Source organism: Columba livia, chromosome Z (assembly GCF_036013475.1).
Source record: "Columba livia isolate bColLiv1 breed racing homer chromosome Z, bColLiv1.pat.W.v2, whole genome shotgun sequence".
Lineage (NCBI taxonomy): Eukaryota > Metazoa > Chordata > Aves > Columbiformes > Columbidae > Columba > Columba livia.
In genome coordinates this window covers 17547916-17608863 of record NC_088642.1, presented here as the reverse complement: position 1 = coordinate 17608863, position 60948 = coordinate 17547916, and the positions used below count along the sequence as shown (strand labels likewise).

General features: G+C 42.0%; 1 long non-coding RNA gene across 3 annotated transcripts; it reads left to right on the top strand.

Moving 5' to 3' along the window:
• Window positions 1-3275: 3275 nt before the first annotated feature.
• On the top strand, window positions 3276-29658 carry LOC135577449 (uncharacterized). 3 transcript variants are annotated; one of them, XR_010469246.1, is made up of 4 exons: window positions 3276-3533; window positions 4293-4381; window positions 19376-19499; window positions 23178-29658. It is a non-coding gene; the product is annotated as an uncharacterized LOC135577449 (long non-coding RNA). The 3 variants fall into 3 exon arrangements; XR_010469248.1 differs by lacking the exon at window positions 23178-29658 and adding an exon at window positions 20862-21116; XR_010469247.1 differs by lacking the exon at window positions 23178-29658 and adding an exon at window positions 20772-21116.
• Window positions 29659-60948: the final 31290 nt, after the last annotated feature.

Here is a 60948-nt window from a genome sequence, read left to right as displayed (position 1 = left end):
CACATGTAATTAAATGATGTTGATGTTTCAAAATGTCTTGATCTTCGTTACCAATAACAGTGTTACTAAAACTGAAATCTTGTCATGATATGTCCACTTCCCCTTCTAATCTTGACAGGCACAGATGGGCAAGGACATGTCCACAGTTCTCCAGTGGAGAAAATGTCTCTTATCTGTCTGGGCCACATGGGCTTCCAATGGGGTGCGGCCAGAGGCTGGACCCAAGTTGTCTTCCCTTAGCACAAGTCCCTTGGCTGTGTGTGCTCTCTCCTGGCCAGCTGTGTGTGACAGAATCTCTCTTTTGGTATCACATACAAAAGAGTGCATTCTCTATTAAGATGGTTCAAGAAAATGCCTTTTACTGGTGAATATCGTTGACTGTGGCTGTTAAATGAACGGGTTCCCCCCCTCCCTTATTTTCAGAACGTCTATAGCGATGTAAATGCACACACTCTCTCAGCATGTCCATGCTGCAGACACTGTGACTACAATACCTGCAGGCACACCTGGACATTTCTTAGCTGAATACAACCAATAACGTGGACTCAGTTCTGCAGACAAGCTGACTAATTTGGAATGTATTCAGCTTCTCAGCCAGGTTGTGCCAATTAATAGTCCTAATTTGAAAATGCCACACTCCAGCCATTTTTTAAAGTAATCTGTTCCTTGAAAATGGTACAAAATCGGTGAAAAGTGTCCTGAGAAGCCTGAGAAATCCATGTCGATGCCTTGTTAAAGTAACCGTGCTATATGAGTTAAATAGACTGCTGCAGTTTTCCAGAAAATGTGGTCTGCAGCTTGGAAAATGAGTCTACCACAGCTCCGTCACTGCATCCCACACTTGTTATACCTATCTGAGATCTCCAGATCAGATTTGGTGGCTTAGTCTCCAGGCCAGAAAACAAAGACTGTGGTCTTTTTGATTGCCCTCAAATCTTATTATTCTAGCCACTGACAGGGCAAACAGCTGAAGCGGGCGGAAGCTGCTCCCACACACACACCAGGGTGGTTTTCTGTGGCAATGGGGCTGCAAGGGAAGGTGGTGGCTAGCTTATGTCCTGGTATGAAATCAGCGTGCACCTGAGGAACAGGTCTGATCTCAGAAACTCCAAGAAGGTGCTCCCATATCTGGTAACACGTGTGTAGGCCTTGACTGGTGCATGTCCATGCCCTGTGTCTTCTTTGAGCTGTCGTCTTCAAAGCTTTTTAGCTCATAAAAAGCATCATCACAAGTTAGGCAGCTGGTTTCTTCTGACTTCTTTTTTTTTTTTTTTTTTTTTTGTGTCAGCTCTACTCTGTACAGTCTTAAAGCTGAAATAGCCGACTGTAAGCTCCCCATGAGAAAAATAATGTGTATCCGTGGGTATCAGTCTCTTTACACTTTCACCTCTGCACCTTTTGAAGCAAATCTAGCTCTGAAGCTTTGAGAACTGACTCCTGCAGAGATATAGGGAGCATAAGACCTGGAAAAAAGCTTTTCTTCCAATATTTTCCTGACCTACCCATTTTCAGTGGATCGGTTTCCTGGGAGATCTCTTTGAATGCCAGGGGAAGGCTCAAGGCGGAGATATATGACAAGATTGTTAATGACTAGCTTTTCTATTCACATAGCCTTCTAAAACCTTGGATTTACTTAACTATTGCATTTTGCTGTGCAGATCATAAAGGGAAAAATTTTCCAGCCCAGCATCTTTGTCAATTTAAAGTTGCTGATGTATTTGTTAGTGCTGATGCATTTGGTAATCCAAGGCTATGTTCCTATGTACAGATAAATGGCCCACTCAGCATCCCTTCTTAGAAATCAATCTAGTCACGGACCTTGAGAGAGACTAGGAATATAACGCTCATCATGCACATACTAGAGTTGATCCAGAATACTTCTGCAAGGACAATTCTCACTGAAAAAAAACTTCTATTGTTTGACATGAAATCTTCACAAGGGTTGTGGATTCAGAAGAACTTTTTCAATGTTCAAAATTAAAAACAGGACTCCATTTTCCATCTAAGATAGCCCATTAACCAACACTGACCATGCTGGTAGTCACTTAGTAGATGTGGGATCTAGGTGAGTCTCTGGTAAGCAGTGGCTGAAGTTGGAGATAATGCATCTAGGGTGAATGCTTTTGCCACCAGACTAAAGAGTTAGCTTCAATCCACTGGTGGTTTCAGTCCATATAAATAAAAATAGTATCTGGGATAAAGAAAACCTGTCACAGTGCTGAGTCATTATGGCACTCACCACAGCCAAGGGAAGACCGAATTCACATCCCTGCTTCAATAGTTCCTACATGTGTACAAGATGAAGCCTCCAGCTTCTTGTAAACTCTGAGACGTAACTGTACAGCTATAAAGATGGTGGTGTCTTTCTCTAAGCAGTTTGATCTCTTGGCTTTTTACTGAATATTACAGCTCAAGAAGTGACATCTAGACCAGAACTGCTTTTAGATCAACACATTTCAAGGCCTAATTGGTCTGTGATGTGAGTCTGGCATTGCATTCTAAAGGATAAAAGTCTGGGAGGTTTTTCCACCATGAGAAACGATTTCATGCAATTGCAGAAATCACAAACCTTCTGCTTTTAACATATAGAACTTAGAAACAGAACAGGAAACCAAACCCAGCCAGATCTGAGTGTGACGCAGGAACAAAACTGGACTGGTGGTTTCATAACTGTACTTTATCCACCCAGAAATCAAAGGTATTTTAGATCCTCAGTTTTGGTTTCTCTCATTTTTACTGAAAAGCTCAATACTGCCTGGTCTTTTGGATCAGAAACATGGACATTTGAACACAGCAGTTATAAAAAGGCCAGTGAACGTGTTAGAAGCTTTTATGGCTCTAAAAACATACCACAGGGTAACTAACTGTTAACTGATTGGAAGTTCCAAGTGAGAAAAGACCCTTGTGTCTTCATTTCAACCCCTTCTCTCCGGACTACTCCAATCCCAGAACAAATTTCTGTTAACTAGAAATGGACAAATATACATGACAGCGCTGTGTGTGCCAAAAGCCTCTGTAGGTTCATTGACTCCATGTAATCCCAGCACAAGAATCTCCCCAGAATTACCTTCATTCCCTATAGATAGATTTGGCTGCCATTCCGGTTACTATTTTTACTGTTAAGTTAAAATCAGTAGCCCTGCCTACTCGCTAAGCCAAAATATTTTAAAATAGTTTCTGCTTTCCTTAGCAACATTTTAAGACGTGACTGTCCAGAAATCACTGGTCATGCCTCCTGGCCTGTAAGACATGCATAGTCTGGCAAAAGAGACTTTCTCCTCCCATTTGCGTGGAGCAGTATCGAAGTGCAAATGTCCTGAGTGGATGATAGAATTACACCCAAGGTATTCATTAAAGAAGGTTCTGTAGAAGAAGAGTCACATTAAAACTTCGCTCAAATAATCCCTGGAGGGGATTACTGGAGGAACACCTGCTCAAATGCTGTTCAACCAGCAAAATGGTGATCATGTCCACTAGACAATTAATTTGACAACTTTTTCAATAATTTATCTAGTGCGGGTGGTACTTCATCGGTAAGTGACAAAGTGTAAATTGTCAGTCTCATTTAATGTTGCTGCCACAAGCTCCCGTGGAGTGCTTTTGTATTAGCATCAGAGAAACCTATTCCCCTTGTGTGCCTGACTGCATGGACCTGGTGTACCTGAACAATACTTGCAATGGAAAACAGTATTTGTATTTCCCAGTTAGAGAGCTTGAATATTCTTACAGGTGCCTGCATTTCTTGAGTTCTTTTTCTGTTGAATCTAAACTACAAACTTTGTTTAAATGTTGTTCCCACAGAAGGAATGTAGTTTTTAAATGTTCCTCTGCATGTTCAGATTCCTGTCTAAGGAAGAAGCTTTGGGTAGGAAGAGAGGGCAAATTGGCTGTCTGATCAGATGCTTGGCTCACCTGGTCATCAGCTGTGACTTTCAGGACGCGACAAACAGTTGATATGAGGGCAAATTCACAGTGACTGGTGAAAAGGTGCTCTTGTGGTGGTCGCCTGGACCAGAAAGATTCAACCTTTTCTGTCTTTGTTTCGCTGTGCAGATAGCAGGGTGTGGGGCAGAGGGGCGGGCGGGGGCGAGGAGGAAGTGTTTTTTTCGTTAGTGGTAAGGGCAAAGGGAGGTGTACATTTCCTTTTCTAAAAGTGCAACGTACAAAGTGTCTCAGGGGTGTTTGTGTGTGTAGACAGGCATGTGGGACAAGTCAGTAAGTAATTGTCACTGGTGCAGCACCAGATAAGCACAATCAGTCACAAATCCCATACCTACCTTTTTTTTTCTCAGCTTGGCAGTGGAAAATCACACCTCAGCCTATTGCCTCATCAAACCTGAATCTGTGAGAAAGCCCTTATACAGTACCCAACCCAAAAAAGGTCAGTTCATAAATTGGTAAGCAACTCAGCTGTTTCAAAGATAGTAGAAATCTTAGGCTGCATATGGTTGTGGTTTCCTTCATCTGAAAAAGCAGATAAAAAAACTAGCAAAAGTACCAGGTAGGACAAAAAAGGTTGTTGAAAGTGTGGAGAAGTTTCACTGAGAGAAGACATAGCTAAGGTAGGGTGCCTTCTTTTGGAAAAGAGGCTGGTGAGGAGGTGTGATAGCTACAACCACTTCTGAAAGAGAGAAGATTTAGTTACTGCTCCTCAGAACATAAGGTCCAAGGGCTTCAGACGAACTTAACAGGTAGCTGATTTAAAACAAATTAATACAAATAATACATATGTGAACTGTCAAATTGTTTTGCTTGGAAAACTGTGAATGATGAACAGGGATTAGACAAATTCATGGCAGTCAAATCCATCAGGACTACTACACAAAAAAAGGCTGCCAAAACTGCCAGGCAGTAAAACCCTTACACTGCAGGTAGAAATGAAGCAATGATAAACCAAGGAAGCTACTACATGGAGGCTAATCAAGTACCTGGAAAAAAATTATTGAGGTAATTCAGACCTGGATTCCAAACTTATTAAGTATTTGGTGGTCAGGCTCATTGTAACTTCAGCTGCAATGTTCAGCTCCACATAGTTATTTAAACTTCTACCTTCGAAAAGGTGGGCTGTTGTTGTGTGTTGCCTTTTTTCTCTAGAATTTTCATTCAAACTTGTGTCTCATTAATGTAACTTTTTTTAAAGTCTCCAGGAGCTCATGACTGATCTATTAAATGTTCTGGAAAAATCTGTCAGAATTCCATGTCCACAAGAGGATGTGGGACTCACTTTCACACTCTCTGCTGTGCAGTATCATAGCTTCATGTACTAATATTACACCAAGTATTCGGCAACATAAACAAATAAGGGGATATTCTTACTGCATTCTTATGACCATTTGCTTCAAATGTAAATGCAAGCTTAATTTCTAGTATTTCCCAGCTTTTGCAGAGGCATTCTAAGGGGCTCAGTTTTAAACAAGATTGAACATGTTCACAGCTGAAATCTAAATGGGTTCTGCATCCCTGTTGAAATGTTCTACTTCAATGTTTGATCCTTAATGCAATCTACACTCTGCCCACAGCAAATGTTCCTCCCAGCTGCTGTTCTTCCCATTAACAGAAATGGGAAGAAGAATTAAGGTACTGCTCTAGCCAAACATGTTGAATCCAAGAGTTCTGTAGCTGCCATCCAATATGCAGTGGCCTGTAATAGACTGGGTAATTGCCTGCCCATATATTCAGAGCTCAGATTGCATGAAAGTAACATTTACTTTGTTAGAAACATTTTCTTGATCATTTAGTTCTTCTAATTTCCAGTTATTCAAATAGGGCTTCCTCCTCTTTTCGTTCTGGAAAACTTTCCCCAAAAATATAAGAAGTTCAGATTTTTTTTTCATTATTACTCAGTGTTTAGCCATAAGGGGAAGTTTCGTCATGGAGGGGAAGGAGAGCAAACAAAAGCCCTAGGATCAGGCCAGATTCAGCCCATTCACCTCTCTATTATGTCAGTCTGGTGAATTTCTAAATTTGAATTCCCTCCTGCTATTTGTCTATTTTGTCATACTCCGTTACTTGAACAAGTACTAGTAAAATTGAATGTCCTTCTATTTCCAAACACTGCAAATACGAAAAATAAACACCAAAAAAATCTCTCACAGATGAAGACAGTGATAAATAATTCTTACTCCTAGCTTTTTAGATAGAGAGTCATACTTGTACCAAACTATATAAATCTGAATAATTTTCGAGGCAAGCATCCCAATGCATCCTATTCAGTGGTACATGAAGAAACACGTGGAATTCATTCCAGTCACTACATGAAGCTCTGTCATGGGAGAGACTATATAACATTGTTCTGATAAACTGAGTAAAACTGGAGAACCAAAGAATAGGACAGGCTGATGATTCTCATCAGCTTGCCTCCTCAATCTAGATGGCTCTGGGGAGAAGTGGCTACAATTCACCTAAAATACCTGTGTACTGAAAATGTATTAATCCCTCCCTGGGAGTATGGGTGGATTCTTGTCTCCTCAGATTATTTTTCCTTTTGTTTTGTGTTTTATTGCAGCCATCTGACTACTACACTGACTAATACAGTGTATTAGGCAAGCAGACATTCATTTGAGTGTGTACTAAATTACCCAGTACAAGCTTGTCATTACAATTCATCACATTTCATCTTTTTCTGTTTCAGCAAAGCCTTATCTCTCAGCTTTCTGCCACAATCTTCTTTGAGGTGGGAAAGAAAGTCGTGAGAGAACACTCAATCCATGCAAAATTAAAAGTGAAAAATTAGACACACACATATACACACACACACACAAAATAAAAACCTCTGAAAGGTAACAGAAGCAATTTCCACAGGCTCTCTAATCTCCAAGCATCAACTGGTGTCTGGGAGAAATAAACAAGGACACTGCACTTCTGGAAGAGTCTTGTGGTACTATAACCACTCAGTAAGTTCAGCAAACCAGTATCCCTACCAGACTACATCAATACCAGTCTCTTTTGTGGGTGTTATTCTTCTCTATAGAAATAATTAATCATTCACAGGCCCAGAGCAAGCACAGGCAATCAGAACGGGTAAGATGGCCCAGTGGCTGTATCTCCCACAGGGGGATGTAGAACAAGGTTCAAAATCCTACTCCAGCATCCATTTAATTATTTATATACCCTAATAGACACTATTCATCTACTTTAATAGCACCAACAAGAGATCTCACTTGAAAAAGTCTTCTTCCAAAACCTATTAGCATCATGGTGAGAGTGTTCCACTATATACTGGAAAATAAATGCTTTTTTTATTCCTAAACTGTCTCAGAGACAGAAGCTCATTAGCAATTAGCCATTTTTGTGAGCAGAAGACTGGTCTCCCTTCCTCTTGGGTTTTCTCCCACCAACCAACCATAATTTTATTTCTATTTCGTTTACTTTCACGAAAGAAGGAAGCTGTTGCCTGCCACTGATATGGCAAAAAACGTGCGTCCCAGCTGGTGGGTTGCCTTGGCTCAGTTGATACCTTCTCAGTGATTTGTGGAGTACAGAAGGAAGCCAAGGACTATTGTAATTGGACTGTGAGGTCACCTGCAGCAGGCTCTGCGTGTGGAGCTGCTCAGCAGTCTGGCATCACCGTGTCTTGCCTACATCCACACGAAACAACCCCAAGAGGAAACATTCAAGACTTTAGAAGTTCAGGGTCAGGGTGGAGATACCAAGAGCTCAGGCCCCAGAACCGAGCTTGTGAAGGAGACTTTGTTACAAATCAGCTTAACTTGAGAAACAATTTTCTGACGATTACTGAGAGAACAGCTAACAGCAGAATAATTTGATTAGAGGCATGGAATTAGATGAAGGAGTGGCTTAAAATAAACTGCTTAGGTATTTTAAAGCTATGAGTAATAGGAAAGACTGGGAGAGTGCTCTGGATATTTTTTTGTTTGGATTTTCAAAGAAAGCATTCAAGAAGATTTTCCAATGATGGAGGCTGCGTGGAGGAGGAAGTCATGAGAGCACAAGTTTTTGGAGACGGTCAGAGGTAACAGACCCCAAAGAGCTGGTGGAGAAGAGTCTGTCTCATGGGAGACGGTGCTTGGTGGGGCATGGTTTAGGAACTGCCCTACAGACATGGGATGTGATTCCAGTGTGGAATAATATTTTTCTTAGTTTTAATGATGTTTTATGGTTGCTCTTTGCCTCAAGCAGAAATGAAACAACAACACCAGCAAACATTATCATCTGTCAGAAGACTTTGGGAGGCAGAAAATTGGTATCATGCTGTATGCTTGGGAAGGGCTTGCAGCAGTAACAAAACACTGGTTCACCTGTGAATTTAGACACCCTGAGTCTGAATTGATAGGGATCCACAATACCCTCATCTCTTTCTTGAACTGAATCTAAGTGCTTGGAAAAGCTGAGGCTTGGTTCTCATTCTGACTTTGAAATCAGAAGCCAGGAAGCAAACCCTTGTATGAATTCACTCACATCAAGCTGCCACGTGCATTAGGAACAATGGGCAAATGTATTTCCTGTACAAACTTACTCAAGTAAACCAGAACTATTACGATGATTTAGCTTGACTATTCAATAGGCTAAGTCTCATTCACCCCAAGTCAGGGACACAGAAAAGATGTCTTTGATCATGTGTCTTTGATCCTTCTTTACAAGCTGAAAAGGTGTGGCTAAGTTATCTTAAGGTGATTGAAAAGCTCAATGCAGTACATAGCTGTAATCTGCAAAAATGTTACTGTCTCTCTAATATCCAGTAGCTTTTGCATGGGCTTTCATTTCAGTACTATGAACGCCACTGGAAACCTGCAAGAAAAGTTAGATAGTGACGCTATCTGCGTCTGTCTGCACACAATCTGTGGTGGATGTGCCTCTTTGGAGTCCAATTATACGGTTTCCTTTATATTATATTAATTATGTTTATGTTCTATTAATTATTTTTATATTATGTTAACCATAAAGCAAAGTTTGAAAGTGTAGTACTCTATGCATTGTAGCCTAGACTGTACCCCAGCCCAAATATCAGCAGCTGACAAGTTTTTGAGCATAGTAGTCTGCAGCCTAACATAATTTTTGAGCTGCATCAGTTGCATTGCTTGAGCTAACAGGAGTGAAAAATGACGCTTTTTAGCCTACTGAAACATGATCTCTGAAGCAGGAACAGAGTTCAGAATAAAAGGATAGCCTTATCCTGAGGATTGCTTTTTCTGCCCAGCAAAATGATCAGGCACAATCCTGAATGGCTGTGAATGTTGTCATAGCTGTGGTATAGATGTGGTGCAGAATCTGCTTGCTCTTTGCTCTCCCCAGTGGGGTTTCTAGTCCCAAACTCAACCATACCCTTACACAGCCAGTGAAGCACAACACGCTTTATAGTGCTACAGTGCAGGGAAGCAAGGAAAGCTGCTGATTTATAGCTGACATGCACAGGACTGCCACGGATGAATAGGACTTCAATTAGGCACCCCTTGTCCAGCCAAGTCCACCTCTCTGTTACACAAAGCCGAACTGCTGCACTATCCCAAGACTGCATCTGAGCCTGTCTGGGCTGATGCTGATTGGTGATTACAGACCATTCAACCTCTGTCCACCAGCAGATATGCACTTTCCTGACTGTACTGTTCTGGGACATGATTTGCAATGAGCCTATTGGCTCAGCCCTCACAGGAGGAGGTGCTGAGCACCTACTGATCCTCTGACTTCTTGGGATTCAAAAATATTCATCACCACTGGGAATTACGCAACATTTGGCAAGCCCTAAAACAGGAAACACTAAATCAGATATATTTCTCTGTTATGTCTCTGCTAATAGCTGTGCATAATGTCAGGCCAAGCACAGGTTTGGTGTACAATTAACGACTCAAAACCACAGCTAGTTTTTAGAAACCCTTCACTGTAGAGCTGTCAGCTCTCTGCTCCCTCGATGGACTCAGAATTCATAATCAACAATAAAGACAGTGCTTCCAGTTCACAAGTTATCTCAAAGATTAAAAAACTTCACATTTCAGATTCTGTGACTAAGAAATTTTATTAGACACTTCAGAGCTGTATCTTCTAGAGGTTGCTTTCCACTTTGTCTAGAACAATGTGGGTAAGAACAGGCATGATGAAAGTTGCTTCTCTATTATGGCCAATCTATTCTGTAGGCCTCATTCGGCCTTGTGTATATGATCCTCATCACACTACCAGGTCTAAATGCTTAAAATGTTTTCTGACTCTGGACCACTTCTCTAGAACTGTGCAGACAACTCTGTTTTGTATTCTCTGCTTTCTCTTCTTCCATTCAGTCTCTGCCTCAACCCCATGAGAAGGAGAGCACGTCTACACAGAAATTAAAGACTGAGAAATACTTTTAACAAATTTAAATTATTTATTTAGTTATGGAGAAAAGCCCTGTAATCCTGCTGTTCATTACTGCACTTAATTTCCACTGCCCCTTGATCTATGGAGCAGCAGACAACAGACAGAGTGCCTAATCTCCTGAAAATCCAGGGATAACCAACACTTCCTCATGGACAGTTTGGAGATTGTTAAATGCCCATCTCAGACATTCAGCAGAACAAGAATTAAAACAATAAGCCTTCCCTCAATTTTTAGCTTCAGAAATAGCCTCATAAGCCACAGGCAGTAAGCATTAGGTCTTTCAGTTATCTTCCCAATAAAGCAAACAGTGTAAGTACGGCTCCTTCCCAAGTCACCAGCCTGCCTTCACCTACTGCTTTATTACTTTGGTCCTCATCCACTGAGGAAGCACTCAGAACTGAATATTGATTGATATTGGGAGAATCAGCTCACTGACAAAGAAATTCAGATTTTCAGATTAGGAGCAGAAAAGCCTCCACAAGTTTTGAAGAATTTTTCTATGTACATTTTTGTACGATTATGCTTACCTTTTCACCTACTTTCCAATGTTTCCCTTCAACACACCATACCAGTTTGTGGGTTGGATTGCTTTATCTTGAAGCTGTAGCAGATCTGAAAGGCCTAGTGCCTGTACTTGATGTTACTGAGGAGCTCCTTAACCCTCACTAGACACACAGCTGTGGTGTGCACTTGGAGAGAAGGAATGACTAATGGAATAGCTTCTCAGTAGTGCTGGGACCAACAGAAATGGGACCCCAGAGCAGATTGGACCACCAGAACAATTTTGAATCTTCTGAGTGTGGAACTTGGAGATTAGGAAACTGAAATCTGCTAAGATTAAACTAATCCAAACGCAGGTCACGTTTGATTTATTCAGCTAGACATACATACTTTTAAGCCAGGTTTCTCTCTACTAATCAGGCTTCATTAATCTCCAGGAAGGTCAGACTATTGTGAGCTTTTCACTGATTTCTTTTTGATGGTATAAATCCAAGAGAATGTAGAACAGGACAAAATACATTCAACAATTAAGGTTCAGCTCTTAGAGACGTTTTATGCAAATCGATAACCAAGTGCAATGAATTCTTTGTTGAATACATGTAAGTATTTGTAAAAATCAGATGCAGATTTGTAACCTTATGATCTAATTTGTGTACTGTACTGTATGCACTGTCACTGATACAACAAACCTCCTTTAGGTACTTTCACCAGAGTGCAACACAAGAGAATATGGGTTACTCCTTAAAAGAACCAAGAGAAACTTAGAAATCTCTGTGATAAAGTTAGTTGCTGGAAGGACTGTCTATGCCATGTAACATACTGTGCATGCAGGTTATCCTGCTGTGCTGTGCTGACATCAATGCCTCAGTTTGCAGTTTAGGTTAAAGATGAGAGTCTACAGATCAAAATCCTCACGTTTCCAGAACCAGACAGTCAGAACTGGAAGGTCAAAAGTTAAGCAAAAGGCTAAATGTTAATAAACACAGGGAGTCCACACACACCAGACAACCTCGTTCTGAAATACTCTCTTCCTGTTTAGATTGCATAGAAATATAACTCTGTGCAAATTAGCACTTCTCTCAGATAAGATAACACTCCTTTGAGAGCAAGGATACTATGTCAAGAGTTTGCTGTTCAGAGTCCCAATGTTCTTCCTAAGAGCTTCCAGAGATTTAAATCTTTCCAAACCTGTTCGTAGAATATAGGTATTTCATTAACCTTTGCTTGTTCTGCTGGAGATAAATTGCAACTCAGAAAGCTCCTCAGTTGAGGATTGGGTCATTATCTGGCCCATCCTGAGCTCTGCTACTGCCCAGGTTCATGGGTTTCATCATTGTGTGACCTGCTATGGCTCATTCCCACACCATAACACCACTTTACACTGGTGTCACCACTGTTTGCTAGAGCTGTAGAGCAGAGCCTGAAGCAATTCCAGGCAGCCTGGTAGATGTGACACACAGAGGTGCAAAAAAGGAAGAACCCAGAGAAATCTGAACTTGTCCTACCTACCAAGTGCGTAGCAGCCAGGAGATGAAGCCAAGATGAGCCCCAAAATCATGACACTGGGGAATTTCATGAGCCTCAACAATTATATGGTTCCTTCTTATGTGCTTTTCCTCTTCTGCCAAGTGCTTTGTTCAGTGCATTTGGGAAACTTTCCTCAGAAATAATCTAATAAAAACTTCATTCCTTGTTCTTCTCTTCCATTAGAGTGGTAGTCATCCAACTCCAAATTTTGGCCTTGGGGCATTTTTAGCCCCCACCCTCAGTCTTTAACTGCAATTCCTGTGGCAAAGTTTCAGATGCAGAATGGGCTACATTATTCAATTGATGGGCTTTGTCACTCATTTTCCCAAACAGCTTTTACAGTAACTGGTTTTACTTGCATAGTAAAAGGTAAAATAAAAGGTTGCATTTATAGCTCATTGCATCACCAACCACAGCAGCAGGCCCCATTAACAGCCACCTAGCTCAGGGAGAACTGCAGTACCAAATGCAAATCAGTTAAATGAGGACTGGCATCTAATGGTAGATAAAATTATTTGACATTGTCGAGGTCACAATTGCCTGTCTGTTTTTGAAAGATACTGCTATCAATTAAAAAGACGTAGAAGGTCAAGTGTAACATTTTAGGAAATACAAGGTTAAGGGAAGAACAAGAGGAGGTGATTTAGCTGCATGTTCCCTAGCTTATGACTTTCATAGATTATTCTTCCATTAACTCACAGAACAGATGAGAAAGAACAATACCTGTTTGTTTTCCCCTTACACCTGTCTCTCTCTACTGCATAGACTCCACAGGCTATAATACAGCTTCAAGTAAAGGAACTTGGCATGCTTCTGGTGGGACCAGGATTTTATAGACCTCTGTGGTGATGGGAGCAAAGTTTAGAGATTTCTCACTGGGAATGAGTCAGCTGTGGAAATCTTTTTCCCTAGACTCCTGAAGCTTGGTTTGAACCATTATCAGACAACAATGCCAATGTCATATTTCAAGTGCAGAACAACAGCTAACCTCCTATCAGGGAAATATAGCAGCTGCAAAAACAGAAAACCACCAAGTGAGACTAGAGTGCTTCTCACAAATAGGGAACCAGAAAATTATTCTCTTTTGTATTCCTCTTCTCAGTGTGAAATGGGAGGCTGAAAACCTGTCTGTAGATATATTTCCTTTGAATTAGATCAAAATTTAAGCTGCTTTACAGTGAGTATCACACAATATGCTTTCTGAGACAAGTCTTTGTCCGTATACTTTTCTTTTTTAGGTATGAAGATTCAAAATCATTCATGCAGTATATATTTAGTCTGCTTTGGGGGAAAAAACAGGACATGAGCAACAGAACAGTAGCTGTACCTGTGGATAATTTAGGCCCCTGGAAAAGAAAAAAAAAGAAAAAAAATGTTGTTCCCTTTTCAGACAGGCTTTGTGATGGGAACTGTCTGATTAGCTGATTTACATTCCTATCTGTAGCAACATGACTTAAACATTTTTCCTCTTATTTTGAGTTTGCTGGTATGTTTTATAGCTGTCTGGATCTCTGCTTAGATACTAATTGTTGAAGATGGGGACTGCTGAACTGCCTCAGCACTGTCCATTAGGTTTGGCTGCTGGGGGATCGGCTACCTTCTAGCAAATCTCTGGGGCCAGACCTAGTCTTCGGCGGCATCTTGAATTCATTCGCACTATGATGGAGCTCTGATCTTTTTAACAGGATGGCTGTTCCCAGGACAATGCTGATCACAGAGCCTGTGCTGATGTGTTCGAGACGTGTTGTGTGTGCTCAGCTCAGTGGGAACAAGCTGTCAGGGCACATTAGGCAGGATAATCAGCAGGACATAGTATGGATACTTTCAAGAGACACTACCCCAAAGCACATGGCCCTTATGTTTCTCCAGCTTACTTCAACCCAACCAGCTAAGCAAAAAAATTTAAAAATCACATGCAAATGCAATTAAAACAGGCAAAAGAAAACTCATTTCAAAAGTTCACACACAAACCAGAAACTAAACATAGTTTTTCACAAAAAGGAAAAGGTATCTGAGCTCTGCAGTATTTCACTATTACCATCGATTTTACCTGATCGGCTTTCAGGTACTCTGTTAATGGATGGCTACCTAGAATCCCAAGACAAAGAGTTGTAGATGTATCTCTCAGTGAAGGAATTGTTTTTTCCTGAACTCTTGCATTATTTATCCACATCACAAAACTCTGGAGTGTGAAAATACCAAACCTATAAATATCTGTAGTCTAATAAAGTGGGCACAGCTTCTCTTAGGAACACTTCCTTGAACTAGAATTGTTTCAACGCAAAGTGCACTGAGGACTTGTGATGGCACCTCTTCCCTTTTCCTTCAAAAAAGACCCGGAGACTCCTTTATGTAACAAATACTTCCATTTCACTCTAGTAAAGCAATCTGCTATGTATTGGCTTCTATTTTTCTATTACAATAACCAAAACAGCTGCATGAGGCAAAAGAAGGAATTGTTCTGGCTTTGTCTTTTTCAAAACAGATACAAAAAAAATCACTACAAAAATCATCCCTCAACGACTGATAAAAATAGAACCGCAATTTATGCTCCCAAACACTACCTTTATCTTAAGGCTCTTAAGGAGCATTTTCAGTAATAATGGCTGATTTAGATGGATTCCCAGGGTGCTGGATCATTGCCGATGACATTAATGGTTTAAGGCTCCCTGAATTTTGATTGATTGCTGTAATCTGCAGAAACTATTTCAGGACATAGATTTATTATTATTAAGGCTATAAAATGGTGTCAGGGTCAAAGCAAGCTGATGATTTGTGTTGTGATGCAAACATTACACAGGAGAATATGAAATCTTTTAATAAATGCGAAATTCAGGAGAGAACTGTGTTTCAGCTCCTTTGAAGAATCTGTGGGCAACCAATACAGATTACAGCAGCAGGGAGGGCATATTTAGGCTAAGGTTGTGATGCAAAAAATAACCTTCAACAACACACTGAGGCCATTGAGTGTTATTCCACTCAGTGACTGAGACCCTTCAAGGTATTTTACTAAGTTAAACCATGCCTACCTCCCCTTTCCCATTCTCTATCAATATAATCTGATCTGATACCATTGATTTCATCGAACATTTTGGACCTAAATTCATCTAATAGCACTCAGAATTTAAAAAAAAAATTAAAAAATTTTTTAAAAATGGTTAATTTTCCCCCATAGAAAATGAATCTGGAGACCAATGGGGTTTTTCCTAACCTCATGTGTGCTCTCAATCAGAATCATAGAATACTTTGGCTGGAATCAGAGCAGCTGTTTTCTTGTACAAAGGAGAAACAGGAAAGTAGCAAAGTAATTCACAGCATTGCATGGAAGCGATGCAAAAATATAATTTTTTTCTTTTTCCCTTGTAACAATACAGCCAAAAAGAATGGGAGAAAGGCATATGCTCAAAAATGAAGTGTCACATGGATGTTTTGCCTTAGCCCAGCCTGCATGCTGATGGGTTAATGGGTTATTTATACAAGTGAACAGCTTCAGGCAAAGGTTTCTTTTCTGCAGTTGAGAGGACATCTACTGAAGAATGACGAGATGCACAAAATCTGATAATTCATTTATTTTGTTGGCTCTGATCAATTGATGACTTGGATAAGAGACTACCAGTAAACTTCAAAAACCATGTTGATTATTTCAGACTGGCACAGTTTAACTTCCTTGTGACCTACTACCTCTCAAACTATTGCAATCTTGTTTTAACTTGTTATGTTATTATTGCACAGTCCAACATGATCAACAAGATGCAAAACCAGAAGGAAAAAGCCATCTTGGTCCCTATAAGCTTTCAAAAACTATTTAAAAGTAGAAAGAAATAAAGAAAAATTGCACAGGAAAAATAAGTAAAGTTCTTGGGCTTTCCAGTAGCTATGCTGTTCCACAGTAGATTGTAGTCTTATGTAAATATTTGTAACTGCTTTGTTTTATGTCGTTAGGCAGTGTTCACTGGAGCTGAGACAGGCTAGTGGAGGAGTAGGAGAGCAGAGAAGCAGGCAGGGCAAGGAGCAAACAGCTGCTACAACGGGATATAAGTGTGACCAAAAGCCAGTGTCTGTACAGCATGTAAGCAGACTCTTAGAAAGTACTGCCAGCATACAAGGTTTAGTAAACGGTCATGTTAGGAGACTGCAAAGGCTTCTCCTGTTCCTGGAAATTTGGCTGCTGAGCAAGAAACCCTGTGAGATTAAACTGTGTTTGATAATGGAGGTCACAGAAGTGGAACAGAGAGAGGAAAGGAGGGGAACTCATGTCTGGGTGGGACTTACAGGAACCTTTTGCACTAGTTCCCTCAGTTCAGATGTCACAAGAACTGGGAGCCTGTCAAAAATGGCCATAAGTACTCTCAACCCCTGATGACCCCAAAAACGTTATACAAAAGCAATGGATTTGGAGAAAGAATACGGTTTGATGAATAGGTAAACTTTCAAGAGGCTATTTGTAATCATAAAATTCTTCTGAGCAAAATGTTTTCCAGCCATCTTGGTTAATATAATAGCTCTTGTATCATCTGTAAGAGTCTGTTTTAAGGGTATCTTTCATGCCCTGAAAGCACTCAAAATTAGCTGCTCCACCTAAAGACAATGAAAACTTTATTTGGGCCAAACCCTACATACATGGTGCTAAATCCCTTCAATGTTCTGTAATATCACTGGAGTCAGTCTGGAGTGCCTGGCAGGATAAAGCTCAGCAGTACCTGAAGTTGACAACCAGTTAGTGTGTGGGAGCTCAGTCCTGCATCTTTGGCCACATCTGGGAGTCCTGCCCATAAAATCTTCTACAGAGTGGAGAACTAACACCACTGGAACTCCCTTTAGTGAGAATGTTTCCCAGAAAATGCTGTCATCCCTATAACCACTGCTAAAAATACTTGGACAGGATTTGCTAGCAGTCTGGGTTGGAGAGCTAAGGGAACAGCTTTAATGCCTTTGGAGAAGCTTCCTCTGTGACAAGCAACGTGTTCCCATTCTTCAGAACAAGCAAGCTTCATACCCCATGTAGATGATAATGCCAAATCATTCTGTTACTGCAGTTAATGAGAGGGAATAAACACTGCATCAAAACTGAACAGTGGATCATGTAAGTAGTTGGTGTTTTTGCCCTTTTCTCACTTTCTTCATGGTTTCCAAATCTCTCTTGATGTCTCCCAGTGTGTCCAAGCTCTGTAGTACTCTTTGGTGTACTTTTGGGGCAATGGAAGGAAAGGACCAGGGCCCTTTGTGCATAGTGGCTGAAGGACCACTGAGGAGTTTTTCATTTAAAGCTGTGTCCTTTGTCAGCCAGTCTTCGCACACCTGGCCTTTTATAAGTTGTTTTCAACAGGAAAAAGGAAAGCGGCAGAAAAGGGGAGGCAAGCCTGAAAGACACAGAAAATAATCCAGTGAAATTGGAGTGTAAAAAGATAAACCAATTGATAAAACAGTTTTTCTGTGAAGGCATTTGAAAACAATTATTTCTGCTTATTCAAGTGGTAAAGTGTGAGGAGTAGAAATATTACCAAGTGCTAAGCTTGAATTTTGGACTGTTTTTCTAAGGCAACAAAGACTATGTTATTGATCTGCTGTCTCTCCAGTATATTTTGAATAGATTGGTTGGTTTCCACCACATTTAAGAAGGGCAGAGAGATAGACTTAGCTGATTTTGTGTCGTGTTTTTTTCAGGAGAGACCCTTGTTATACTGAGAGTGATATTCACTCTTTCTTTAAACCATAAAAAATACATATGGATGTACGTGTGTGTGATTTTCTAGTTAAGTATGTGTAGAGTTATATATAAAAATTGTATAACTTTAAACTAGCTATGCAAATGTAACCTACATTTATAATTACAAGTACATAACTCTACAGCTACATATAAATAAATATATACATGTGCTCGGGTTTTTTGTATAAACTCAAAGATTAGCCTGGTATATGTTCTGACCTGATAAATGTTAAAACATTTCCAAAGGTTCCGGGTAGCTGCAGGACTGGCTTGAAGTTCCTAGAAGCTTGGTTATTCCTTTTCTCTGTTCTCGGATGCTATGCTGAAGCAATACAGACCATACTGGTGTTTTTCACTCACTGTCTTCCTTTTTAACATGTTATGGGGCCATGATAATTTCTGCATCTGAACAAGCAAAACTTTGGCTGGTTAAATCCCCCCACTTTACTATTCATTGACCCCTCTGCATTACAGCTAGAAGAAGGGATCTGCTTATGGCTGCAGATGAACTTGGTAGCAGAGCATTGAACAGACGCCAGACCTTTTGAGTCACAACCCAACTAAATAGCTATTTTGGCAATTTAGCTCAATGCAAAAGCTATTCAGCATTGCTGATAAGATTCCTGAAGAATGTTTGGAAGTAAAAGGTAATATTTGAAAAACTGAAGTGCATTTCCAAGGTTACATTCTCAACCTCACAGGCAGGAAAGACGAAGCAAGAAGGTTGTGGCTATAGGTTTGAGAATCAGTGCTTAGGTTTGAGAATCCTCTAAGAAAGGAACTTGTCCTTAGCTCCCAAAACCATGCATATGGCGTGAATGCAGGGTGACCTGGTGGGCCAAGAGCAGACTCCCTCTGAGGCACAGGACCCACTGTAAGACACCGCTTGCCTGAAGGACTGTCTCCGAGCTGTGCACAGCAAAGAAGCTCACATTACCCTAAAATGTCAAGCAGTTACTGATCTGAAGGTAAGCATCGCGTCTGTGCATTAAGTAAGACCAAGGTGGAAGCGAAGTCCTAAAGGTGGACATCAGCTTTCCTCCCTGCGTTTTCTGGAACCCTGCATCTTTCTCCTACGGCAGCTGAGGGACAAGTGACCCGCAAAGAACCGCTGGTCTGTAAAACAAAGATTTAACAGGAAGCTGGGCATAGAATAAGGAGAGGAGAGGAGAGGATAGGAAGCAAAGGGGCTATCATTAGTCACCTATCCTCATCTCTCATATGCAAATAATCTTTGGTACCAAATCCAAAATATTCTGATAAGGAAGCTGAAAATCCTGTCACTGTTGATGATGGGACCTACATAGTAAAGGAGTTATTCTCTGTGGGCTACAGGAACAAAGGAAACACATCTGCAGCAGAGCTGTGGTGATGGAGAGAGGACTAATACGACCTACACAGGTTGCAAGGACATTCGGAGATCCTGAAGGACAATCCAGATATTAAGAGGTGTTTCTGGGTGAGTTGCGTCCCCACAGAAGTACAGAGAGGCCTAGCAGGCCCAGAGCAGATGACCATGGCAATCAGACCAAGAGCAGAGTTTTGTCCTCCCTCTCTGAGAAGAAGCAAACTGCTCTGGGTTCCTTGGCTTACATGTAAAAAGTCTGTCAGGCTTGCTGTGATCTCACTTTGGTGAAAAGTGCTTTCCCAAACAGTTCAAAGAGAAGCTGAATTTTAACACTGCATTTTTTTTTCTGTATTTTAAGATAAATAATATACATTAGCCAGTGTGTAACACACCTCCTGCTTTCCTTTGCTGAAGCAGAAAGACACCATCATTCAAAAGCTCTCTACAGTTCAGATCAACCTTGCCAAAACATCTTAACTCTATGGATAAATGTACATCTGCTTTACCTGGTCTAAACTCAGGCTTTTCCAAATGAAGTTCAAGAAGAACTGAACTGGCTCTATTCATGCCAAAATGAAGCACAGACTTTTTAATTGCACATGTAAACAATTAACAAGGTTTCTAGTAAAAGTTCAGTGGGAGTCATGCGTTGTTTCCGAGTCACATCTGAATTATTTCTTTGTGTAATTTAATCTGTGACAAGTGCCCTTGGGCAGGAAGCCATTGTAAGCAAGTTAACTAGTTTACCTTGTTCCTTTATCAAAATGCCTTACCTAAGTAACCAGTTCTGCATTTACCTGAGAAATCTCTGAAGAAATCCAAAATGGGCTACAAGAATAAAGAGACTTGCTAATCATCCAGGTGGAATAAAGAATTCACATCTAAAACTTATCCAATTAAGTTAGCTTGTCTGCTTCCAGAACATCCACAAGCAGACCAGAATCCTCCCTCATTTACTCTTTATTTGCATTTGCCAATTGTTCCAAGACTGATTATACTCTATGACCTCTATCCCTCCTCATCCTGTCAGCAGGACTTCTTTAAATTGCTCTTTTTTTCCCCAAGAGTCTCTCCTCATCCCTTGTCCTCAGCAACTTCTCTTTGCGCATTGAAATCTCAGTCTCCTTTTCTAATCTCCTTCAGTATCTGGCTGCCACTGGTCTCAGAGCATTTTTTCCCTGTTTTCTGAATGAATGTTCCATAGTGAGAGCAGAAGAGAGTCTGAAGTAACTCTGAAGCAGCTGTAATGAAGAATTACAGCATCTTATAAAATGTTTGTTTAAGGCCACACAGGCTTCTTTTTCAGGGTCTTTCCTGAGAGCAAGCTCTGTTTTACTGGGTAAAGTCCTGACAGTTTGTGTCTCTCTCTTCCTTCTCTATAAGACCAGATGGCTTCCTGGAGGATACACTTCATTTAGGAGAGTGTCACCAGAAGTTTTCTGACTGATTTATCCTGCAAAATTATGCCCACAGGCAAACTTCTGAGCCCGGACAAACTTCTGCAACAGTCCATCCATGCAGAAGTGTCTCCTCATGCATATGCAGAATGACTTCCATGCAACGATGACAGCAAAAATCTCTAGAAACCTTTTCCTTACTTTTTTCCAAATGTCAGTTTCATCTATTTGAAGTACTCCAGCTGTATGTTAGAGATTGCTCTGGAATTTTCTGTCATCACTTCTGTCAGTAACACAAAATAAACAAATGTGTGTGAATCCATCACCGCCATTTCGTCTCATCACTCTGCCAAAGAAAGGAGGAAGTTCACAGAATCACAGAATGTCAGGGATTGGAAGGGACTTCAAAAGATCATCTAGTCCAATCTCCCCGCTGGAGCAGGAACACCCAGATGAGGTTACACAGGAATGTGCCCAGGCGGGTTTTGAATGTCTGCAGAGAAGGAGACTCCACAACCTCTCTGGGCAGCCTGTTCCAGTGTCTGTCACCCTCACCATGAAGAAGTTTCTTCTCATATTTAAGTGGAACCTCCGGTGTTCCAGTTGGTACCCATTGCCCCTTGTCCTATCATTGGTTGTCACTGAGAAGAGCCTGGCTCCATCCTCGTGACACTCACCCTTTACATATTTATAAGCATTAATGCAGTCACCCCTCAGTCTCCTCTTCTCCAAGCTAAAGAGACCCAGCTCCCTCAGCCTTTCCTCATACGGGAGATGCTCCCCTCCCTTAATCATCTTTGTTGCCCTGTGCTGGACTCTCTCCAGCAGTTCCCTGTCCTTCTTGAATTGAGGGGCCCAGAACTGGACACAATATTCCAGGTGTGGTCTCACCAGGGCAGAGTAGAGGGGAAGGAGAAGCTCTCTCGACCTACTGACCACCCCCCTTCTAATACAGCCCAGGATGCCATTGGCCTTCCTGGCCACAAGGGCACAGTGCTGGCTCATGGTCATCCTGCTGTCCACCAGAACCCCCAGGTCCCTTTCCCTATTCTGCTCTCTAACAGGTCATTCCTCAACTTGTACTGGAACGTGGGGTTGTTCCTGCCCAGATGCAAGACTCTACACTTGCTCTTCTTATATTTCATTAAATTTTTCCCTGCCCAACTCTTCAGCCTGTCCAGGTCTCTGGATGGCAGCACAGCCTTCTGGCGTGTCAGCCACTCCTCCCAGCTTGGTGTCATCAGCAAACTTGCTGACAGTGCACTCTATTCCCTCATCTAAGTCACTGATGAATACATTGAATAGTACTGGCCCCAGTACTGACCCCTGAGGCACTCCACTAGATACAGGCATCCAAATGTCTGACCCATTGACCATGACTCTCTGGCTTCTTTCCTTCAGCCAGTTCACAGTCCACCTCACTACTCGATCATCCAGACCACACTTCCTCAGTTTAGCTGAGAGGATGCTGTGGGAGACTGTGTCAAATGCCTTGCTGAAACCAAGATAGACCATATCCACTGTTCTACCATCGTCTATCCACCCACCCCTCCTCTTCCCCTTGTGAGGAAGCTGTAGCCTTCCCTTAGTCTCCTGTACTCCAGGCTGAACAAACCCAGTGACATTAGCTGCTCCTAATACGGCTTCCCCTGCAAACCCATCACCAACTTCCTAGCCCTTTTCTGGACACTCTCCACTAGCTTTATATCTTGTCATCCTGTGTTGCCCAGACCTGCACACAGTGCTCCAGGTGAGGCCGCACCAGTGCAGAGCAGAGCGGGACAATCACCTCCCTGCCGGGCTGGCAATGCTGTGCTGGATGCACCCAGGACACAGTTGCCCTCTTGGCTGCCAGGACACACTGTTGGCTCATGGTCAGCTTGTTGTCAACCAAAACACCCAGATCCCTCTCCACAGAGCTGATCTCCAGGTTGGTGATTGTCCTGTTCTCCAATTTGTCCAGATCCCTTTGCAGGGCCTCTCTGCCCTCGAGAGTGTCAACAGCTCCTTCCAATTTTGTGTCATGGGAGGTGCTCAAGCTTACTACCTCCCATAGATTTGTTGATGCACATATAAGTTTTCATTTAAGACAAATAAAACAAATACCTACAGGAAAAACATTTTATTCCCATTAAGCGGTAGTACTGTTCAGAATTAATAGTATCATTCTTTGCAATGCTTGTATCACCCCAGAAAGCAAATAGAACCATATGGCATCTGGCATATGAAATCAGTGCTGCATGCTTGGCCCAGTGGAAACACGGAAGTGCACAGGTGATGCAAGGGTGAATGGATAAACAAATAGACAAACAGACTTATTTTCAATGTGTCTGAGACCTGTTTTAAGACTGTGGTGTTCATATGTACCTGTTCTAATGCATTTGTTCCATAGGGCCACAAGGCAAAGTTGGGTGCAACTGACAACCAGGCTGAAGAGACCTATCGAGCAATGCAATATAGTTCATCATGGTCTGAACACTAGGAAAGAAGACATCTGGCTAGTTGGTGAAGATTCATAGTGGTGAGAGATCCACCATCAGACATCTGTCAGATTTTGAATTTCTGTGCTTAAAATGCACCCAACCTGAAAGTGGGGTCTATTAGTGAGAACTATTACATACACTTTTGTAACTGTCCCCTGTCCCATTCTACTGCAATTTTTTTTCTGCTCTGTTTCCATGGAAATGGGAGTGAGAGGATCAGACATATGATAGAAGCAATTGTTTTAAAGGTCCTTGAAAGGCTTTGCTATTCCCTGACCTAATTTTTTTCTGAGAATGGAAGTGAGAATGAAAGCTAGACACTTTTTGTTATCTTTGGTGGTATTTGATTTGGGTCTATAATCCCAGAAAGTCAGGAAATGCCATTTTCCTTCCTTTTGCCCCTGGAAGAAGACTGTTCTTGGGGGAAAGTGACATAATGGGCAGCCCTGGGGTCTACTCCTGAACACATTAGCACGGTCCTCTCATGTCACATGCCATGTGATATGGCTATGCAGTGCCTAAAAGGCCCAGCCTGAAACAAAGGCTCTACATACCTGGCAATGGAGCTTCAAATCTAAAAAGTGTATTTTTCCAGTATGAAGTGGGAGGACTATTTTCCTTGGGGATGTTTTGAGGATAACTACAGTTGTGTTTGGAAAGTACTTTCAGATCCGCTACTTGAAACTGCTCTAGATAGACAGTATTTGCCTTGTTGCTACTACTAAGCAGAGGTAAGATAAAAGTATTAGACTGCTCTCTTTTGATGATTTTCTCCCATTTTATTGTCATGCTGCTAGCTTCCATTTCCATGGAAACAGAGCAGAGAGGCCATTTGTAGCAATATGCAAGCTATGGTTGGGAATGACACACGTAGATTTTAGCTGCTGGATGTCGACCAATAGCTACAAAAATGAAGGCACAGTACAAGACAAATGACAACAGGGAAAGGGATGGACAAAGGAAAGGAAACCCAAAGATATCAAAGCTGATGAAGACTCCTTCCTCGTAAAGGTTATGGACATTGTGTGTCTTCCCTCTTTGTTATTACCTTCAGTTTCCAGGGCTATACTTAGACTTGGCCTCCTTGCTATTATTTCTGTTATCATTAGGTGATATTTTGTTGCCATGGTGCCTGAAGGCCCCAGAAAATCTGAGTCCCTCCTGTGCTAGAACCATGCAAACTTGGAGCAAGAGATAATTCCATAGTGGGAAGGAGAAAAAAGTGCTGGAAAGGTAAAATGATCTGGCTGTCGTCACACATACAGGCCAGCGACAGAGCCGAAGGTGCTCTCTTATCTGGAGCTTGTTGCAGAGCTTCTCCCAGTTTGCTCACTGCTTGCGGTGCCAGGGCTGAGGGAGACGTCTTTGCCACCTCTTCCTCCAGTGCTTTCTGTGCTCCTTCTGAACCTGAGATTTCCTTCCAGATACTGCCTCTCCTGCCTGCATATTAATTTTGAGTTGCTCTTCTGAACACCATGCCTACAGCAGCCTACAGACCACTTCTTCACTAGCTCTTTTACCTATACTACTGTGTTCCTCCACACAGCACTGCTCAGACTTCTCTGTCAAAGCCAGTGTGAAAGAGCCATCTTTCCCTCTCCCCAGTGCATACTAAACCTCACCTGTCTGCCCGAGCCACCTATAGTCCTTCAGAGACAAGATTTTCCTGTGAATTTATTTTTTCTTGGAAGCTGCTGGTCAAACTGTTCCTTCTCTTGAAAGTAGTGAGGCGTTGTAATAGCAGGGCAATTCTCTGATCTCCAACTCACAGTTATGGATTTCACCTTTGAATTGCTCAGCCTGATAACACTCCACCTTTCCACTGAATCCTGAAATCAGTCATCCTCTTTGCTATCAGAGAGGTTGTCTGGGTTTTCTTCTTTGCTATCAAGTATCCTAATTAGGGGCCATAAGTCTCCTAAGGACACCACTATTTCTGAGTGGAAATTTATGGTGGAATTATTACATTTCAATTACTTCATTTTAAATGAGGTCTGTCTAAAATTTATGATATCAAACAAACTTTTATTGTTCACAAGGCAACAGGATCATAACCTTATTGGAAAATACTGATAAGTGAGGAAGGTATTTGACACTGGTTGCACTGGGTCACTAAGATATACAACCTGTAACTCACCTGCATTGCAGGAAGCACAGTGCTGTTGCAGGGAGAGGGGACACAGGATGAACAACCCAAAGGCAAGTCTCCTAAGGCAGAACCAAACTTATCTTTCTGATGATGTGGGAAAGGACTATATGTGGGTCAAACAGAAGGAAGGACTTGTGCTTTGGAGATTTCAGTATATATGCTAAAGTCTTGATCAGGCCGAAGAGATATGAGCTATGAATTATTCTACTACCACAGCTGACTACAGCCTCTGCTCCAAAAGCACGGGAATAGCAGGACAAGGGGCATTACTGTGAAGGCCACTTTTCTTGTGAAAGTTGCATTAAAGTCTGTGTTTTTGGAGGAACTGCAATCAGTGTGCTCGTTTAGCATTTCTGTTTGAATACTCTCCAAGCTAAGTAAGATCCAAATAATGTGTGTATGTGTCCCTGCCCTTGTTTCTTCATTGAAATTCATTGTACTTTCAGGGTCTATGTATGACCCTTTTCAGCCTAAGAATGAGAAGACTGAAGCGCCCTAAGTATACAGCCCAACCCAAAAGCTTATTGTTCTGTAACTGCTTGAACAGGTAAGTATCCAGTCTTTCTCTGGGTGTCAAGGAAGGTTTAGTTTTCATAATATTGGGGCAGATGGCATAAAAGCTCCTAAAAGCAGGTAAGCTAAGAACCTCACGCATCAGTGTGTCACATTAAAGAATTAATTTGGTTTATCACAAAACAATTCTAGTAGGTTAGATTTTTTCTTTTTTGTGTGCATGTGTGTTTGTGTATTTTATTTATTTAGTGCACCAGGGCTCCTTTAATCATTTGATCTTCTTTATATACTTTCCAATAAGAAGAGAAGCTCAGAGACTTTTAGGACATTTTATACTACAGGGAGAATAAATAAAGGGCTGTGAATTCATTTTATGATACAGCACTATTCTCTTCATACCTTGAAACTCAACAGAGCAACAGCTCTTTTCTCTCTGTTAGCCTCTTCTTCCATCTTCAGCCTACCATAAATCCCTTCATTGCTTCACAGCTGAAGTGTACCCTGCTGGAATGTTGTCTCCACCCTGGAGCACCTAAAAGCTGATAAGGAATTACAGCTAAGTACCAACAAGAAGTGTTATCACTGGAGTACAAGCTGTCCCAAAATCATTCCTGCAGAAAAAAACTCAGGTTTAAACATGAAAAAGGAAAATAAAACAGAAGGCATGGAAAACATTATTAGATTCAGACATCCTCCAAATGTTCCCCACATCCCCAAATGGATGTGTCAACAGCAGGGAGATGTCTCAGTTCTGCCTTTGCAGCAGCTAAATTCCTTCCCACACCCCAGGCGGACCAACCTCTACATCCACTTGTCAGCCCTCAGTGCTTCCCAGTCCCTCCAGAAATCAGGTTTGCACAACGTCAGGGACTCCCAGACATGTGTCAGGCATCCCTGGCACTGCAGAAGCCCTTTCCATGTGGGAGCAACCATACCAAAAGCACATCAGAGGATATGTTTCCCCTTCTTCCAGATTTCAGCACATTAACAGAGCCAGGCATCAGGGAAGTGCTGAGAGAAATCAGAGTCACCACATGTAAGTCAAACCCATTCCAGCCATAGCTGACGGAAAATACCTACGAGCACCATTACTGACAGAGACTGTCAACACTGCCATGAAGAGTGTCTCACTGGTTCTCCTAAACCAGACCTTGTCATGTACTGGGAACACTTTTTGGATCTGACTGATCCTGCATATTATGCTTGGCTCCAAAGCACTTCTGAGTAACAGGATTATGAAGTAAACAGATAAATATTTTCTTTTCAATCTTTTGACCACCAGGCAAGCCCCTGAGACTAATTCATGATGTTGCAACATGTTTGGTAACACTTACAGATTAGCATCTACATATAGTCTAGAAAAAAAATCAGTGTTTTCTCAGGAGATTTGATACCCATCTTAGTTCAGAAATTCTTTGTGTGGCTGGAGAAAAAACTTTTGATAGAGATTAGTTCTGATTAGCACCAAAATAATGGGAAGGGAGTGAACTCTGAGCAAAGATGAAATTGAATAAAAAATACCTCAGTAACAAACCCTGTATAAGAGCAAATAACCTCATGGTGTGTCTCTACATCAAAGGAGTTTGCTCCTGCAGCATCCAATAGATTACTATTCAGCAGGGTGTCTGGTTCCTCCAGGCTGTTTTGCCTGAGCTAAAGACTGGGCATTAACTGAGCATTAGATTCAGCAGAAGAGCTGTGAGCACTGAGTGCTTCACTTCTAATAGCAACCCCAAATGCATTTAACACCCAGCATCTGGAAGCAGGCAAACAGAAACTATCCTAGGGTAGCATACAAGAGACTTTTATTCCACTTCTTCACTGTCTCACCATGTAGTGGATGTGCCACAGGGTGGCGAAGCAAAAGGTTCATGGAAATGTAGATGACTTAATCATTTTGTGTATGCCTAATGTAGATGACTTCATCCTGCAAAATAACTGAAGCCAGCAGAAAATTTTAGCTAGAAGAAGAGGCTCCTGAATACAGTCATTACAAGACAAATGACATTTGACAGATAAGTTATTTATTTTGTGCTTCCTTAAAAATCTTTTCCCTTATAGTCCCCAGACTTTCCATGGAAGAACCTAGTGGCAAGCAGAAGTAGTAAGAGGAAAGAAAACCCTTCCATCAGGAATGTTTTACTTTCTTGGAGTTATTTTCCACCAATTGTTCCTAGAGTACAAAGATACAGTATTGCATTCTTTCTACTAGCTTGGGACCTTGGCTAAGTCTCTTTCTTTTAGACCACAGAAATCACCAGGGCTCACATGTACATGCGTGAATAAAAGGCATTATTTGCAATCAAGCCATGTCCAAATATTTTCCTCCTTAGCACACTCAATGAGAAACGAAAGCAAAACACGAAGAAGAGAGTGTGCCCCAGAAACTGAAAAGACATTGCTGTTAATTCACATGCCAGTGGATCCTCAGACTACAGCCTCTCACAGCCAGATCAGTTGTGATGGCTCTTATTATGGCCTCTTCTGCATAGTGAATCTAACCTCTGAGGAGCTTATACACCCTGGAAATGAACATCACCTCTTTGTGGCAGAAGGAGGGGAAACGGTGATCCTCTTGTCATCTTCTCATTCCTTGCCTGCTTCTGATCTGAATAGATAAATGTGTAGACAGATTTGCACAGTACCCAGAGAGAGGTCAGGCACAGTTTATTGCATAGAGCCAGAAAGAGCTGCTTGCAGCTCCCCAGATTGTAGGGTGGCTCCATGATCTGCTCCCACCGAGTACAAGATAACTGTCCTAATTTTTTTCTCTAGGAGGCCTAGGGAGCTCCTATGAATTTCAAAGACCTGAAACTCTCTCTCTCTCCAAAATAACAGAGAAGAGGAAGATAAACGATAATGGGAAAGAAAGAGAAACCCCAAAGACTAAATAAAAGGCAAATGGCCAGCTTACAAAGCCCAAAGCTACCTTTCTTTGCTGTGAAAATCAGGTGTCTATCACGACCCAGTTACACAGACATTAGCATAGTTCTGGCCAGCTCATCCAATGAAAACACCCATGTCCCTGAAGTATCCCACATCTCCTCTCTCTCTCTCCAGAAAGTGCTGCGGTTCCCTGGTACTGTCCCATATGCCAATACCTCCCTGAAGGCCAAACTGCCTCTGTCACACCTCCTTAGCCACTTTGTCCCAGCATGCTTACCCCTAATGCTTACAGTGCAGCTGGCAACGGAATGAGAAAAAAAGTTGGATCCTCTTCAGGATTTTGAATCATTCCAGCTTTCCATCAGACACACATCTCTCATAATTTTTTTTTAATTGAATGAATTATCTGAAATGTTTCCTACAGTAGATTTCCAAGTTTAAATATTTTAAAATTTACTAAACTTGTTTCTATTTGAAGAACTGCATCCTTGCATTATTAAAATCTTCCTATTTCTCTACTAATTTCTCTTTATTTTCTCATTCAGGTCATGGATTTGGGATTGTTTTCTTTACTTCTCTGAACATTCTTTGTTTTAAATCTGACTCAAATTTAGAACTTAGGGAAAGAAACATGATTATGATATGTGTTTCATATTCTGTGCAGCCCTTCTCAAAGTTTATGAAAGAACTTGGTTAGTCAAATCTTGGTATTTGTCAGGAGTTAGCACACTATTGATCTGACTTATGGCAGGTTCTGGAAGCTCATTTATAGGGAGGAAGATTTGACCACTGTATTTATTCTCTAAGACCCCTCATGAAAAGCTTTTATCTGAAACAGTAAATCTACCTACAGAGCCTATGGGATAAGTCCTTAGAGTACGAAAGAGGAGAAAAATGGCATGGTTTCAGAAAGGCACAGGCGATCACAATGATAATGCCAGCACCAAGAGGAACATAGACTGGAAAAATCATTTCATAATGGTGGTTTCACATCTTGTTAACCTCTTAAAATGGTGTTCCTAATGGTTACAAACACCATGAACAATGGCCTTACAATCTTCCCTATGATAGAGCAATTTCAATATACTATCGCAAAAAATGCCTGTTTTCTTCATCCCAAGGAACTACCATCTGATTGTTTGAGCCAGGAGATGAATGCAGGAGATGTTCCTGCAGTCTGTGTCTGACTTTGTGTGACTGAAGCAGACTCATCTGACCCCTCTGTGATGCAGTTTCCTCATCCATGGAAACAAGAGAATTCCTGCTTGCATGGAGAGTAACTGCGAATGCAAGTCTTGCAAAGTGTATTCTAAGCAGCATAACAAGGAGTTGCATTGCATGAATGTGAAGATTCATTCCGTACAACTGCTGGTACCTTACCACTAACTACCCATGTTTGCTGAGTCCTCAAGTCTATCACCCCAAACCCTTTGTTTCCATGAATGTTTTCCATAGTCTTACAAGCGTGGGGCATGCTTCTGGAGCTATTAGAGACAAACTCAACTTCAACTACATGTCCCAGGTTGATCTTTTTAGGCCTCTTGTCAGTTCTTTTTGCCTGTGGACTTTGTATCAGGAAAGGGTGAAATGGGCAGTTCTTCTGGGTTGTGTATGCTGTAACCAAGAAGGATACACTGAACTTCAAACCCCACCTTTCAGCAGCAGATCTGGAAATATGGAGCTGGGTGGCAGGAGTTTATTTTTGTCACAGATAATTATCTTTGCAGTTGTGCATGGTCATGAAGATAAATCAGAGTTTATGCTTTGTGGTAAAGGAGAAAGCTTGTGAGACTCAGTTTCAGAAGACTTCTCAGTGAATCAGTCACCTTCAGGGCAGTCGCTGGCAGTGCACATGGCACTGGGCAGGAAAGGAGCGTGTCTGTCTTTGACGTGCAAAATGAAGGCAGTCAGTTTGAGGTAAAATAAGCACAGTGGGGATTAGCATCATTTATTGTCTACATACTGAGGGCCTGCCTTAATATCTTACCTTGGTTAAAGAGAATAGCTCCTCAAACAGATGAAGGCTTATCAAGTCCTGCAAATAATCACTCTAAGGCCTTGTCCATGGGAAGATACACATCCAGGGAGTGATGCACCAGGCAGTCCTCCCTGCCCCCATGTGTGTATCTGGCTCACATAGCAGCAAGTAAAGAATCATTGGCATTGTTTATTCAGCTGTTTTCTCCCATCAGCACTGCAGCTTGCATCTCGCCCTAGTGTCCTGTGTCTTTTAACTGCTGATCAGCAATTGACAATTTTAACAATTATTTCTAGGGCCTCTTGAATCTGAAACTGCAATCCTGAAGAGGAAAGCAGCCACAAATGAGCAGATGAAAGTTTTCATGCAGATAGGAAATGAATAATTGCTCTTGCATAAAAGCAAAGCAAGCTGTAAATCCTACCTACAAGCCAAAAGAGGGAAATTGCAAACCAAAAAATACCACCCTGAAACAAAAAAAGCAAAATCTTGTGATCACCTGCAAGTAGATCCAACTCAAAGAACACCTCACAGCTCAGCTCCTTACATCATCACCAATGGCTGCCTTGCAAGAGGCACGAGTCAGAGGTGAATCGACCTGCTCATAGAACCCAGACAGTAACAAAGAAGTTGCAGAGCCACTTCAGTCCTGAGAAGTTGCATCCTTCCTCTATGTGCTACAAGGGCGGGAAGAAATTTCTTACATTTTATCAGCTTTCCCAGCTGATTGGAAGTCTTAAAGGGTCACTGCTGTGTTTCTACAGGTTATTCTGGTCACTGTGAAGTAAATAACATGTGTTATATACTTTCTAGAATATGCCTTCTAGCTGCATATAACATGCATGCATATAACAAACTTACATAGCAACATGTTATATAGCTTCAGATGGGTTCATCTGACGTGTGACATCTTTGTGAATATCTGTTGAGAGAGGGGGGTCAGTTTACCAAGGCACTGAACACCAGGAAACATTTCTCACACACTTCTGCAAAGGAAAGCCCACCCAGTTCCACACAACCTTGGCCGTACTAGAGCAGACTTCTCCCCTTCTCTTGTCATTCTCTCTCTCTTTCTTTTTCTCATGATTTCATCTGATTGTGGTGCTTCTCTGACACTGGCTAACACCTTAGCCCCCTTGCGTTCGCTATTTGCTTCCACCAAACCACATTTAGTGAAGTTCTCTGCCCACAAGGACATCACAGTCTGACCCTTTGTGCTTATACTTCAGTTTGAGTTTTTATTAATTTGAATAAAAGATATATTTTACTTCACATTTTATTGATCAGTTGTGTACAGTTCTTTGCTTGGGATAAAACAATGTTTAATGAAAGCTGTGCTGCCTTCTCCCATATGGAGAGGGGTGGAGTCTGTAATTGCACATGACACTATATGCTTCTGCTGTCCCTCAGTGACCACAGATGTAAATCTAAACAGATCCAGATAGTTATAATGATGCAGCCTGTCCCTACTAAACGTTATTCAAACAGACGAGTATCCATCCATGAGCTTCTCCTCACTAGCCCTCCTGAAGAGGCAGTTTTGGGCAATATAGCCATGCTCTTCTGCTTCATGTGGAAGTGATATGCAGCTAAAATGGGTCGTCTCTTTGTCACTAGGTTCATGGGAATTTTTCTTCCACAGATGGTGATTATATAATGGCTTTACTGCAGAGTAATGTATGATTACTATTCTTGAGACACTAAATACTGCTTAGTCCTAAGCAGTTATCAGGCTTTGCTTCAATATGTTGGAAATCCTTTGCATAGCAGAAGCCTAGGACACATGTAAATATAATTTAGATTGTATCTGACATCAAAAATGGTAAAAGAAATCTGCTCATGAGGGAAGTGACTCAGAGGGGATTTACAAGATAAGTTGTGTACAATTTCTTAGGAGGAAATTATTTTCCCACTTCCTTAAATGAGCACAGAAAGATCCCAGGGAGGAACAGATCTGTGTAGGTGTGATGGTACAGGCTGTAGGAAGGGTTCTGAGAGGGAAGGACACCCAGTTTCAGTAGGGCTGTGACAGCGGGCGTGCTGGAGGACCTCGGCATCTCTTGGCAGAACCCCAGCAAAAGTGGCACATTTGGGCTGGGAAAGCAGCTGAGCAGGGCTGCCGTGTGCCGAGGGTCTGCTTGCCCCTGCACTCCATGGGCCTAGGACTGTTCTGTCAGGATTCGTACCCAGAACAGGCACAGGGGCTGACATACTCATGAACAGCTCGTTACTGACGCTGTAGCAAACATGGTGACTCAACAGCGTGGTGCACACATGAAGGATATGGAGAGAGGGGAGGTTCCTGCAGTACCACTCTTCATTGCGTCAGTCTAAAATTTAGATCTTCGGGCAAGAGCTGTGGTTGCTGAGAGCTGGTGGAGAGCTCGTCCTGGCACTCAGAAAATTATCTCTTTTCCTGAACCCAAATCCAAAGCTAATGTAATCACCAGTGTTATGTTTTGTTTTTAATGTGGGGCTGTATTTAAACTTGTACTCTCCTACTGCCCCTTACTTACTTGTTCAATGTCAGATAGTGTTTGGAGTTATAAAACTGGAAAAATAAACATAATGCTGTACTCATGATCTTACATTCACAGGACTGCTTTGCAGTACTGTAAGGACCTCTACCAAAGAAAGAGCTTACTGCCTTAGACTGCATGTAAGAAGAAATAATTTACCCAGGAGCTTTTTCATGAAGGCTGCAGTAAAACCCCAAGGCAGTTTCAGTTATCACCCTGAGTTCTCACTTTTTGTGCATCTGAAAAACGTTTACTTTTTGAGCTGAAAATGCTCATCTCTGCTTCTGAACAGTAATAAATCATTTTAGTGAGCTTTATGCCTTCAATTGTTAATGAATTACAGCAGAATATAAAAACCATGTATTTTCTTGTGGTGTAAAATAAATTCTTGCAATGCTGTTGGGTTGTTTCTTTTTTTTTAAGCCAAAAACCAGCAAAAACCAGCTGAACTCTAAAAAACAAAATCTGGCAAGGCCACAGTTTGGCTCAGGATTGATCCTTCTGCCAGTCTTTGCTCAGGAAAATAATTTAGCATGGACAGCAAGTTGAGTATGTGCTCACATCCCCTTCAGGTCAGTGCTAAAGTTACAGTTAAGTATGTGATGAAGTGTTGTGTGCGATAGGGATAGTTTACTGAATTGTGACCCAGCTATAATTTTTGTCTGGAAAACAGGAGCTGAGGAAAAGCATTTCCAAAGAAAGTTCTTAGGGCACGGAAGAGACAGGCTAAGCCTGCAGCAGCACACTTAAACACAGAGGGTCAGAGCCCGAATATCCAGGGTACTGAGAGCAAAATTTGCTCCTGGTTCTCACTGCAGCTCAAGAAGTCCCAGAGCTGCAGAATTTGGGAGAGGAAGAGGGGACATAGCTCTCTTTTGTGGGGATGCTGGCCCAACACTTCCCACAGAGCATTCCCAGAGTCCAGGCACGCTGGGAGAGACTATATTACTAGACGCTTTCCCCTCTTAGGGTTCTTCAGTCTTCTTCACCCCATGCTGCTGACTGGGCTTTACGATGGACCAGGGAGCCACTGAGCTGCTCTGCAGGACCTTTTTTACCCCAGGACCTTTCATCTGCCCTGCAACCAGTTTAAATGCATCAGCTCCGCACTACTGAGAAATCACAAAACAATGCTAAACTACCAAAATGAAAATTCAGCATCTGCAGTATAAATCTAACACTTTTGCTGCTATTGTGCCCCTTATCTCTTTTTCCTTTTTTAAAAACTAGACAAAATAAATGACAACATTGAGCTAGTATCTCTATTTATGTTTTAAGAATAGACCGCATTGGTATACTATCAAGAAACACCAAAATGTCTAGTTTTCTGTTCAGTTTCTTTCATGGAAGAAGACTCTTGAAGGCTGGTGGCACTCTGCTGGTGGGGTCTACTTACCCCAGCAAGCAATTTGTTTCCGGCTTACTCCACTCCTGCACAGGGATTTGGAGATATTTTTGTCCATCTAATGTGAGTTTCTAAATCATAGTGCTTTCTATCAGTCTGTAAAATTCTGCTTTCAGGATGCTGTGCTTCATTCAGAAACCACAAGTCGTGCTTAACAAGCTGGACCTGTTGTGAACTTGTTAACCAAGACCAGGCAGAGGCAGCACCACGTTCCCTCCTGAGCCGGCAATGGAAGGTCACATTGTGAAGTCTGCAGAGCCCAAAAGCGACATGAGCAAAGCTTTCCTGTAAAATGGAGACACATTAACTCAAGGTTCAGAGTACAGAGCAGCCATATGAATGGAAACCTCTGATTAGGGATTGCAAAAAAGAGGTTAATGTTTAGCTGGCTTATCGGCTGACAAAACATTGCCAAAGATCTTCCTCAGGTTCTGATTTCAAATGGTACACAGCACGGGTTAGGTATCACGGGGCACTTTCAGCTGGGTCTTTTTGAGCTGAGCCAGAACACAGCAGATACATAGCCAAGTATATTTTGTTTAGTGCTAGCTTGTCTGTTTTTCAATTCTGCCATCATCTTCAGTGTTCAATAATACATATGAGGTATTTGTTCTTTCAACATTGGAATGAAACAGGAAGGTGGAAATGGTTTAAAGTGTTTGAAATCACTGAAACTTTGTGTGTGTGAGGTTTAAAAATGGAAGATAAATAGTCCTGAGCAAACAAATTAAAACTCTGTTTAAGACTGAGTTGAGAGATGAGAGCATGCACTGTTGCAGTCACCCCAGCAGCCTCACGTGAAAACCCCACAGCTCCCTTTTGTGTTCGAAGCGATAACAGTACATCACTGCCAGGGGATACACAGCATCTTAACATTGAATTCTTGTGCTTACCCATCCATCTTGAAGGCAGTGAAGGAGCTGGAAGAGGCTGGACCAATGCTGAGGGAGTGCAGTGCTCTCTTCCTTCCTCCCCACACCTCAAGTGAAGCAATATGTTGTATATCTGCAGAATGTTGTATATCTGCAGTACACGTATCGTGTGTCCCTGCTGGGACCTGCCATGATAGCAGGTTTGGCAACAGTTCCCATTGACATGCCCTTGACATCACTCCTCTTTACAGCTTCTTCCAGGGACCTCTTCACATCAAAAGCTGGTCTGGGACAGAGCCAGGGATGCAAGGCTAAGAGCTTTCCCATGCTGTTCACTAAACCACACCAATAAGCCAAGGCATCAGAAACAGTACATAAAGCCATTTTGTGTCTATCAGGTTTTTACTGAGCCTCCAGTTACTGTCTTTTCTATTTTGCTGTCATCCCTTTTACCTATATCACGTTGCAGTTTCAGTCTTTGAGGATTCTTGCAGAAATGGAGCTGGATGTAAAATTCATTTGTGTCAATTTGCAAAAATCATCTCTTGCATCTGGATCAGCTGATTGGGCCTATCATGCAGGGTTAAACAAGAAAGTAGGTTCATTCTCCTGATTTGTGGGCACAGGAAATAAACAAACGCTTCTTACTTGAAGTAGAACTGCGTTGACCCTATCTATGTGCATTTACCCAAAATTGCATTATTGCGAAGATTTCACAGAGCAAATGTCAATGCATCATTTCCCTTTTTGAACTGCTATTTTTGGTGTCAACAACAACATTTTCTAGGGCAATGGCCATCCCTGATAGCTGCACACTCAGGAGGCCAGAAGACTTTTAAGAGCAGTGGTTGTTTTCTCTGTGATATTTTTCAAGCATGGTCCATTGTGACAAGGTGCCTGGGACTGCAGGGAGTCGGCACATCCCCAGATACCAGCCTTGTACTGTTGCTCCAATCTCTACATCTCTAAGGATGGATTTAAGCAGACTTCTGTTTCTGCTCAACCCTCTGGTTGACTTTGTGCACTTGGGCGATGGTTGGAAGAACCACAAGGCAACTTGTGGAGGTAAAGCTGTTTTTGCAAGTGTCTATGGATAACCTGATAGCCTGTGTGCTGTTGCAAGTGTGGATATTTTGTCATTTCGGCTAGTGCCTGCCTACTGCTTCCCTGTGCTCTTTCATCTGCCCAAACCGTCCTCATTCTGCTACACTGCAGTCTCCCAAAGGGGTAACTGCCTTTGCTCTGTGGTCATTTCTTGCTTTCCACTGTGGCTCCTGGTGCGTAGCAAAGACGGTCAGCTCCTACAATAATAACATTAGCTGACTGCTACTGCTGCCATTTCTGGGGCAAGACAAGGTGCAACCTGTGGGACTCAAATAGACCTAATGGCCCTGCCTGTTGTGGCCATCATTAAAAGAGACATAATGAGCACCAAGAAATAAGGTATGGCACTGTGGAGTTAATGCGTTTCTCTGGGCTAAGAGCAAGAGTGACCAAGAGCTGTGACCAAGGTTTGTAGATGTCACAGCAATGCAAGGACATGGTAGCTGTAATGGTGCGCAAAAGCTCTCTTCAAGAGGAAGACAACTTATTCCCTGTCTCTGTGGAAAAAGGGGGTCCCTTACAGTCTACTTCAGACGCAAATTACTTTAAAACCAATGAGAAGGGAAGCAACACATTAAGGGAATGTCATTTGGTCACAGAAAAATTGTGCACACCTGCACCTGGATGGTATGAGATTCCTTACTGGAGGTAGGTATTTGTATTCATTGCAGGCGTATATACCCTGTAGCATTAAAGGCATGAGCAAAGAGAGGGTATATCAGGAGCTGTTAAGCTTAACACATATTTGGGTTGGTTTTTTTTTCTCTGTCTCTTTGCATGGAACGTGCTATCTGGCTTTACCAGGTTACACATCAGACCACCACAGACATCATTATACTCACTACTTCAGTGACAGATGTAAAAAAGACATGATGTTTTGGGCCCTTTTTCTTATGTAGAGAATAAGCATTGAGAAATTCAATGAAGTTGATTCAAATTTAAGCAAATCAACTTGAAAAATAATCAATAAAGACAACAAAGGAGATAAATACAGAGGATAGAGGTACACCAGATCCCTGAAAAATCCAAAGGCACTCTGAAAAGCAGTTTACAGCAGTACAGAACCCTGTATATCATATTCATAATCTGAGGACAATCAATAGTAGTCTAACCATTTCCTCTGCCATCTTGGTGAAGACTGCACATGTGGGTGTCTGTAGGTGATGTGATTTACTGTGTCCTAGGTAAACTTTGGGCACAGACGTCTGTGTTTGAAGCTAGATCCAGGATCTGTGCTTGTGCCCCTAAATAAAAAAAGTTTGAGCTTCAAAAGTGCTGAGCTTTATTTGGACCTACTAGAGTAACCAGCATCGGAAAATGAGGCCAGTTCCCTCTGGAGTCAGTTGTGCTGTAGGGTGAAAAAGCTCACCTCCTGCCTCTCTCTTACAAATGTAAGTCTTGGTGCTTCACTCACTTTTACCTGGGAGGTGTTGAGACACCAAAACAGAGTTGTACCCAAATCTAATGTCTATGACAGCCGATCCAACGGAGGACTTTTTGCCTTGACATCTTTGGAAAAGCCTTTTTACATTTAAAACATTTCATTTATATGATTTTTAAAGTAAAAATATGAATTATTTGTTTTGTCATGTGGGGCAGGTACTACGGTAAGAGTTACAGGGAAAGTGCTGAGGACCTCCACACCAGCTCAGCTTCACTGTCCAAAATGAGGTGGTGAGAGAGCACAGCCAGAGGTGTGGGCACTTACTGACTTTCAGAGAACAGTGGGAAAAGGAAGAGCAGATCAAAGATGACATATGCATTCTTCCAAAAGACAAAAATAGAAGGAAGAGGAAAAATGCATTTGAGATTGAAAGCAACTTTGGACAACGTGATCCAGAAGGAAGCGGCAGCAGAGGATTTGGCTTGGCTTTCTGTATTTCAACTTTCTGCCTTGATATGAGATACAGAAAAGCTGTGAAAGCTTAAAAATTCCCAGACCCACTCTGCCTGTCACTAAATGAGGTATTAGAGCTTCTCATAAGCAGGTTTAGGAATGAGCTTCATGTGCCTACAGATGATGAGCTGTGATCAGTACCAAGATGCTTCCACATCAGCTAACACTGAGGACTTCCCAGAAAAATGAAGTCTGAGGCTTATGCCCAGGAACACTGAAAAAGATTATGAGCAAGCTATTGATGTAATTTAATTATACAACTTGTTGAATGTAACTTTCTGTTCAGTATATAAAGTTTTTAAACTATTTTAACTGGGGATAGAATCTACATCAGAAATGATGCTGCTTGTATAATGATCTGATAAAATGAAAACTTTTTTTGTCTTCAACAAGGACTTCTATATAAATTAATGTAGCTACAGACCATGAGCCTTGTGCTACTTCAAGGATTTTCTTTACTGAAAAGGCTGCATTATAACTCTTCATATAGAGGGATCAAGCAAAAGCTTAAGGCAGCTGCCTGTGCTTAGTGCATGAGCATAAAAGAAGTGCATGACAAAACAGTAACAGGTTAACAGGGGCTCAGAGGGACACTGGACAAGTACCCAGGGGAAAAAAAAATACAGGAACATCTAAGTCAGGATATCTCCTGAAGTGAAGTATCCAAGGATGAGACAGTGCTTGGGGCAGTATCATATGGGTGGCCACTCCCCTAGGAACGTTGGTCCCATTGATTTTCTACAGCCTAGCCCTAGAAAAAGTTTTCTCCCCTTATTTCCTTCCACCCCTGCAAAACAAACAAATGAACAAACAAACAAACAAACAAACCAAAACAACAAAACCAAAAGAAAAGAAAACAAAACAGAAACAGGGAGGATTAAGGAAAGGAGAAAAAAAAAAAAAAAAAAAAAAAGAACCTCAGGAGAGAAGACAAGTGGTCCAAGCACAGAATACGTTTCTGGCTAAAGGTGATCTCCTACAATATGAGAGATCCAGATCCTTCCTCACTGTTGCATAAAGAACTTGAATGCTGAATCTACCATAGCAAAAAGTGGGAGCTCTATCTTTGGGCTACAAATTCCCTCTTTTACCTGTGAGTTTTTCTTTTCAGGTTTTCACAGTGAACATCAAGCTGCAGAATCACAGAATGTCAGGGGTTGGAAGGGACCTCAAAAGATCATCTGGTCCAATCCCGCTGCTGGAGCAGGAACACCCAGATGAGGTTACACAGGAATGTGTCCAGGCAGGTTTTTAATGTCTCCAGAGAAGGAGACTCCACAACCTCCCTGGGCAGCCTGTTCCAGTGTCTGTCACCCTCACCGTGAAGAAGTTTCCTCTCAGGTTTAAGTGGAACCTCCTGTGTTCCAGTTTGTACCCATTGCCCCTTGTCTTATCATTGGTTGTCACCAAGAAGAGCCTGGCTCCATCCTCGTGACACTCGCCCTTTACATATTTATAAACATTAATGAGGTCACCCCTCAGTCTCCTCTTCTCCAAGCTAAAGAGACCCAGCTCCCTCAGCCTTTCCTCATACGGGAGATGCTCCCCTCCCTTAATCATCTTTGTTGCCCTGTGCTGGACTCTCTCCAGCAGTTCCCTGTCCTTCTTGAATTGAGGGGCCCAGAACTGGACACAATATTCCAGGTGTGGTCTCACCAGGGCAGAGTAGAGGGGAAGGAGAAGCTCTCTCGACCTACTGACCACCCCCCTTCTAATACAGCCCAGGATGCCATTGGCCTTCCTGGCCACAAGGGCACAGTGCTGGCTCATGGTCATCCTGCTGTCTACCAGGACCTCCAGGTCTCTTTTCCCTACACTAGTCTCTGACAGGTCATTCCTCAACTTATACTGGAACGTGGGGTTGTTCCTGCCCAGATGCAAGACTCTACACTTGCCCTTCTTATATTTCATTAAATTTTTCCCTGCCCAACTCTCCAGCCTGTCCAGGTCTCTGGCGTGTCAGCCACTCCTCCCAGCTTGGTGTCAGCAGCAAACTTGCTGACAGTGCACTCTGTTCCCTCATCCAAGTCATTGATTAATATATTGAACAGTACTGGTCCCCGTACTGACCCTTGAGGCACTCTGCTAGATACAGGTCTCCAACTAGACTCTGCCCCATTGACCACAACTTTCTGGCTGCTTCCCTTCAGCCAGTTCACAGTTCACCTCACTACTCGATCATCCAGACCACACTTCCTCAGTTTAGCTGTGAGGATGCTGTGGCATACTGTGTCAAATGCCTTACTGAAATCAAGATAGACCAGATCCACTGCCTTCAGTAAATTTTGCTGCAGGAACAGCAAATTGTGGTAATCACAGAAGTTTCTGCTGGACATGAAAAACACATTTGTAGCCCTCTTCCAGTAGTGGTGATCTGATACAAGTGACCTCCCAGGCACAGGTAACCTGAATGAAGCTTTGTGTAACCTGGATTTCCCCTGCAAAACTACACCACGAGATTGCAAGGCCCACCACATCCTCATTGCATTGTCCAGGACAGTTGCTGTGACTACAGAATCACAGAATCACAGAATCACGGAATCAACTGGGTTGGAAAAGACCTCAGAGATCATCGAGTCCAACCCTTGGTCCAACTCTAGTCTGTTTACTAGCTCATGGCACTAAGTGCCATGTCCAATCTCAGTTTAAAAACCTCCAGGGATGGCGAGTCCACCACCTCCCTGGGCAGGCCATTCCAATGCCTGACCACTCTCTCTGTAAAGAATTTCTTTCTAATATCCAGCCTAAATTTCCCCCGGCAGAGTTTAAGCCCATGCCCCCTTGTCCTATTGCTAACTGCCTGGGAGAAGAGACCAATCCCCACCTGGCTATAACTTCTCTTCAGGTAGTTATAGAGAGTGATGAGGTCACCTCTAAGCTTCCTCTTCTCTAGACTAAACAACCCCAGCTCCCTCAGCCTCTCCCCATAGGTCTTATGTACAAGTCCCTTCACCAGTCGTGTTGCTCTTCTCTGGACCCTCTCCAGCACTTCAATGTCTTTCCTGAACTGAGGGGCCCAGAACTGAACACAATACTCCAGGTGTGGCCTCACCAATGCAGAGTACAGGGGAAGGATCACTTCCCTTTTCCTGCTGACCACGCTATTTTTGATACAGGACAGGATACCGTTGGCCTTCTTGGCCACCTGGGCACACTGTTGGCTCATGTTGAGCTTCCTATCAATTAGTACCCCCAGGTTACCCCTACGTTGCCTATGTCTCTGGCCCCTAGGAGTCTGAGCAGCAGTTTTGGAAACACACTAGATGATTGCAATGAAAATTTCCACCCCTGCAGTGCTGTCAGGTCTCTTAGGAAAGTGGTTTATTTTAACTGCCTTTGACTTTCCCACACACATCAGAAGTGACCATAGGGTCTTATGGTCAGCTGGCTGTGGCATCTCTGCTTTTCCAGCTGTTATTCCAGATAGGCTCAAATGTATCCCAGATAAAACTTTTGTTGCGATACAACTGCTTTTACACCTGATGTTGTCACAGTTCACATAGCCCATCTCACCAGTCTTCAGAGGCAGATCATGCCTCAGTCTGATGATTCACCCTCCCATCAGAATGACTGGCATGAACACTTGCAATTTGTTGCTTTACATGGCTTGTTCTCCAACTCTTTCTAACCTCTGTCTTGAGATTGCCTCTTAACTACCTTGATTGATGTATTCTGTGTCATGCATTTGGCTGTATTTCTTTCAAGTTGATGATGTAATATTTTTGGTAAATTGCCATGCTTCACGTTACAATGTCCCTTTTGAAAAGAAGCCAGCTAGGTACATCTCAGTCTCCTGAAGCGTATATTTAAATGCCAGCTCTGCAATATCAGTAGCATGTGATTAAAGCTTCCAGAAGCTGATAGTAATGGCTTTTTGAAAAGCTAACTAGTCATTCATGGTCACCTTCTCTTTGAAGGTTTCCCATGCTCAGACACATTGAATGTATTTCCCATGTATTTTTCTCATGTACACAATCCTGCAAGCCCCTGTTTCAGCATGGTCTTCAATACAGAAGGACCTACTGCCACTGCAGCCTCTGTCACATTTGTCTGTACACATCCGAATATTTTGGGATGGGTAGGCAGTCTCAGAGGTATGGGATAGCTGTGCCACATTGAGGTAGCAATATACCACATTTGTGTAGCAGTAATCATAAAAATTTACTTACACCTGAAGGTTCTGGGGAAAAAAAAATAGCGTAACTAGTTTTCAAATGCTAATAGTCTGTAAACTGAATCCCTTTAGTGTGGATATGTGTTTTATTATTTCTGCCTTCCCAAGGCCGGGTCACAGACCTTGCATGGTCACTGGACCCCGCATGTGATATCACTTCCAGCTGCAGTCCTGCATCCCTGGATGGTCCCAGAAGACAGTGAGGGTTTCTGCCATGAGTCACAGCAGCCTCCCCCAGGCTATCATTGTATCTGTGCCACCAGAACACAATCTGCTATGATGCAATTTCCTAAGAACCTTGCTTGTACGTCTTTCTGGTAACATCGAAAGTCTTGCCCTAAGATTTCACCCCAAATGTCATTCTTTGCCATTTCTATCAACCTGATGACATCTCAAATACAGTGAAGTAGCTTCGATGACATTTATTAACATTCACTGTTGGCACTGGTTGCTGACATGTTTTTTTTATTTCAAGTCACTTTATACTTCTCCTTTTGCGAACCTTTGATGTTGAGCTCTTTTTAGTGCTTTGCTTGAAGCACTAAGGATCCCTGGCAAATAGCTTGCCTGATTTCTAAGCAAGTACCATGCTACTCATCTAACTCTTGGCTTCTGTGACAATATGATCCTTTACATTCTCTTTGCTGCTCCCATTGTTAGTTGTTTTGTTCTTGTAATGGAATTGATTTTCTGGGAGTCGGCTCCTATAATAGCCAAAATGTTTTATCTATTATTACATATAACAAGCCTGGAAGACAACCCAGTCCATCAAAAAAAATAACATGATGGTAATTTACGAACCTTCTGGCTGCCTTGACGGAACAGAAGATTTAGTTCCTCCTGCTACACCTTCAGTTTGCCATTTGTCTATGAGAGGAACATTTCTTTTGGCTTTGGCGTTGTCAGGGTCGTATGTTTTAATAAAAGCAGAGATTTCTTTGTTTTATTTGTTGCCTACCTGAAAACCCAGCCTACTTCTTTGCTTGTGCACTGCTTTTAAGTTACACTATGTTTCTGGGTTTTTGAGCATGCCATCATATGATTATATTTTGCTTTGTTTTGCTGCAATTTCACTTTCTTTCCTTGCAAAAGGCGCAGGGTGCCTTTGTGACACAAAACACCAAACCGTGTCTGTTTGGGTTTTGGCTTCCAGTTTATTCACGGCTTCAGCCCTTCTCTTCCATCTGGTACTCCACTGAGCTTTACAGACATCTTCTGTTCATTTGTGTCGTTTGTGGTTGGTGGTTTCCTTTGCTTTTTGTGCTGTGTTGAGCTCAAGTATGTGCAAGTACTCACTCATTGGATGCCTGCTTTTTTCTGTGATTTTGTCCCTTTTTCATTCTTGTTTGTACACTTACTTTAATATGGCATTCACAGTGTTTTCTCCGTAGTTTGTCTGTCCTGTACTTGGGCATGTTCCCCTGTTTATGCCACCACATTTTCTGGCAGCAACCCCTTTGCTTTGTCTTCAGATGGAAGACTGCCTGTTAGCCTTGCCCAAGACTGAATCTTGGTGGAGTTACGTGGCTACTTGGATCATTCTCCTTTGAATGCCATTGCCTTTCAACCTGGTTATGAATCTAGCCCAAACTACTTCACCTTTTATGAGCTGCTCCTTGCTCAAGTCCGTCCTTTTGCACACACTGTAATTTGAACAGTCTCTTGTTCTCTCTCTCTCTGAGTACTCCTACTGAAAAGACAGCTATTGTTTTATGTTTTTGAGGAAATTAGTATGCTTTTTGAGCATTTGTAGGGTTTTGGATGGAGCCTCCCAGTCTGCCACTGCTAAATTCTGCTGAAGCAGGTGATGGACTTTTACATCCTGCTAATATTATATCTAGTTCTTAATTTTGCTTTCTTTTTTAGTCAGTCTCTTGCAACCTTCTAGTTGTTCCAGCACAATCAAAAGAAAATAGTTTTGCCAAAAGAACTGGTAAATACATCCTTTTTCAGGAGCATCTGCTTGGGAACAGGAAATTGGTTGCTACCACAAGAACCATTTTATTTACTTGAGGAAGGTTGCTTGCACTGTAGGGAGCACTTTGGAGGTTTTTTTGTTTTTTCTGTCCCTGATTTGTGTACTCTTTCGGGACGTCTTCTGTCATTGTCAGCTGTATTTTCTTGAAAAATGGCTGTGCCTGAATAAAGGCCACAGTCCCCTTCTTCTCCCTCAACTGAGGGACTGAGTGCCAAATTGCTATAGCTTTATAAAGAGAATGAATAATGACTGCACCATCTTCTCCTAGGACAAAATCTACAGGGGAAATTGCAGGTGTTATTCTGAACACTACAATATGCTTCAGCATGCTCATAACAAGGCAGTTCTATGCTGCCAATAATTCAACAATGCCTCACAAGGAAACAGTTTTGCCTCTTTTCCTACAGTGTAGTCCATGTATCAGCTGTTTGTACAGTTTATAGTAAAAATGTGGGAGACAACATTACACAACAGGTTTATCCACAGTATTCTGCTACAAGTGCTATGCATTGTGCTTAAAAATACACCAGGTATAATAAAAAACAGTATAAATTGCCTCTATCTCATATGGGGGGAGCAAAATGCAGAGAGCCTTCCATAAGAAGTGCTTCCTGCTCCATGGGAAATTGTCCCATTTCCAGGGCAAAAAAATGTGTTTTACAGAAATTCTTTCCCAAATCTCTATGGTAAAACATGTTATGATTAGAGTGATGTAGTCACATTCATGTAGCACAAGGAATTCCTCCTACATTTCATCTGGGTAGCAAAACGTTAAGGCTGCCATGTTACCATGCATGTGTGGTGTGACATTCCTAAAGTGCAGGGTATGAATAGCTTTTTAACAACTAATAATTCCTCATGCTTAGGCCCTGAACTGTTGTAGGGTGCTGCTGTTCCACTGAAGGCAGGAGGCTCAGGGGTCTGAAGAAATCAGACATCTTCTGTAGAATCAACAACTCAACAGAGCCTCTCAGAGAAACATTCCAGCTCTTTTGCTTGTGTGAAATAACGAGTACTAGCGACTCCTCATGTGCTCTGCACTTAACTCTGTAAAAGCACCCATTTTTCTTGTTGGGCTGAACTCCTCAGCTTCTGACAGCAGCCCTAATCTTTCAGCTAAATGTGACTGTAATCTGGTGTGATCTTGCTGGTGGCTGGTGAATCAGCCCCCTTGGGCAGGCTTCCTACATGCCACTGAAGCCTGGTGAGCAGATAAGGGCCTCTGTAGGAGACTGCAGCATACAGCCACCTACTCTGACAGAGAGGTTGTCTGGTTTGGTTAGTGTTTGGTTTAAATTAGTGTTATTTTTATTATTCATGTCATGGCACTGTTGGCACAGCTGCTCAGGAAGGAGAAGGTGGGACAAGAGCTTCACACCAACATCCATCGTCTTTGTCAGGGCAAGAAGAACTTGGTGGAACAAACCTTACCCAGCTTCTGGAGACTGTTCACCTTGTGCTGGAGGCTCGTGACATTCCCTCTCTGCTTAACAGCAGGAAAAACATTGTGATATTCAGGGTGTGCACTGCTATGCCTGTAAAATTTTCTCAATAATCTATAGTCTATATTACAAATGCCAGGCAAATAATAATAATAATAATAATATCTCTACTGCTTTTAGATATTGATACTTCAGTCTACCTTGTAAAGAAAATAACAATTACTGTAAAGAATATTGGAGATTACAGCTAAGCCTCAGGAGCCTTACAGCTACAGCGACAGACTAGGAGACAGGCTTATCTTCTGACTCATAACCCAAACAAGCTCCTGAATGTGCATTGGACACGGGAATAGATGAGAATGCTCTAGAGGAACAGAGCCAGGAAGAACAGTACTGAAGGTAGATAAGGTCAGACCAATTCTGGTAATAAAGGCTAATTAGTAAATCTGCAAAGGAGTGTTTCAATAATGTAGGCTGCATTGCATCAGAAAAAGGAAAGACAGAGTGTACCACGTGCCTGAAGGGATGGAAAAACCCTGAAGGGATGAAGTCAGCATGACTGAAGAGCTACCTTTACTTAACCATTGGAGGGCTGGGTATGGCACCCTTCTCAAACACTTAAGGATTTATTCACTCAGCATTTTTTCACTGCTGGAGACCAAAAGGATTCTGGGTGGTGTTTACCTGGAATGGGAGCAGCTGAATGATGTTCAGCAGGAGCGGACACAATTGGTCTTAGACATGAGTTTAGATTTAATGTCCCACCAAAACCTCTAGCCTCACTTAAAAAAGATTATCAAGACATAAGTGAAAGGTCACTAAAGTGTTTGAAAATGTAAGTATAATATATTCTGTGGTGATTAACATTGTCTGAAGAAAGATGAAATATAAATTATACAAGCCATAGCACAGGTCCATATCAGATTTGGCATCAAACATTATCAAGAGTAAAAACGTAGTATGAAAAGAGCATTTCCAACAAAACAGAAAGTGAACTAAGGAATAATTAACAAGTATATGTCATTTATGTTCACCTTTGCATGCCAACAGGCCTGACTTTTCACAGTGAGGAGGAGTGGGAGTGAGAATAGCAACATTTCTTTTGCTTTAGTGTGCAGTGGTATTTTTATGAAGCCCTTGCATGTGAGCCATCCTTGTGAGGGCTGCAATGCAGCTGCTCAGACCTGTGCCTGTAGAGCAAGGACGAAAAATAGCGTTTAGTTTTCTGTTGTTAAGAGGTGATTCTTCAGCACATGTGGGACCTCAGAGAGAAGAGGCTGATAGCCCTGTGAAACGATCTGCTGGGAGTCCTTGCAGCACCACGGATGTGATGTTACCCAGGAGTTCGGGAGGGACCCAGGAGTGCCCCAAAGGACCCAGGAGTTCGGGACGGACACAGGAGTTCAGGGGAGACCCAGGAATTTGGGACGGACCCAGGAGTGCCCCGTGGGACCCAGGAGTTCAGGAGGGACCCAGGAGTTCGGGGAGGGACCCAGGAGTTCAGAACGCACTGAGGAGTTTGGGACGACCCCTGAAGTTGTGAGGGACCCAAGAGTTCCCCAAAGGATCCAGGAGTTCGGGAGGCACCCAGGAGTGCCTCAAGGTACCCAGGAGTTTGGGTGCACAGCACCATGTGGAGACTCAGCACCATGAGGTCCCCAGCACAGAGACAAGGGCAGCTCTTCTTGCCCTTCGTATCATTGCCATTGGCATGGTAGCTACAGGTCCTTCTTCTGGATCAGGATCCCAGCAACTGAGAGAGGGTCTGCCCTAATGAATGCCAAAAGACTGTCCCTTCCCCTGGGAATTTCTATTACCTTTTAAACAGAAATGAAGCAAAAAATCCCTTCAGACTAGGGAGACCAGGATGAGTGAAGAGCTAACGAAACTCTGAGATTGTGTAGAGCAAAAAAAAAGCTCCATATGAACAGGTAGGAGTGACAGGATTTCAAGATGGCTTGTTCAGAGCTCTTTGTCTTTTGTGTGCGTTTATTAACACCTAGGTAACATCAATTATTAATTAACAGCTGAAATAAGGAAGCTTTTGTTAAAAAATCCACAGTCTTCACTTCTTTTCACTCAACCTGCTAAACGTTCCTGCAACTTCCCCCTCTGCTCCAGCAAACCCAGAAGACCAGAATGGCATATTCAGTGTTTTTAGTACAGTAAATCTCCAGATCCATTTTTAGCTACCTCCTGCCTCTCCTCCCCCTCTACCCGTCTGTAGTGATGTTACAAAACATGGCCCTTTCTTCCAAAATTTATAGGGCAGTTCAGACCACTATAAATCAGAAGGGTGCAATCTACGGCAGTCTATGTGAGCATTTTTTGTTACAAAATAGGAACTAGTCAGACCCGTATTTACTAGAGGAACATGAATTTGGAGGGACTATTTTACAGCATTGATCTGATGTTGATGCATAGTACAGTTGGCAGCAAGGGGTTTTTTTTTATTAAAGATTTTCAGGGGAAATTGATGATTTATTAGCTCATGAAGAGTGTCCTGATCTTAGCAGTCTAAACTCTTCTTTCAAATAACCAGTGTGGAGAAAAGGTGTCATTTCCATTTTACAAGGGGACAAGGCAAGTTCTTAACGGCAGAGCCTTTCTTTCAGAGCATATAGGGATGATTATATTTCTCTGGGCAGCATTTACCCTGATGACTACAGGCTCCTGACTGTGATGGGTGCTCTGGCCTGGACACCGGGGAGCTCCAGCTGTGAGCACACCCAGTGTTTGGGCCTCTCTGAGGATGTGTACAGCAGCAGGTGAAAGCAGGTGATATGGTGACCAGTCTCTCTTCCCCCTTTCCATACATTCTTTGTGTTCAGTAGGCTCAGGACATGTGTGTGACAATGAGCAGTTAAGTGGAATAAGCAAGGGGACATAAACTTTGTGAATTCCAGGAAGACTTACTCATGAGTTCCTCCCTGGACAGCACTATCATTTTGATGTCTACCCACCAGCAAAATTAAAAAAAAAAAAAAAAGTACAGATTTAGAAGCTTTTATTGGAAAATCATATTCAGAAGAACTTACCCTGTCAAATGACAAGTTATGAGCAACAGTGGTGCCTGACAGTTGAGTTCTGATGCTTACAGAGATATTTAGGCTACATTTATGCAGCCTTTATGATCTGTGAAGGGAGCTTGGGGCTGCCAGTCAGCTGGTGGGGAATGACTCATGCTCACACTTTTCATGATCAGCCCTCATGGAACAGAACAACTGCAGCAAAACTCAGAGCAAACCTTGTCATGGTCCCAGTCCCAGAGCTCTTCAGATTCATTCACCAATGTGTCGCTGTAGCTTCACTTCTCATCATCTGTGCTGTACTCTGCACAGGGCCACAATGGAGCACACACAAAAAAAGGTTTCACACCTTCATCATTACTGCCTGCAAAAGAAGACCCTCAGCCTGCTCCCACCCCGCTTGCACACATGGCTTCTCTGCACATGATGGCAGAAGCCCTTCACTGGGATGGCCTCATCCTGGGGGACCCCAGCTGAGATGGGGCAGGCCTGGGTGAAAGGTACCACAAGATAGGGTGCGACTCTGACTCCTGGATCTGCAGACCACACTTGCTTTTAGTTTTCCCCAACAAAGCCCCACTTGTTAAACAACTCCATTTTCAGTTGCAACCTACGGCAGTCCTTCCCTTTTATGGGGAAGGTTTGGGTTTATGGACACCAGCCTCTGTCACTGTTGAGACTAACCTTGTGAGATTGCCAGCCTAGGAAATTTGGAAAGGTGGAAGGCCACCTCTAAGGTGCCTGGCTGGGAACTGGGAGCCCCCTTGGAGGCACATCACCACACTTCAAGCCACTCCCATGTCAGACTTAGTGGAACCACTGATTTAAGGACTATAAAAATCCAGTGTGGTCACACAGGTGACAAATGTTTACAAACACCACTCTGCAGAGTCTGTGCATCCACATGGTCCACATTATACAGTCAGGGTCACCCGTTTTTGGGGAGGAGCTGCTGATAAGCTTTGCATCCATGATCCAGCCAGTGGGCCATAGCAGGAGAGTACTAATTAGATTGTACAAGTTCAGTCACAAGGACCATCCATGGGCATGCCTCTTGAATGGGAGGCAAGCGCTTATTGCCACCTGTGCATATGTAACTGCCCTAGCAACAGATAACCTGACTCACCCAGCACTAGCTCTCACCTGGTCCAGAAGGTCTGATCTCTCACAGGAGCACCATCTACTGAGGATCATGAGGGATGAGAATCCTATGGTGAGGTGGCCCTTCCTCTGGTTCCTCCTTCTTAGTGCTGAGAGCCAAGGACATGGATATGGCAGCTGAGCTCCCTGGTTTATTGGACTCAAGACTGAGCCCCTATCCCAAATCAGAGGGACATTGAACATGGTATGGGAAAGACAGGCCAGTGAAGACTTCCTCATCAATGACCCAGTGCGCTTGCACATTTACATAAAGTGGCATCACACTTTTTGGTGGTGTCTCTGGCCTTGGAAAAGGCTGGATTCAATTTCTGAAGTGCAAACTGGCTTAGCTCAGAACAATAGTTTTATCTTCTTGTGCCAAGCTGCCATGCCATCTGGTGAGACCTGCCTGGCTGATGGAGTCTAGAGGCACCTTAGTGCACCTTTGATCTCTCCATCTTCAGTTTGGCCTTCTGTGCCCCTGCAACATCCTAATTGTTCTTAATGCACCAATTCAAGATAAGACAGATATATTTAGAGAAAGACCCTTGGCAATACATGAGTGTGGTGTTTTTATCTGAGGATACCAGCAGTCTGTCATACATGCATGGGTAGTGGGGGACCCAGGGACTTAAATAAATAATATTGAAAGACTGGTGAGCTGAGTGTTGAACCCTTGCACAGCCCACATCCTCATTAGCTACATGGAGCAGATCCTGGAGCAAAGTCCTCATCTACCATTTCTGGTTTTCATCTTGGGAGGAATTAGTTGGTCTATGACACAAAGAAGCTCAGGAGCAAACCAGCATATATGCTGGCTAGGCAATTATCTCTGTAGGGCTGGAGGGACCAAGGTCCAGAGGAATCCATGGAGAAGTATTTTCTTTAGTACCCTTCATCCTCCTTGAAAATCTAGACTCTCCAGTCCCTCATGAGCTAGCAATGCCTTAATTGGCAAAAAGTTTAGCTACTCCCCCTTTGAACATACTTGTGTGAGGAGTGGGATGGAAATATTGCTTCTAACAATGACCTTGAGATGATGTACATATATGGTTTCCTTGTCCTGGAATTAGCAGAAGCGCTGCCCCCCTCCCTGAGCCATGCTCAGCTGGGGATTTCCAGGAGGACCGAGAGCTTTCCTTTCGGTCTCTCTGGTGAGTCCACCCAGTGAGTTCATGGTTTCCCCCCTGACTCAGCTGCATTCCTGCCACCCGCCAGTCTGAGACCGTGGACACTCATTAACCCCCTCGGCACCTGTGGGTGCAGCTGGGGTGGCTCAGCAGAGATAGTCCTTAACTAACTACCCATACGGACTTTCTGGTACTTGATTAAGCTCCCAGAAATCCGTGTGGCCAGCATAACCTGACTGAACATGTCACTAACCACAGACTCTGCCCAGGGCCACCTCCCGTCCCCTGTTCCTTACTTTCCTGTAGTTAAATCCCCTGTCTAATTTCTTCTCATTGTTTTGCTCACAGCCTTGAGAGATGCTCTAGAGTCAAGCAGCTGTACCTGAAGACTATCCAATGCTGCATAGTGAGTTCCCTTTCTGCCCTGTTAACTGAAACACACTCCTGCCCTCAACAAACCATTTTCTGATACTATACACCTGGCTGTATTTGTTATATTGGAGGATATTATTCAGAATCACATACGGTATGTGCCAAGCATTACATTTTTAAAACAAAGCAAGCACCAGGTATTCAACTACAAGAGCAATTACTTTTTTTTAAAAAAAAAAAAAAAAAAAGAAAGCCTAGCTAGAAAACTGCATTTCCAATTAAAGGACTTGTGGTAAAACTCAGCTGCTGGGTGGGAAGTGCAGGTGACATTTTCTGAGTCGTTATTGAGCCAATTTACCAGTGTAATGTGAAGGGGTCGTACCATTTTATCATACAGAAGAGAGAGAAAACTGAGCTCTTGATCACACGGTACTCATTAGTTTTGATGTATAAACGATTGTTATTTTTCTTAGGTGAAGTCAGTAGGTTTTTATAACGACTTCTCCTTTGTTTCTGGGAGAAGTCACATCCTAGCCTAGGTTGTAATTTTTATTTCAAATGTACTAAGGTGAGGCAGTGCATGCAACACTGTTGTTACCTGCAGCAAGCACCACTTAATGCACAACTTTCACTGTAGGAAGGACAGTAAGGGGGAAATGCTGTTCTCTGGTGCACCAGAGGAGATATTGCATCACTGCGATCTCTGAGAAGTGGCAAATGTTATTTTAATGATGCCCAGCTTGCTAGTTTCCCAAGGGTGAAATCAATATCTTGATGGTTAAACTGAAGCTACTGTTATATTACTGAGAACATATATATGACTTCATTGACAGTACACAGAACACTGAGCTGAGAAAGGGCTATCTCCCTGTTGAAAGCCTACAGATGTCCAAATTCATCTGCAATTTAGAAAAGACGCATTCATTTAGATAATGCTAGAAAACAGCAACTAAGTAGAGATAGCTAAATATTCATTACAGGCAAGGTTCCTTCTGCTGCTTTTGAGCACATGCAGTAAGAGGTCACACTGCCTCTAATTGAATTGCTTTGTATTGTGCTAATCTACCTAATGTCCTGTTTGCAAATATAGCATCATATTAAGCACTTTGTACCATGTTGGCTAACATTAAAATTGTGCTCTTTATTGCACTTGTGCATTTCGTAATTAAGTAACTGTGGTATCAGAAAACTGTCAGTCCATTTGTACCTTTACATTCCTATGAACGGACTATTTCTTACTGAAGTCTTGTATTTACCCCACATCTTCAGAATTTTTACTTACAAAACCCTTGTTCTATTTGAATCTGGGGAAGACCTCTTGCAGCTGATGCTAGGGACTTCACTTCTGAGAATAAGAATCCAATTTTGTTCCTTCAGCTCAAAGCAGGGATTATATGTACAAAGTGCTTTCAGAAATGTGCATGGGTTTCACTTTGGCTGTCCCTGCTCTGCCCAGAGAAGTGAGTGTCATGTTGTGGGTTGGGAGGGTATTGTTTCTGGTTTATTAATTTTTAAAAGATAACCTTAGGAACAGTGTCAGATTTGCAGATTTCTACCTGTTGTTCTCCTTCTTGTTGTTTTTAAACTTTGCACTTCACTCATATGGAATTCCTTGGCACTGAGGACATGAAGGCAGCCAGGACTTTGTAGTGAGGAAAACACTGGTGAAGGTCCATATGAAAGTCAGGGTCCCACAGAAATTCTTTCCAGGTAGAAAGACAAGGTAGGGCAGGGAAATGCAGGAATGTGCTGCTAACCCTGGTGCACGGTCACCTTTGAAGAATGAAGTCTCATGGGCAGAAAGTATGGCACTCTTCCCTTCTGTGAGATGCACTCAAATTTGTTCTTAAGTTACCACTGTCACTTTAGCAGTCCCAACACCATTTTTTGCCAAGCTTTTCCCTGAGGACTCATCAGGTTTTCCACCTCACAAGAAAGAAGAAGCCCACGTAAGTGAAAGGCAAAGTTTCAACAGCTTGCTACCTTATGGGTAATTAGTTAGTTTGGGTATCGTGTCAAGAAAAGGCAGGAAACATACAGCTGAGACCAACTAATGAACATAGATTTCTGGGAAATGCTTAGTAAGAACATCTTTTCGTTTACTTCTATCTGTACTACAGTACTCAATGTTAAAAGGTGGAAAATCTTTATAGTTCAACATCCTTCGATAGCAGTAGACAGACATCAATAACCTTTGGGTGAGGCACTCCATTCTGGTGTTCGTTACTTAGGTTAGATTAGGAGTAACTCACTAAACTGGTATTAGGTTTACACTGAAGTTATTAAGGTCATGACCAATTCTTCAGGTTTTTTAAAGTATTATTTCGTGGTCATTAAGAGCTGGGAAAAATAACTTTGTCAGCATATATACAGTTTTCCTTGCAGGATGGATATCTTATTGATCATTTGTCATGTAATGCTTAACAAACCAGATCTTACCAAAAGGTAACATATTTGTAGGAGTCCTTCATTTGCCACTAGAAATTCTGCTGTTGCCAGGGAGATGCTTGATTCAGAGGTGAGGAGGTAAATTGGAGGTGAACATGGGCAGTATTTAATTCAAACAAGGAAGGTGAGAAGGTGGTACAGACAATTGCCAACTCACTATTCAGACAGGTGAGATGGTATGATTTTATAGCCTTTTATTTCTAAAACATACAACCTGAATTAAAAAACCCAGACAACCAACTCAATAAACAAACCCCCAAACCAACACAAACAAGAACCAAAACCACACCGAACAGAAGAAAAACAAGAAATTAAGCCAAAATACTCAGCCATGAAAGCTGCAGCACATGAAGCTTGTGGATTTTTAAGAATAAGGAATTATGTTAGGAAATATCAGAAGGGATAAATGATTTTATAGAGAGCTGTTTTGTATCTGCATAATTGTACTTTTATTGGCTGAATGGTAACTGGTTTGAAATCACAGCAGTGCTGCTACAGCTCTAATATACAGGATTTGGTAGTAGTTGTCCTTGGCTCACTGAAGTTTGTAGCATTTTTTTGCAATCCTCTTTGCAACCAAGATAGTACTCTACAGTGTTAAGTTAAAAAAAAATGGCAATACAATCCAGTTGAACATCCAGATGAAGTTCTCTAACATTTTTTTCATATGATAACTTTTTAAAAGAACATCTATTGTCGATAGTTAAAGCAAGAATATAGAAGCTGAAAATGGAGCTGGTATATAAAAATACTTTTTAACACTCTTTGAAGTGCAACAGTTATTCAACCCTTGGTAATAGCCACGTAACACCATTCAAAAAATAATTTTAAGAAAAGTATTCTTTCACTAGAATTCAAATTTGCACCATTCTTGTATTTTTGCTTAAAATACATGTTTTGTAAATAATCTGCATTTTCATCTAAAAAACACTGTCTTGCTGACAGAGTCAGGAGTTTGACATGTGGAAGGCAGTTCAATCAGCTTGGTGAGAACCCAAATTCAACTCTAGCTCAAAGTCGGAAGTACCCCATCTGCAAGTGTGTGTGGGTACATTGTTGACTGCTCATAAAATGTGAGTGTCTGTTTAAATAAAAATAATAATACAGAACTCCCATACCATATGCCACTTCTTCTCTGAGTGATAATGAAGGAAAATATTTCATTAAATATTATGTGAGCAGAAACGACCCTGAATTAGCCCTTGATCATAGGATAATCAGAAAAATTAGGAAAGACCATCTTCATACCATCTAGTGAATTTATCAGGTAACAATTGATCAGAGGCTTTTTGCCTAAAAGATTTTTCTGTTTGGAAATGTCCTTTTCTCCATAAAATGCTTAAAGTGTAGCAAAATCCAGCAGAGGAAAAACACTTTGTAACAAAATTTGATAATCTTCCAGATAACATTTTCAAGACAGCATTTGTTTGGAATGCAATTATCTTGTTAATTGAAGATTTTAGAACCTTTTTTATTGCTTTACTTCTGTATTTCTTCACAAGTCATTAGTTATACATAATGTTATGCAACAAAGTACATATGCAAACAAATTAAAAGTTACCCAATTCAGAAAAAAATAAACATTGTGACCAAAATATTTAATTTAAGATTCACACTTCAGAGGAAATTTGAACACATTTGTATTTCTGAAAAATGAAAATAAATTTTGGAGGTAGAAGTTTCTAAGAAGAAGCTGAATTTTCATTGCTCTTGGTGAAACTGTTCCTGCAGTTCCCAGAGCTCAGCACATTCACTGACCTCTCTCCATCTCAGCTCCACGAACTGACAGAGGGGAAAAGCGCATCATCTGAAAACTTGCTCATGTTGGAAAACTTTGTATATTCAGTCCCCTTTGACTTTCATATTCATTTTCAACAGGCACTTGCGTATTTTGAGTCTTGGTGTCATGAATCCTGAGGGAACCAGATGTTCACACTGACCATCACCCACCTCTCTGTAAATGTTAGAGATGTCAATTATTACTGCAGTACTTGCAAACAGGGAAATCACCTGAAAAGCTCTTTTTCTTAGGACTCTGAGGGATTTTCTGTGCATCTGATGGCTTTATGCAATTGACAGTGTTTTGTGAGCTGTTGAGTCCTCATATCGGGCCCGTGTGCTTGTTGGGCAGTGACAAAATGATGTCTAACATGAGCTGGGTGGGTGTGGGTGACAGGCAATAAGTCTCTGTAGGGAAGCTGGGCACATGTGTACCTGGCAGATCCACCATAATTAATGTTATTAAAAAAACAAAACAAAACAAAACAAAACACCAAACTGCTTAATCTGTGGGGTACATGTGTTCATGAAAATCCGAGAAGACTTTTTCTCTCCCCTCCTCAGCTTAAACCCCAGCACATTATAACTACTACAAGGAGAATTGTTTTGAGATACAATAGTCATAACTTGAACAATCTGTTCTTGTTGTATATTTGAAGTTTAGATTCTCTTGTCTGAAATTACTGGATTAAAAAGTGGGCCACCATGTATAAACTGTTTCTGATGTGTAAGTGCATATGGTTTTGCAACACTAACTAAGCCTACCAATTACTCCCTGGACTGAACAGCTGAAAGTAATTTTCCATGCACTTCAGCACTTTCTGTCTGCTCTGTTATACATCCTTGAATTAAGCAATGTGACTTCCAAGATCTTGATGTGTTAACGAGTACATGCAAGGAAAAAACGTGCCCCGCTGCAGTGGGTTGACCCTTGCCAACAGCCAAAATTCCACCCAGATGCTTCCTTACTACCCTCTCTCATGAGATGGGGAGAAGACAAGAAAGTGAGGAGACTTGTGGATCAAGATTATGACATTTTATTAGGGAAAGCAAAAGCCACATGCATACGCAAAGCAAAAAGAGGAATTCATTCAGTACCTGGGCAGATGGATGTCCTGCCACTTCCTGGAAAGCAAGGCCTCAACAGGCGTAAGGGTTGCTGAGGGAGGAAACACCATCGTCACAAACAGCCCTTGTTCCTCCTCTCCCTGGGTGTTTATTGCTCAGCCTGATGTCATATGGTATGAAATATCTCTTTGTCAGTCAGTGTCAGCTCTCCGGGCTGTGTCCCCTTCCAAGCTCTTGACTAAGCCCAGCCTAACTTGCTAGTGGGGAGAGGGAGAAGGCAGGAAGCCTTGGAGCTGTGCAAGCACTGTTGGGCAATAGTCAGCACAACGATGTGTTGTGCTCATGTGTCAGCATGGTTTTAACTACAAATGTGATGTGGGCTGCTATGAAGAAAGTTATCTCCACTCCCACTAGACCCAGTACAACCACAGCAAAGCAACCTTGGCTGCCTGAAGTGTGCAAAAATGCTGATGGGCCTGCTGCAGAAGCTGTAGCACCCTTATGTCACCATTTCTTCCCTACAGTTTATTTCCCACCTGTAATATTCTGTAATAACACTGTAACATTTGCTTCATGCAAGAAGTATGGCTTGAAAATAGCATTCTTTACATCACCCTCTGTGTCTTCCAAAACATTTCTTTTGCATGCCAGAACCTCAGTCTTTGCCTTAATTTCATGGATTTCATGAATATTTGTCAGCAGCATATGCTTATGAAAGAAAATTTACCTGGTGTTCTGGGGAAACGGAATATGGCTTGCAACAGAACAGGGTCTCCGGCAGCTACGATGGCTATGCAAGCAGGACTTATTAAAATATCGTGAGAAACAGTCAGCTGTCCCGGCAAATGTGACATGAGAGGAAGATGCAGCCATCAGTCAAACTATATTTTTATAGAATACAAGATACAGCCATCAGTCAAACTGTATTTTTACAGAATGCTTTTCCACATTGCAAACAGACATATTGGACAAGTAAAACTTCCCCAAATTGACATGAAAATCAACGTAACACTAAATCATGCTACGGAAAATGCTCCCACAAGAGTTACAAATGGTCACAGAACTACCCATTTCAGTGGTTTTATTCCTCATAACAATTTTGGGCAGTAGAAATACAAAATGTCTGTCTGCTCTGCCTTGCACATACTCCCATTCCCAAACATAGAAAACATCAGTCAATAACAAGGCAATATACAGAAACCCCATGAGCTATCCTGTTCATAATTTTGTTTCCCATGTGAGAAAAGGTATTTTAAATATTTAGGAAGGCCCTATATGGCATGATAAGAAGAGGCTAAATGTAATGTACATCTTGTTCTAAAATGCTCTCTCAGATTAAAGAGATGAACCGTAAAGCTGAAATTTTAGTTCCTACTGTTTCTTCATACTGTCTGGTAGTCAGTGATTGACTCCCAACTGTAAGCCTCATTATTCTAGGGTTTTTAAAAATATTCGTTCTCTCTGATTCATTATACTCTGTGGTCTGTACCGATAGTTTGTTCCTTACTGCACTTAAAATGTGCAGGATAATAGTATATTGCATCTGGGGAAGAAAGCTGAACTTTTACCTCTAAAATAATATATATTTTAATTATCAAATTTCAAAGGTTATTAGAACTAAATAATAAATGAATGAACATTTTTTCTTGCCCATCTATCAACACTGAAACTACTGGATGAGAGAGCATTACAAGTGAATAAGCCACTGATCAACCTATCCAGCTGCCCCCAGTCAGCAATGGGTTCACAACAGGTCTTCAAACCTGATATATAACTATGTTTACATATCAATGTGACCCATTATTTATGTTTTACTGCTGCATTTGCAACTGCTCAGCTAAAAACCCAAAGTCAAACTTTATCAGATACTGAGAACTGTGTAGATTACAGGCAGAAAAAAAGTAACAAAAATGCTCAAATTTTCTTCACATCAAGCAAAATTCAAGGATAGGATTAAATTTTAACTCAGAAGAAAAGCGAGGAAGATCAGGTGAAGTTTGCATGCCCATATAGACTAATTCTGCTTTGTAGCAACCTAATAAGGAAAGTAGAGAAGACTCTGAAAAAACCTCAGATCTATTGTTAGAAACGTGTTTCACCTGCCACTGCAGACTTTAAACCTTAATCTTCATGACAAGTTACATAAAGTTTTAATAGCTGTGGATTCTCTTTATAAATGTACTTTGCTATAACTGGACTTTACACTGTATGCAGAACTGGAGATGAAAACCTGTTAAGAGCTAATTTTGCTCTTCAGTGTATCATGTGGGAAGAAATTACAGTGAAATGACATTCAAGGAGATCATTTGTTTGAAGGAACAGTATCATGTTTGTTGAAGAACCGAAGTAACTTAACTTACTAAAGGAATTTCAGTTGCTGGATAAGAACAGGAATGAGGTAGCATGAGCTTCAGCAGGAACTAAGTAGTATGATGAATGTAAGGATCTTGATGAAAAATGGTTAACAAATAACTGGTAAGTTGGCAAAAAGAACACTGGGGGTGGGGTGGGGAGGAAGGTGCCCAGCACAAGCCTCAATCCAAAGAGTTAACAAGACAAGAAATTAATGAAACTAAAAAGACTTGAGTAAATGCTGTGATGGAGCAAGTTGTAGCAGCCGTTACTCATTAATTCTCTCTTTAATAAAATATAGCAATAACCTGCTAATAACCTCTACCAGGGGTGGTGATTTTGCAGCTAAGGGACCTCTGCAGATCAGCACTCTTGCTTGTGCGTCTTCACACGTACATGCAAAATCACAGTTGGTGGAAATTTTTTTTTTTATTTTCTACTCATTTTCCACTCTACTAGACTTAGACATTTTTGAAGGAGGGACCACATCCTGTTGACCCTGCACAGGGCTTGACACCTCCAATGTGAACGCGGTACCTCAACTGCGTTATGGGCCAGACAATGTAGCACACACAGGAGGGGACAAAAAACAACACGGTTTTGATGGCAATGGTCCTCCATAAATATCATGACGCTCCTGACCGTTGTGCTCTTAAGGCAACATCATTCTTGAGGTACAATCCACAGAGTAAGGTAATATTAGGACAGACAAACATATCTAATGTTTAACAGACCTTCAGAAGACAAAGGAGTCTGCCTGAGGCATCCCTGGACAACTTCTGAGGCACTTACACATTTCTTTTTCTAGACGAGCAGCATAATCACACTGCTTTGAGAGGTCTGCTCTGTTTTCATGTATAAACCTAGAGGATCTAACCAATACCTTCATTTGGTGCACTGGACCCCCAGACTGAATGCAAGCATGTGGGTTTCTTTTCTGCAAGTTTTGAAGGTCATATATGATGCAGAACCCTTCTTTCAGTACTGAGTGGAAGGGATGAAGCTGGTAATAGTATTCTGGGACTGATGCTCTAACAAAAAACACTTTTTAGAAAAGAACATAACTAGTTAAGACTCCTGTCTGTACTCTTGTAGGTAGCATCTGAGAGAACAAAATAAGCTCTCTGCAGTTCACAGGTTCAGCCTATCCTCTGGTACAGTCACCAGTTACAAATATTTTTATCAAATGAAGTGTTATGACAAGCTGGAAACTCTTAAACAAATAAACAAATTTACAAATGGATACTGCTGCTTCATTCCAGTTGGACTGCCCAGGGTAGGTGTCCAGCACGCAACAACTAAAAGGAGTTTCACGAGAGCCAGGATCATCAAGCTCCTCTGACTTCCACTTCAGCCTCAATGGAGAGAGGCCTTGGGAAAGGAGACGGGAGAGGCTGGCATCTCAGACCTCAGCAGCCTGCTGGTAGGTGTCTGGGGATGCAGGT